General features: G+C 45.4%; 1 protein-coding gene across 1 annotated transcript; it reads right to left on the reverse strand.

Annotated features, from left to right (window-relative positions):
* Positions 1-37,831: 37,831 nt before the first annotated feature.
* On the reverse strand, positions 37,832-54,751 carry LOC133220096 (rho family-interacting cell polarization regulator 1-like). The gene is made up of 5 exons (XM_061367944.1): positions 54,124-54,751; positions 53,801-53,962; positions 53,511-53,669; positions 52,311-53,052; positions 37,832-38,005 (listed from the first exon to the last, which is right to left on the reverse strand). Exons 1-4 carry the CDS (start codon positions 54,221-54,223, stop codon positions 52,862-52,864), a joined length of 612 nt encoding a protein of 203 aa, XP_061223928.1. The 5' UTR covers positions 54,224-54,751; the 3' UTR covers positions 37,832-38,005; positions 52,311-52,861.
* Between the last annotated feature and the right edge of the window lie 9,315 nt (positions 54,752-64,066).

The raw sequence follows: 64,066 nt of genomic DNA on the forward strand, positions 1-64,066 counted from the left end.
AATAGGAAAATAATATCACAGGTACCTAGAGGAGCACCCTCTGCATCTGTCCTATCTGATATTGATAAGGAGGAAGAGACTTTCTGTCACTGGCAACAAGCAGCACATTCACATTAAGACCAGAAGTGCTGTTGCAGAGGCAGGCATCTGCAGCCCTGCAGAGCAGGGTGAGCAACTGTGAAAAAGAAAAAAAAAAAAAGTGGAAGGAGGGAGCTCGAGCAGCTCCTGTGAGCTGAAGGAGTGGGATGAGGGATGTCTCTTCTTCTGTGGAACATGGGATCGGTGTGCGTGTGCTATGGGGAGTTTTGGACGCTGGAAGTGAGACTGCCGGGGGGGGAGTGCCATGGATGGCTCCGGTGACTGAATTGAACTAACTGACGGGACCTGGGGAATCTAGCCTAGCAGATCCACTGGTTACATTAAAACTTGGGACTAGAGGAAATAAAGTGGAATTTTAGTGGATACAGAAGCAACTTATTTGGTGTTACATCGGAGAGAAAAGAATTTGTTACAGATGTGGGAGCTACTGGCTACCAAGAAAAAAAAAATTAAAAAAAAAAATTTAAAGTACAAACTGGGATAATAAATAGGAATGCATAAGATTTTTATGCATGCTAAATTCTCCAAAATCTTCATTAGGGTAAGAAGCAACATTTAAAGAAGGAAAAATGGAATTAAGAGTTAAAAATCGATTAATTGCAGTTTTGAGTTTACCTTTAATTCAACAGAAAAGCAAAAGGAGGACCTCCCTGAAATAGAAGAAATCCTTAATCAGGTATATGTGGGAGTATGGGCATCTGAAGTTCCAGGTAAGGTGTAAAATGCTTTGCCTGTTAAAGTGGAAATAAAAAGGGGGGCCTACCCAAATTAAAATAAAACAATAGCCCCTAAAATTGCAAGAAAGGGAATTTAAAAAAATAAATTTAAAAAAATCATTTATATTAACTGAATGTGAATTGGAATATAATACTCCTGTCTTGCCAGTAAAAAATAAAGTTGCAGATTGGTTCAAGATCTCAGGAATCAACAAATTTATAGAGGATATTTATCCAGTAATAGCTAATCCATATGCCTTATTGACTAAATTGAATCAGAAATGATTTGTCGTCTTGGATTTAAAGGACTCTTTCTTTTGCTTACCATTGGCCAAAGAAAACCAGAATTTATTTGCTTTTGAATGGGAAAATCCTGATACAGTAAGGAAAACCCAATTAACTTGGACAGTATTATCTCATGGGTTTTAAAACAGTCCAACAATTTTTCAAAATCAGTTAGCACTGGAACTAGAATAATGGAAACCACTCACTCAGACGGGGACTCTGTTACAATATGTGGATGACCTATCAATTCCTACTGAAACAAAGGAAGAATGTGTTCAGTGAATGGTGGGATTATTGAATTTTCTGGGACTGAATGGTTATTGGGTAACCAGACAAAAGACCCAACTAATCCAAACCTGAGTTTCCTACCTAGGATATGAAATAACAGAGGGACAGAGAGAACTTGGAACTGCTAGAAAAGAAGCCATTTGTCAAACTCCATGAATGTCAACCATCAAGGAGCTCCAGACGTTCCTGGGAATGACTGGATGATGCAGACTTTGGATGCATGATTATGGTGTTCTGGTAAGACCCTTATATGAACTGTTAAAAAGAAACCCCTCTCTCTTTGGAATGGACTGATTCAGCAGAGGAGGGCTTTAGAAATTTAAAAAAGGAGATAATAAGAGCTGCAGCTCTGACTTCTGGATATGACTAAATCCTTTTGGCTATATTCCTATGAAGAACAGGGAATAGCTTTGGTGGTCCTTACTCAGAAACTAGGACCCTATAAGAGGGCAGTGGTGTATTTTTCAAAACAGCTGAATGAAGTGAGCAAAGAATGGCCTGGATGCCTAAGGGCTGTGACAGCAGTTGTCATAAATATTGAAGAGGCTCGCAAATTCACCCTGGGACAAAGGATTACTGTGCTAGTGTCCCATGTGGTATCAGCAGTCCTGGAACAGAAAGAAGCCCACTGGTTATCTCCTTCATGTTTTTTAAAATACCAGGCCACCCTTGTGCAACATGAAGATACAGAAATTGTGGTCACTAATGCTGTCAATCCAGAATCCTTTTGCAGAACAACAGAACTATTATGTGAAACTGTATATTCAAGCCAACCAGATTTGAAAGAAACCTCTGGAACGTGCCCTGGAGTTGGCTAAGGACAAAAGGATAAATATTTGGACTGATTCTAAATATGCATTTGGTGTGGTCCATGCACATGGTGCCATCTGGAAAGAATGAGGACCTTTGAACACACAGGGGAAATAGATTAACTATGCTACAGAAATTCTACGGCTACTGAAAGCTGTTGAGCTACCTGAGGAAGTAGCTATTATGTATTGTCAAGGGTATCAACAAGGTGAATCTGATCAGGAAATTGGAAATAATTTGGCCAATTTTGAAGCCAAACAAGCAGCTGAACAATGTAAACTCATTCCCTCAATCCCTGATGGCAAAGTAAGAATTGAAAAATCTAAACTTAGATATTCAAAGGAGGATAGAAAATTGATTGGAGATCTGAAAGGAGAGGAAAACAAAGAAGATTAGGTTCAGATACCTGATGGGCTAATTATAATCCCCTATAACCAACTCCGGAAGCTAGTTCAGGAAGAACATAATAAAACTCATTGAGGTAGCAACTCTGCATAAATACTTAGATGAATAAATTGAAGGAACGAATCTATATAACATAGTTCAATTAGTGACAATGTCATCTCTGTCTCAAGAATAACCCTAAAATTGAAAGTAGAAATCAAATTGGGACAACTGGGGAGGAACTGATCAGGACAGCACTGACAAATAATTTTTTCTGAATTATCGAGACCAGTATTTGTTGGTGTTAATGAATACTTTTTCAGGGTGGCCAGAAGCATTCTCTTGTAGAATAAATAATGCAAGACAAGTAATTGGAACATTGTTAAACAGTGTAATACCTTGTTTTGGAGTACCAGAGGCAATTTCTTCCGACTGAGGCTCACCCTTTAGTACAGAATAGTTACAAGAAATTAGCAAAAATTAGAAATTGATTGGCAGCTACATGTTCCATACAGGCCTCAGGCCAGTGGGCAAGTAGAAAAGATGATCAAACAACAGATTAGTAAAATATGTCAAGATATTGATACCAAGCCATACCACTGGCTCTATTAAGAATTTGAACTAAACCTCAGTCAAAAGAAGAGGCTATCCCATGTAAAATTTTATATGGAAGACAATATCAGTCCCAATTTAAAGGAGAAAGTCTTCTGGAAGTGGGAGAAGGTTATCTCCTAGAGTTTCTGATCAATCTGGGAAAGCAATTAGAAGAAATAAGAGAATACTGAAGAGCGAGAGGTTTGGATTATTCGACTCACCCATGAGCAGATGGTTTATGGCTGGGACCAAACCCTAAGGCCGTACATGAGGACTAAAAGGTGAAAAGCTCAAGAAGAGGAAGACTCATTTACTTCATCTTGAAGACCCCTACCCACAGGAGGAAGACTCATTTACTTCATCTTGAGACCCCTGCCCATGACCAGAGGGGGCACTGCGCAGGCACAAAGGACCTTCATTAGTACTCATACAACCTTCGTATTACTCATTGTAATACGAAGCAGGGATAGGACATGAATACGTATAGGTGTATGGTGCAACCTTATAAATGTAGAGGGAGACAACACTGAGGTACGCATGACTTTGAGGAATTATCCTTGTGCGTCTCAGCGCTGAATAAAAGCATACCTACTTTACAACTTTAACGAGTTGTGGAGTCAATCCCTGCATCACTGCCAAGGCCACCACTAACCCATGTCACTAAGGGCCTCACTGAAACAAATAAATAAAAAACAAAGTATAATCTTTTGTAAATAAGTAACATTAGTTCTGCTTTGTGGTTAAGTAATGGTGAGCTTGGTAGCTTTGCAACAGTAGCAATGGGTAAGAGCTTTGTGGTAGATGACAGTGAAGTATCTTAGGTAAAAGTTTTACAACAGCCACATAGAACTGAACTAATGTTTGCTGGCATGACAAAGGGACTTTCCAAACCTAAAGTTCAGCCAATGGATGAAGTGAGGAAGATGATGAGGAAGAAACGGCCACCAGGGGTCCCAAAGACCACTACCACATTAATGCACACATGCAGGATGAATTTCCTAGAAGAATGATGTAATGTATAAGTACCTTTATGAATATGCATGTGATGTAATGAATATGTATGTTTGATGATTATTGACAGCTTGTTTGGTGCTCGAGTGAGACATGCTCGGAGGGGCTATCCCCCATGCCTCCTGGCACTGCAATAAAGAATACCTGCTTGTCAACTTTGTTGGCAAGTTTTTAGAGTTTTTCTATGAATCATCATCTATTCAGGTTGTGAACACTTCCAGGGACAGTGACTCCACCACTGCCCTGGGCAGCCTGTTCCAATGCCTGACCCTTTCAAGGAAGAAACTGTTCCTAATCTCCAGTCTAAATCTCCCCTGGAACAGCTTGAGGCTGTTTCCTCTTGTCCTTGCCATATCCTTCTGTGAAAGCTAGACCCAAAGCTCAGGCCTGGCTAAGCTTGGCTGTCCTCCTGCAGTGCTGCACTGCCTGTCCATCTCACTTCTAAATCACTGTCTTAAAGTATTTGTTAATTTCTTTCCTTTATTTTTTTTTTTAACTTAATCCTCCTTTTACACAAAAGGAGTTATGAAGTTTTATATTTATTGAGGAGTCACCAGAAGATGCCATCAATTCACTGGATGGGATCCTGCAGCTTGCTCCGGATTTTCCATTTCCACTAATTTTAATGTAAGTGGGTCTTCCTCATTTTTTTTTTACATATCTACACTCTTAGAAATAAGCTACCCAAGTTCCAAAATACTGGAAACTTATTTCAGAGGACATGTTTTGTTTCCTACAACTAAGACCATTATAGTGGAACACCAGGAATTAAAACTGATGAATATATTTTGCCTTACCATTCTTCTTAAACTTTTATTTCTGGCTTTTATCTTCAGCTCTCTTCCTACCAGTTACTGTACCTTCTACCAGCAGCTATTCCACAACGGCTGAATTTCAAAAGAAAAACAAAGCAGTAGGTTAACAGAAGACGATTTGGTAAATCAAGACTGAAAAGAAAAAAAAAAGATTAAAAAATAATCCAAAACTAAAGACCTTCTGCAATGAGAGTGACCAAGGAAAGACTCAACACCTAGTGGAATTGAATGGTCTTTAAAGGTTCCTTCCAACCCACAGCATTGATGATACCATGATTCTGTGCTCACCCAGTGGGCTCCACCAACTGAAATGAGAGACACTTGTGTCACAGCTCGACTCCATCACAATCCAATAAGCCAGGGGTTTGCATTTGATACTTCTGTCATTGGCATAAAGTGCCAGTTATCAAGAAGTTGCTCAAATGTAATAAAATGCTAAGAGCCCTACTAAATGCAGCCCAACTATAACAACATTTTACCATTCTGGATCCCTTCCAAAAGCCTTACATTTAAATACCAAAACATCCAGCTTGAAGGTATAAACTCTTTAACATTCAGGAACAGGATTTAAGAAAGCTTCCAGTACAACAAAGATGATAAAACTCAACCAAACAGTCAAAAAGACTGTGAGACCCAGCATTCAATTACTGCAGTCTTGCAACAGCTTTAACTTTCCTTGGAGAAGCATTAAAGACAACTTGCTTGCCGTAGATGTCAGTGCAGACGGTACAAACCCAGAGAAGGATGTTTATAGATAGGATGGCTAGAGCCTCTGCATGTTCTTCTAACTGGGTTATTTATTATAAAGCTACTCTCACCAAGAGGCATTTGCCTGCCTCTCAATGTTACAAAAGCAAACCCTGAACTGCATGAGGCTTCATGGTCCAACTAACAGCAAAACGTTTATTTTTTTTTTGCCAAAGTAGAGCCTCATTAAAGAACTGTGGGACATGCAAAGCAATTGAAGAATAGTTTTAGTGTTATAATGTACAGCTCACTTGAGAAAACCAAATAAAAATAAAAATCAATAGAAACAATGAAGTCAAACACTGTCAATAAACTTTTAGCATTCATAAAAATGCAAATAGCAGCAGCTACAGTAGGGCAAATAACAAAAAACAAAAAGCATATTCAGACTTTGAACTCAAGTCAATCCACATCCCACTACAAAACACTCATGGCTTTGACACTTCTGGATGAGCCACTTATTAAAATTAATATAGGAGTGGAAATAAAGCATGATGTGAAAACATAGGAGACTTACATTTCTCCTGCATGCCCTGTGAACCTTTGAAAGCTGAAGAGAGGAGCAAGCAAAAGCTAGAAGACTACAGTTACTCAGCATTTCTGATGCTTAAAGATTAAACAAACAAACAAACAAACAAACAAAACCAGAAACAAAAAAAACAATGGTTTTACAAAGAGGCATGGGGGGGGGGCCCCCCCCCCCCCTTTTTTTTTCTTCTCCTGTTTGCAGTCAGTATCATAGAATCATAGACTAGTTAGGGTTGGAAAGGACCTTAAGATCATCAAGTTCCAACCCCCCTGCCATGGGCAGGGACACCTCACACTAAACTTTATCACCCAAGACTTCATCCAACACTGCCAGGGATGGAAGAGGAAACCAACTTTTCCCTCTTTTTTCTTTTAAGGATAAGCCTAGAAATGTGAAACTACTTAATAAAGCTCACAAAGCTTTAAGGTAGCATCCTGTGAACATCCTGGAGTAAGATATTTTCACATGCGAAACATGAAAGATTTACTACCAACAGCAGAAAGTAAGCAGCTGAGATAAGTTTCTTATATTAAGCAATTTTCTTATGCTGGAAACTTAAAGCTTTTATTTGCCAACTGCATTAAATTCCATATCCACTGGCTGCTATGCCTATCTGCAGCTGTTTTCTCATTTCCTCCTTGCCATTTACAACATGGGCACTAAAACCAAACCAAATCAAATACAATAGCTCACAAACATCTATTGCAACTTTAAATAAAAATAAATTTAAAAAAAACCAACAAAACAACCAACTATTAAGCAATTGGCTTGGGAAATATTTTAGCACCTTGGAGAGAATAAGGAAAAGCAAGAAACCTAGAAAGGGCCTGTCAATGTGAAGCCACCCCAAGAAATATGTAAAAAAAAAAAAAAAAAGCTTCAGGAATGACAGCTGCAATAGCAAACGTATAATGCAAATATATAGTTGCAGAAGGATGATTTCCTTATATGATGACCCTGCAAAGGGATGGGATGCAGCCAGCAGCTGTGGTGGCATTTGAAGTCCTGCTGGTGGTTATCTAACTGAGGTGTCTGTGCCAGAAGACTGGCCTCCCCAAATAGGGCAGGGAGAAGAGCACATCCTTCCAGAGAGCGAGTCAAAGCTTGTAAGTGGATCCCTACACTAAATTACCATCTAGAGAAACCCACCTGTCCCCCTCTATTAACCAGATGGGAGACCAGATTCTTAACTCCCATAATGGTTTCATAATCCGTGTAAGACAGGAAAAACACAGCACTGCTGCCAAAAGAGCTGCTCTCCCTTTTTCCTTTGCATTCACCAGAATAAACTTGATCAAGAACTAATTCCAGCTGAAAATTAATGCAGGGAAAAAAACAGTTAAGCATATTAGAACATGTTTCTGATCCAGTTCCCCACAGAAGTAAAGGAGGAGGTTCAGAACGCCAGGGCCACCTTAAGTAGCAGTGCCAGCTTAAAGCTCTAAGCAAACCCCAGCACAGAGAACCTAGAACCATGTCCCAGAAGCCAGGTGGCTAACACTGAGCTGTGTCCCGCTCCCCTCTGTGCCATCTACCAAATCACACTACAGTGCAGTTTCTCTCTCAAGCATCCTGCAACCCTCTGGGTCACAGCCAGTTTGTGGGTGCCTTCCTGTTTAAATCCAATAGCATTTAACTGTGATCCCACACTACTATTTTACTCAATTGGTAGTTAATTGTGTTAACTGTGTCAAAGTTACCTTTTACTTATGCTTACGTGAAGATAGCATGCTTTGGGCCAGATGTTATCAAAAGTAATCTTTACCTTCTACCCTTATGAACTCCCAAGAGCCCAGCCAAGCTACCATTGCCATGGCTACAGCCACAGCCAGTTTGGTGCAGAATTAGGATCAAAATGCATCCTGTGACAATTCTACAACTACCTCCAGCCTCCCCCTTGCCATTTCTTTTTTATCCCTCTCCTTTCTAACTACAAAAGTAAGCTCCCTAGTTGCTGCTCCTGCCCAGAGATCTTAGCAGAGCTCTTTCAAACAGCATGTCTCATGAAAGAATTCAAAGCAATGAGACCCTTCAGCACTGACCATATTTTTCAGTCAGCAAGTAGCACACACCTGTGACTTTCTGCAATTACTCAGGATAAAGTTAACCTGGGACTTCAGATCAAGGACTCCAGAAGACATGCGCAACACATGAAAACAATAGATATACAGGGTTCCCCAGCAAGACAGAAGGAAACTCAATTCTTTTTCTCTCACTCTCCCTCCTCAGCTGTCTGCAGCACAAGCTCCCTCTTAATCCTTATACCTGAGAGTGGCAAAGGCCCCACAGTCACAGCTCTTCCAGAACTAACACTGCTAGTTCTGCTGTAATAAGCCTGAAGTGGAGAGGAAAAAGTGTCATACAACAATGCCAACTGCCTCAAACTTGTATGGTGAAGAAATATTAATTTACCAAACTACCAAGTACTGCATTGCAGTTACTGACAACAAATCCTATCCATGTTGAAGTCACTTGGGCTATAACTAATTTTATCTGACATGGTAAACCTTAATAATTAAAGTAGTCTGGTAGAAGCTTTTCAGCTTTATTTCTAGAAGAACCATTTTTTCCTTGTTTTTCTTTTAGATTTGGAAAATTCAACTTCTATTGAGAAGGCAGTAGGGATAATTTTAGTAAACATTCTTGTTCTTAAACCTCATTCCATTCTTTCTCCCTCCATTCCTAGCTAACATTCTTTAAAATTTTAGTTTTAATTCTTCCCCATTTCTTCCAATAATTGCTAGTGCAGTCTCACCAGATAAACTACTTTATTCATACGCAGAATTCTCTAGTCAAAATGGGGAAATGTAAATTAAACCCTTCCACATATCAATCATTTGGGGGGGAAATGCTTCCCTTTTTAATCTATTAAGAAAGCTATTCTGTTTTGCTAACTTTACAGTTCATTTCAGAAGGACAAACAGGCAATTTTATCAGGTGTAAAATACAGAAAGATTTACACTTTCAAAGTAGCAGTCACAGAGGAATTCCTTTTCGGCTGATGCTAGATCATAAAAGTAATTGGTCCCTCCCTTTTAGAGTTCTTCATAATATAAAAATAATGAAGGAGCTCACAGAAGACCACTGGAATACTTGAAGGTAATAAATTGAGAACAATAGAAAACTATTTCAAGTTAAAACAACCTGTAAAATCCATTGCCACCAAAAGTAGTCTACTACTGTAGGTAGATACCAAAAAAGGTTAATAGTTTTCTCAAGTATTTGCAGTTATTTTACCCCCTCACACATGAATTGAGGCTTTCATTTAGGCTATTAGCAAATTGCTAACAGCAAAAAGGTGTTTCTTACAAAAAAAAAAAAAAAAAAAAAAATCACTTTGACCAGAGGAGGTTTCTTTGGCCATCTGATGCAGCATGGTGTCAAAAAGACAACACCAGACCCTACCACACCCCAGAAGAGACCAGTACAACAGGTTTCATGGCATTCTAGAGACTTTAGTGAGCTAACAAACATTTGGAAGGCTTCATCTAGATGAATGAGTATCCAAGAACAACCTTTTGGGGAACAGCTACTCCTTTTATCTTCTTGTGAGTACTCATTAAGTAGTGACACCCTGCCTGGACAAGGGGATTCAGGCTCCAAATCAGAGGAGCAGGAAGTACTCATCCCTGGGTCCCACCCAACAGCTGCCCATGCAGGAACTGAAAGTCACATCACAAATTACACCCTGATGCTTATAATTGATAGCGGAATAGACTCCATATTCATATTCTATCCCCGCTTCGTATTATAATGAGCTAAAAGGCTCTCCACGCATGCGCAGTGCCTCCTGGTGGTCTTGGGCAGGGGTCTTCAGATGAAGTAAGTAGTCTTCCTCTTGTGGGTAGGGGTCTTCAAGATGAAGTAAACGAGTCTTCCTCAGGATTGAACTTTTTACCTCTGGTCCTCACACATGCTCTTTAGGAGCTGGATGGGTCTGGTCTATGTCCAACTGGTTTAATGGGCTCTTCCCTTCGTTAGGAAGCTTTCTCTTAGTACTGCCTGATAAGGCATCTGCTGAGCTTGTCAAGCCAGCTATGACTTAAGCAGTACTCCTTGTACAACCCCCCCTATTCTCCTCATTAGGAGGTTCTGTCCTGGTACTGCCTGATAAGACATCTGCTGAGCTCATTAAGCCAGCTATGACTTAAGCAGTACCCCCCCTGTACATTTTGTCTAACCCCCTTGTACAACCCCCCTGTACATTTTGTCTAACCCCCTTGTACAACCCCCCTGTACATTTTGTCTAACCCCCTTGTACACCCCCCCCCCGTACACAATAGGCCACATCAGTTTCAATAAGGAAAACTAAAGTCAGCACTTAGCTAATTTAATGTCAGGCTGTCAAATCTAGAGGTGTAGTCTACTGTTGTTGCAGCAGGGACAGGAAATTCCAGGAGAGTGTTTGAAGCACCTATGGCAGAAGGGGGGGGTGGACAAGAAACTCCTGGAGCCTAAATCATCCTTGCTTTGTAATCACAGATCACAGGGAAGTTTATCTGAATTAATAAGTGTTGGAACAGATGCAAACAGAATAAAATCCAGGTGAACCCTGTACAGTAGCCCTCATGCTGCAGTTTTAATACATTTTATATGCACATCTAATTCACTTGGACTCACGTTCCCAATGCTTTCATACACTGAGCCCTAAAAATGCCATTACAATCAACCTTCAAAATAGATTAATTAAAAATTAAAATCCTAAAAAAGGCACTTGACCTCAGAAGAAAAAAACCCTTCCAGCAGAAATAAGGCCTCATTTCCAAACACACTCTGTCAGAGAAGTCATCCCTACCTTTAAGCTGCCCACACCACCCCAACTATCCCTCATGTTAGCACAAGCATTTCTAAGATTGCAACTAACTGGGCAGGAAATTTATCCAGGACAGAACTCACTCAGCCAAAGAGATACTTATTTCCACCCAGACCACATCTCTGGTGTGCCCAACGCTCAGGCCAGCCACAAGAGAAGCACGGCCAGAAGGTTTCTCCCTTCACAGTGTCAGCTTCAAGTGCTCAGGAAACTATTGCCTCACATGGAATGCATACCACACTTTAAACCCCTTAATTTACATTTAGGTTCTTGACACTTCTGCCTGGACTGATTTGTTCTCTTCATGCAGCTCTTTATGTCAGAACACACTCCGGAGCAGATAAGTCATACTAGTGAGTGAAAAGCACACAAAAGAGAAAGAGGAAGGGGAAGCACTGCTTGAATGTGTAATGCTTGTTTGACAAAAATGTGTAGCCCCACACCTCTAAGAGCAGCATTTATAACTGCTTGAGGACCCCTTCACTTACCAAAAAAACCCACCAAAAAAACACAAACAACAAACCCAAAACAAAACAAACCCCAAACACCTTAACTGGCTTTAATACTTTTCACCACGAAGAATGAACTCATTTTACAAACTCTTCTCTCTGCCTCTTCTCAAACTTCTTAGCATTTACAGTTCTTACAACCTAAATCTCTGTATGCCTTGTGTCAAGTGAAGAATGCAATATGACGTTTTGGAGCTGGTTATACCTACTTCAGCTGGTCTTTCTCTCCTATGCTGTGAAATACCAAATTACAATACCAAAGTAGTTTTTCTTGTTAAAGGGGTTTAGATTAGAGCAAGTACAACCCTTCCAGTACTGTTAATGCAGCAAGCAGCACTACTGATAAAGTAACAAAATCCGCTCTAACATAATTCTAACCTTGTTTTCCTGAGGAAGAATAGCCAGCTCATGGCAGAGTTGCAAAGCTACCTTTGTTATCCTTATCAATTAAAAGCTTAAAATACGTTTACAGAACTAAAATACTTACAAGACTATACATTACTTCTCATCTGTAATCTTTTCCAGTCCTCAGTATGCATACATGCTACAAACCCCAGGAGCAGTAAGCAGCTCCACAGGAGTACTTCTCAAGCAAGTCACAAAGTCCTGATGCACACAGTGATATGACCAAGCAGTGTTTAATTTCACACTAGTTCTATACCCTTTGAATTTAAGTACTTTTCCCTCTGGGTCTTCTGTCATTTATTTAGTACAAGACACTCAAAGTCTGGGTTCTGGCTGCATTTTTTTTTTTTTCCTTAGAAGTCTATTTTTAACAGTTTATTAGCTTCAAAGTACACCACTGATAAGTTTGTGGGAGCTGGGGATGCTCAGCGATAGTGAGCTTTAAAAAAGCATTTGGAATGGATCTCTATTTCACACTTACTCTGCAAAAGTCACATCTGCTCTATACATTCACTGATCAGAAAAGGGGATGCGCAGAAGATACGTGGGGTGTGTGCCACTGTTAAGGGCATATTAGCACTGCTGACTGACCCAAGCTGCATCCTTGCCAGGTTCTGTGCTGGCAAGAGCTTGCACACATTGGTGGTAAGCATATAAACCAGTTACTGCTAGTAGCAAAGCTTTTATTCCTGAACTGTAATGCTGGAAAAAACTACTATTTCCTAAAACTTAACAACTTGTAAATTAACACAGAAGAGCCTTAAAAGTGAAGGACTTCTCCAGTCAGAAGACACTTGATGCAAAGCAAACACCTCCCGTGTGGAACTATCATCTCAGAGGTCTCATCACTGGCCAAAAACCCCAGGACTCCTCAACAGAGCATGCTTCATTGAATGGAAATATAATTTTACCTACTGCTAGTCTTTTATCCTAACTTTGATTTTCTTGAAATTCTATACAAGAGTGGTGACTATACAAAGCCACCTAGCTTTTAAGAGAACAGCATTAGAAGTGCACAGGCTTAGCAATCACTGTTCAGGAGACACAAACCCACATGTCACATGAAGTCAAAGACGGGCTGTAAAGACATACATCAAAGAAGGCTCCTATGCAAACTTCAGATACAAAAGGTGGAAGCAATATTGACAAAGGACCTCACTACTGGCAGGAGAAAACCCAGGACCACAATGAGCAATACTAAACTAATGAAAAATATAGACCTGTTTCTGAAAAAATAAGGATGATAGTATGTTCTTTTCTCCAGAATTTTAACAAGAGATTATATGTTGAGTGCCAGAAGGTGGCTGAAAAGGCTCCCTGGCTGCCAGCATGGGACAGCCTGCTTGAAGAGGCAGCTCTGGGACAAGAACAAATGGTAACACATAACATGACCCAACAACTGCTCTGGATCCAGTACTTCTAACCAGGGAGGGCCAGACTGATAACAGAGCAGGACAAGCATTCAATGCTATCTCCCTTCTTTGAATTTGGTGGAGCTGAAGAAAACATCCCTAAGGATTTGTTTGCACAAGCCACCCAAAGAAGATGTCTCTAAAAACATTACAGATTGCACATGAGGCAAGTCAGACATCTGAATATTTGATAAACTGCTCTATCATACAGTCATGCAAGCTGCCAAATTCTTCTTCATGTAGGTCAAAATGCTGGCAGAACAAGGAAAGGATGTAGCTGATTAAACATGACAAAACTATTTCAGCACACACTACAGAAGCCATGTATAAACTAGCTAGGTCAATTGCTGAAGTGAGTAGCTCCAGAGAAGTCGCCTTCAACACCGCAACACCGGAGCAGGGGTAAGCTCAGCGTCCAGAAACCTCAACTCAGAGCCACCGAGGGAACCTCAAGTCGTCGACAGGACCTGCCCAGAAGCCGGCGACGCAAGCAGCTGACTCACAGGGGGCGGAGCCAGGAGCAGCAGCACCAGCCCTGACTGGGTAAAAACCTGCCCGAAGGACCGCGAGCGACCAGGGCGGGTCGAGGCAGTTTGCGCAGCCAAGCAGGATGGTGAGCACTCGCTGTATGACGAGGGCCCGGTCTGGGAGCTCTGCTCTGGCTGACCCGGCGGTGGCCAGCGTAGACACCCAGACAGAGCCGATGACAGGGGAGGCTGCAGTGCGAAGCTCAGAGTGTAGAGAGTGCCTGCACTGGTCTTGTGAGGGAAAGGTGCACAGTGGGTAGTGCTGCACTCGGTGCTCCCTGGTGGAGCACCAGAGTCTTCCTGCAGCAGGTGGCTGAGCTGCGGGATGCTATTAATAGGCTGCAAGATGACAGGGAAGCTGAGAGGAAGCAGTAATGCTTGCTTCAGGCCCAAAATGTGCAAGGGCCTCAAGCATCCCCTGTAGTTCATGGAGGAAAGGAGGCCATTAGCCCAAGAAGCTGGGAAAGAGCAACAGAAAAAAAAAGGGGGGGAAGAAAAGGACAATTAAAAGCAGGGGGCTTCCCCCTAAATCTGTTGTCCCACCCAGAACCACTTCGCTGTCCTGAAGAGGACTGATGAGGAAACACACTCACACCATGGACAACTGGCTGATGCACTGCTAAAAAAAATTACTACTGATGCTGCAGGAAAAAGCAGCAGGTCATAGTAGTAAGGGACTCTACTTTGAAAGGAACAAGAGTGCTAATCAGTCACCCTGACCCAGTATCAAGGGAGGTGTGTTGACTACCAAGGGCTCTGATCAGGGATGTTGCAGAGGGGTTGCCTGCTCTGGTAAGTCCCACAGACTATTATCCACTTTTAGTGATCCATGTGGGTGCTAGTGATATAGATAGTAGTAGCCAGAAGAACATTAAAAAGGACTACAGAGCCCTGGGAGAGGTGGTTAGGGGCTCTGGAGCTCAGATAGTCTTTTCATCAATTCTCCAGGATAAAGGACCTTAAAAAGGCTAGGAGGAATGGCCAAGTTAATAAATAGTTAGAAGGGTGTTGTCATAGTCAGGGGTTTGAGTGTCTTGAACATGGGACCCAAGTTAGTAGGCCAAACGTACTGGGGACTGGTGGAGCTAGTCTGACAAAGAAGGGGAACAGCAGTTTTGGTAGGAGACTTGCTAGGCTGGTCAAGAAAGCTTTAAACTAGATGTGTTGGGGGAGGGGGGCATCATTCCATCCCATCACACCCAGTCAGTTGCCAGCACCTATAATAAATGATTGGAGCAATGTAGAGATATTCCAGCCACTCCAGCCAATGAGCCAGCTTCATTTGGAGCTGGGCTCAGATGCCTATATACAAATGCCCATAGCATGGGGAACAAACAAGAGGAATTAGAGATGTGTGCATATCAACAGGGGTACGAAATAACAGGGATCACAAAAACATGGTGGGATGGCTCCTATGACTGAAGTGTTGGAATGGAAGGTTACAGGCTCTTTAGAAAAGACAGGCCCAGCAGATGGGGAGGGGGAGTTGCTATTAGTGTCAGTGATAGGCTGGAGAGTATGGAACTCTGGGGACAGGTGAGCAGTCAACAGAGAGTTTGTGGGTCAGGGTCAAAGGGAGAACAGCGATGGGGGACGTTATTCTGGGGATCTGTTACAGACTGACTGATCAAGAGGACTCTGTGGATGAAGCGCTATATAGACAGATAGGATCAGCCTCACGCTCAAAGGCCCTTGTCCTCATGGGGGACCTGAACCACCCTGATACCTGTTGGAGGGACAGTACGGCCTGGCAGAAACAATCCAGGAGGGTCCTCGACTGTGTGGAAGACATCTTCCTCCTGCAAGAAATAGAGGAGCCGACAAGGAGAGGTGCCATGCTTGACCTTGTGCTCACCAACAGGGAGGGGCTGGTTGGAAATGTGACGCTCCAGGGCAGCCTTGGTTGCAGCGATCATGAGATGGTTGAGTTCAAAATTCTCAGGACAGTGAGAAGAGCATGCAGCAAGCTCACTGCCCTGGACTTCAAGAGAGCAGACTTTGGCCTCTTCAGGAACCTGCTTAGTAAGGTTCCATGGGATATAGCCCTAGAGGGAAGGGGGGCCCAAGACTGTTGGTTGATATTCCAGGATCACCTACTACAAGCTCAGGAGTGTTGCATCCCAACGAGCAGGAAGTGCAGCAGGAGGGCCAGGAGACCTCCTTGGATGGATAAGGAACTGCTGAGGAAAACTCAAAGGAAAAAAGAGGCTTATAAAAGATGGAAGCAAGGACAGGTGGCCTGGGAAGAATACAGGGATGTTGTCTGGGAAGCTAGGGACCAGGTTAGGAAAGCTAAGGCCCTGTTAGAATTAAACTTGGCTAGGGATATTAAGGATAACAGGAAGGGATTCTACAGGTACAAAGCAAATAAAAAAACAGACTAGGGAGAGCATAGGCCCCATCAGGAAGCTCTCAGAAGAACTAGCTACACAGGATTTGGAGAAGCCTGAGGTTCTTAATAACTTCTTTACATCGGTCTTCACTGTCAGAGGCTCTGACCGTACCACGAAAGTCTTGGAAGGCAGACGCAGGAACTGTGAGAATGAAGACCTTGGGCCCACTGTAGGAGAGGAACTGGTTCAAGACCATCTTAAGAACCTGAACGTGCACAAGATGAAATCCATCTGTGGGTCCTGAAGGACCTGGCGATTGAGGTTGCTAAGCCGCTGGCCATCATATTTGAAAAATCATGGCAGTCAGGTGAAGTTCCCAGTGTCTGGAAAAAGGATAATATAACCCCCATTTTCAAGAAGGGGAAAATGGATGACCTGGGGAATTACAGACCAGTCAGTCTCACTTCTGTGCCTGGCAAAATCATGGAGCAGGTTCTCCTGGAAGGCATGCTAAGGCACATGGAAAAACAACAAGGTGGTTGGTGACAGTCAGCATGGCTTCACTAAGGGGAAATCCTGCCTGACCAATTTGGTGACCTTCTATGATGGGGCTACGGAACTGACGGACGTGGTAGAGCAGTTGATGTCATGTACCTAGGCTTGTGCAAAGCGCTAGATACTGTCCCACACGACATACTTGTCTCTAAATTGGAGAGACATCAATTTGATAGATGGACCACTCAGTGAATAAAGAACTGGCTGGATGGCAGAATGCAAAAAGCTGTGGCCAACGGCTCTGTGTCCAGTTGGAAAACAGTAACAAGTGGTGTCCCTCAGGGATCGGTGTTGGGACCGGTCTTGTTTAACATCTTCGTCGCTGACATGGACAGTGGGATTGAGTGCGCCCTCAGCAAGTTTGCCGATGACACCAAGCTGTGTGGTTCGGTTGATATGCTGGAGGGAAGGAATGCCATCCAGAGGGACCTTGACACGCTTGTGAGGTGGGCTGATGCCAACATTATGAAGTTTAACCAAGCCGAGTGCAAGGTCCTAAACTCCTTCACGGACACCCCCTTGTCGTGGGGAAAGAGCTTGCGTGCCCTTGTGAAGTTGGGAGTTATGCTGGTGGTGGCTTATGCTTCCGGTAGGGTCTCCCATGCCAGTCAGCTCTCAAATGAAGGGTCAGACAAAGTGTGTCCATGGGCAGGATGGGCTCACTAGCCTTCAGGCAACCATCCTAGGAGAAGGACAACTCCAACTTCAAACCCGGGCAGATGGAGCTCGTGTAGCCCTGTAAGGCCATCCATCTAAGAGAAGAATACTCTAATTAAACCTACGACCTGAGGACTTTGCTGTCACCGTCCAAGCTCGCTAGGCCCTGGCAGATAAACCTCAGGTGTAAAGGGTGAGGCCAGTTCTGTGCACGCTGTGCCTCACCTAAAATAAATCCACTGCGCAGGCCCGAAGGGTTTACCCACACTTGCAAAGCCCTGTAGCGACAGGCGAGGGACGAAACGGCAGGTGATAAGGTGCACTGGAAGTCGCAGACCCAACCCTGCATGCAGGCGGTTCAGGACATTGGTCGCTCAAGTCTGACCCAGGAGATGACAGTCTTGTTTGGCAGCATCCTGAATGACCAAGCAGCCTTTTTCAAGGACAGCACTGCTTGCTCCATATGGAGAGAGGCCTAGAAAAGGTGGCCTAACCAAAGCTCATCTCCCCCTCCACCTGGTTGGCTAGCCGCGGCCAACGGGCATCTTCTATTGCAGTCAATTAAAGACAAAGAGACAAAGGCATACACCTGCCTCCAAAGGTGTGTCCAGATTGACACTCGCATGTTGGAACATCAGAACCATGCTTGATACAGTGAACAGTGGGCGTCCTGAGCGCCGTTCTGCGCTAATTGCCCATGAATTGTCACGACTTAACATCGATATCGCTGCACTCAGTGAAGTTCACCTTCATGAGGAAGGTAGCCTCAAAGAACATGGTGCTGGCTATACACTCTACTGGTCAGGCAAACCCAAAACTGAAAGTCATCTTTCTGGAGTCGGCTTCATGATTAAAAACTCCATAGCCTCTAAACTTGAAAATTTGCCGATAGGTCATTCCGACCGTATTATCTCCTTACGTCTTCCACTACACAATAAGCAACACGTTGTTCTTTTCAGCATATATGCTCCAACTCTGCAAGCTGACCCTGCAGAAAAAGAAAAATTCTACTCCGACCTGCGTCACCTCACTCAGAAAGTTCCTATACAAGATAAGATCATAATCCTTGGTGATTTCAACGCCTGAGTAGGAAAGAACTTTGAAGCCTGGAAAGGAGTACTAGGCAAGCACGGTGTTGGCAGCTGCAATGATAATGGTCATCTCTTACTAGAGTTCTGTGCAGAGCAACAGCTTACCATCACCAACACTATCTTCCAGCAGAAAGACAGCTGGAAGACAACCTGGATGCATCCTCGATCTAAACATTGGCACCTTATTGACTATGTTTTAGTGCGCCAGAGAAATATTCGTGATGTCTGCCAGACCAGAGTGATGCCTAGTGCAGAATGCCAAACAGACCACCGCCTTGTGCGTTGCAAACTTCAGTTCCACTTCAAGCCCAAACCTAAGAGGGGCGGCATTCCGAGGAGGAGGCTCAATGTTGATAATCTTCAAATAGCTGCAGTGAGGGACAGCTTTCAGGCTAACCTTCAAACTAGGCTTGAAGACCAACGTATAGATTCTTCTCCTGAAGCGCTTTGGCAACATATCAAAAATAGCATCCTGCAGTCCTCCGTAGAATCCATTGGGTTCTCCTCAAAGAAAAACAAAGACTGGTTTGACGATAGCAACCAGGAGGTCCAGGAATTGCTGACAAAAAAGAGATCTGCTCATCAAGCACACCTCGCTCAGCCACTCTGCCATGTAAGAAAAGCAGCCTTTCGTCTTGCATGTAGCAAACTCCAACAGAAACTTAGAGACATCCAGAACAAGTGCTGGCACAACCTAGCAGAAAATACTCAACTATGTGCAGATTTGGGTGACCACAGAGGATTCTATGAGGCTCTGAAGGCAGTGTATGGACCCACATTCCAGGTTCAAAGCCCCTTACTTGGTGCAGATGGCCAAACGCTTCTTACAGATAAAATCTCCATCCTGAATCGTTGGTCTGAACATTTTCAAACCCTCTTTAGTGCTAATCGTGTAGTCCAAGGCGAAGGAATCCAGCACATTCTGCAACATCCAGTGAAAACCGAATTGGATTTAGCCCCTACCATGGGAGAGACTCTTAAGGCCATACAGCAGGTGAAAACTGGCAAGGCAGCTGGGGTTGACGGAGTCCCACCTGAAATATGGAAGCACGGAGGCCAAGCACTTCATGCTAAATTTCATGAGCTAGTTGTGTGCTGTTGGGAACAAGGCAAAATACCGTCAGACTTTCGTGATGCAATCATCGTCACTCTGTATAAGAAAAAAGGTGTCAAGTCAGACTGCTCAAGCTACCGTGGTATAACTCTGCTCTCCATTGCTGGTAAAATTCTTGCAAGAATACTATTGAACAGACTAGTACCTGCTATCACAGAAGAACTTCTACCTGAAAGTCAGTGTGGTTTCAGGGCTAATAGAAGTACCACAGACATGGTATTTGTTCTCAGACAATTGCAAGAAAAGTGTAGAGAACAGAATAAGGGGTTATACGTAACTTTCATTGACCTCACCAAAGCTTTTGACACTGTGAGCAGGAAAGGCTTATGGCTGATCTTAGAACGATTAGGTTGTCCCCCCAAGTTCCTCAAAATGATTATTCTGTTACATGAGGATCAGCAAGGCCAAGTCAGGTATGGTGATGCACTCTCTGAGCCTTTCCCAATAACCAATGGTGTGAAACAAGGTTGCGTTCTCGCACCGACCTTATTCACAATCTTCTTTAGCATGATGCTCCAAAGGGCTACAGCAGACCTCGACGAACAAGATGGCATTTATATTCGATATCGTACCGATGGTAGCCTATTCAATCTAAGGCGACTGAAGGCCCACACTAAGACCCTAAACCATCTTGTCCGTGAACTGCTCTTTGCTGATGATGCCGCCCTTGTTGCCCACACAGAAGCAGCTCTGCAGCGTTTAACATCTTGCTTTGCGGAGGCGGCTGAGGTTTTTGGGCTGGAAGTCAGCTTGAAGAAGACAGTAGTCCTCTACCAACCTGCACCCGAAGAAGATCATCGCCATCCCCATATATCTATATATATCTATATGTGTCTATATGTATCTAGTGGAGTGCCTCAAGGGTCGGTACTGGGCCCAGTATTATTTAATATATTTATCAATGATTTAGATGAGGGAATTGAGTGTACTATCAGCAAGTTTGCTGATGACACTAAGCTGGGAGGAGTGGCCGACACGCCAGAAGGCTGTGCTGCCATCCAGCGAGACCTGGACAGGCTGGAGAGTTGGGCAGGGAATAACTTGATGAAATATAACAAGGGAAAGTGTAGAGTCCTGCATCTGGGCAGGAACAACCCCAGGTTCCAGTATAGGTTGGGGAACGACCTGTTAGAGAGCAGTGTAGGGGAGAGGGACCTGGGGGTCCTGGTGGACGACAGGGTGACCATGAGCCGACACTGTGCCCTTGTGGCCAAGAAGGCCAATGGCATCCTGGGTTGTATTAGAAGGGGGGTGGTTAGTAGGTCGAGAGAGGTCCTCCTTCCCCTCTACTCGGCCCTGGTGAGACCTCATCTGGAATATTGTGTCCAGTTCTGGGCCCCTCAGTTTAGGAAGGACAGGGACCTGCTGGAGAGAGTCCAGCGCAGGGCAACTAAGATGATTAAGGGAGTGGAGCATCTCCCTTATGAGGAGAGGCTGAGGGAGCTAGGTCTCTATAGTTTGGAGAAGAGGAGACTGAGGGGTGACCTTATTAGTGTATATAAATATATAAAGGGGGAGTGTCACGAGGATGGAGCCAAGCTCTTCTCAGTGGCAAACAATGATAGGACGAGGGGAAATGGGTACAAACTGGAACACAAGAGGTTCCACTTAAACTTGAGAAGAAACTTCTTCTCAGTGAGGGTGACGGAACACTGAAACAGGCTGCCCAGGGAGGTTGTGGAGTCTCCTTCTCTGGAGACATTCAAAACCCGCCTGGACACGTTCCTGTGTAACCTTATCTAGGTGTTCCTGCTCCGGCAGGGGGATTGGACTAGATGATCTTTTGAGGTCCCTTCCAATCTCTAACATACTGTGACACTGTGATATTACCATCGGCGAGTCAGACCTTAAGACAGTTCAGCAGTTCAGCTATCTGGGAAGCATCATTTCCTCGGATGCCACGATCGACAAAGAGATAGACAACAGAATAGCAAAGGCATATAGAGCCTTTGGAAAACTCCATAAAAGAGTCTGGTGTAATAAACACCTGAAGAAAAGTACAAAGGTCAGTGTCTACAGAGCCATTGTATTGTCTACTCTTTTATATGGGTCTGAATCCTGGGTCATCTACTGTCATCACCTGCAACTCCTGGAACGCTTTCATCAGCGCTGCCTCCGTACAATTCTAAACTTCCATTGGACTGACTATGTGTCTAATGTCACTGTCCTCGAACAGGTAGGGGTCACCAGCATCGAGGCCATATTGCTGAAATTGCAGCTGCGCTGGGCAGGGCACGTCTCTAGAATGAAGGATCACCGCCTCCCCAAGATCGTGTTTTATGGTGAACTTGCCACCGGTAGCTGCAAGAGAGGTGCCCCAAAGAAGAGATATAAGGACTCCCTGAAACAATACCTTAGCCTTGGCCATATTGACTACCATCAGTGGTCCACCTTGGCCTCCAATCGGGAGACTTGGAGGCACACCATACATAATGCCGCTGACTCCTTTGAGTGCTCACGAAGAACTAGTCTCGAGGAGAAAAGACAACGCAGGAAGAATCGCGCCCCACCTGTTTCTCCCAAGGAGACCTTCTGCTGTGCTTTTTGTAGCCAGATGTGCCTATCCCACATTGGCCTTCTTAGTCATCAGCGCGCTTGTAGTAAGCGTGGGTAAAAGCCCTTCCCAAATCTTCATTCGCGAAGTCAAGCCATGAAACATGAAGTGACAACGTCGGGTCCCTCCGGAAGCTCTCGGGAAAACTGGCTACCCTGCATTTGGAGAAGGATGAGGTTCTTAATGACTTATTTGCCTTGGTCTTCACTGTCAGAGGCTCTGACCATAACACCCAAGTCTTGGAAGATAGATGCAGGGACTGTGAAAATGAAGACCTTAGGCCCACTGTAGCAGAAGATCTGGTTAAGGACTATCTTAAGAACCTGAACGTACACAAGTCCATGGGACCTGATGAAATCCATCTGTGGGTCCTGAAGGAGCTGGTAAATGAAGTTGCTAAGCCACTGGCCATCATATCTGAAAAATCATGACAGTCAGGTGAAGTTCCCAATGTCTGGAAAAAGGGAAATATAACCCCCCTTTTCAAGAAGGGGAAAATGGATGACCCAGGGAATTACAGACCAGTCAGTCTCACCTCTGTGCCTGGCAAAATCATGATGAAGATTCTTCTGGAAGGCATGAAAAACAACAAGGTGTTTGGTGACAGCCAACATGGCTTCACTAAGGGGAAATCCTGCCTGACCAATTTGGTGGCCTTCTATGATGGGGCTATGGAACTGATGAACGGGGTAGAGCAGTTGACGTCATGTACCTGGACTTGTGCAAAGCATTTGACACTGTCCCACATGACATCCTTGTCTCTAAATTGGAGAGACATCAATTTGATATCCACTCAGTGGATAAAGAACTGGCTGGATGGCTCCACACAAGGAGTTGTGGTCAATGGCTCTATGTCCAGCTGGAGACCCGTTATGAGTGGTGTCCCTCAGGGATCAGTGTTGGGACAGGTCTTGTTCAACATCTTTGTCAGTGACACGGACAGTGGGATTGAGTGTGCCCTCAACAAATTTGCTGATGACACCAAGCTCTGCGGTTTGGTTGATACGCTGGAGGGAAGGAATGCCATGACATCCAGAGAGATCCTGACATGCTTGTGAGGTGGGCTGATGCCAACCTCATGAAGTTTAACCATGCCAAGTGCAAGGTCCTACACCTGGGTCGCAGCAATCCCAGACACAGCTACAGGCTGGGCAGAGAATAGATTCAGAGCAGCCCTGTGGAGGACTTGGGGGTGTTGGTCAGTGAGAAACTTAACATGAGCTGGCAGTGAGCACTTGCAGCCCAGAAAACCAACTGTATCCTGGGCTCCATCAAAAGAAGTGTGACCAGCAGGTCGAAGGATGTGATCCTGCCCCTCTACTCTGCTCTTGTGAGACCTCACTTGCAGTGTTGTGTGCAGTTATGGTGTCCTCACCATAAAAAGGACATGGAACTGTTGGAACAAGTCCAGAGGAGGGCCATGAGGATGATCAGGGGACTGGCGCACCTCCCGTATGAAGATGGGCTGAGAAAGTTGGGGCTGTTTAGCCTGGAGAAGGGAAGGCTGTGTGGAAACTTTACAGCAGCCTTCCAGTATCTGAAGGAGGCCTATAGGGATGCTGGGGAGGGACTCTTCATTAGCGAGTGTAGTGACAGGACAAGGGGTAATGGGTTCAAACTTAAACAGGGGAAGTTTAGATTGGATATAAGAAATTCTTTACTGTTAGGGTGGTGAGGCACTGGAATGGGTTGCCCAGGGAAGGTGTAAATGCTCCATCCTTAGCAGTGTTCAAGGCCAGGTTGGACAGAGCCTTGGGTGACACGGTTTAGTTGGAGGTGTCCCTTTCCCATGGCAGGGGATTCCAACTAGATTATCGTGAAGTCCTTTCCAACCCAAACTATTCTATGTTTCTACTCTAGGCTCATATTATGCTCTAGTAGCTCAGAGTAGGTAAAAGGCAACGGTAGCCATTCCTGAGCAGGAAGGAGTTCATTAATGTAGAAGGTAGGCAAGGATCTAGTAATAAATGAGTACCTTTTTGAGTATTCATTATTGCCATAGGAAGCGATAAATCTCTCTTCAAAGATCAGAAGTGGCAGTAAGTTATATACTCAGCAGGAATAATGCTGGCTAACACTAACTTCTTCCATCCTCCAAAAAGAAAAGAAAAAAGGTTTTAATAATCTGATAAGCTTTGACTGAAACTACTCATTTTCAAAAATCTAAGTGGATTATATGCATCTTACCTCTGCACAGTTTTCCATCTTACGTTTTCCAACCTGTAATCTAAAAATTCCTGAAGCGCCTCTAAAGGGTTCTCTCACCATACATACTGGGAAAGCAAAATTATTTTACATTGCACCTCCACTGCAAGCAGTTTAGCACGCAAGAGAAAACTACTGTTTTAAAATATAGTATTGTTACACCTATGTCAAGTATGTGCAATCCAAAATGGGGCATTTTTAATTTGTTACCATTTCCTGCTTTTATATTAAAACTCTGGATATTTAAGGTGGTTCCAGGGAAACAGGTTTGCAAATTGAATACAAGGAGACAGAAGAACAACACAAAAAGCAGTCCAAAAACATCACTACTTGCTCTACAGCAGTGAAAAACGCTTCCAGGAGCCAGTCCAGAGCAAGGATGCCTCTTTCACCATTAAACAATAAATTTAATTCCTTCCACATTGACCTTAAACATACAAACTTTACTGCTTTATTTCAAAAGGGAAAAAAAAGTTGACAAATATCCAAGTGTTTACAAATATCATTACTACTTGTGATCTCAACTGCCTTTTCAGAAAGCCTTTACTACACCAACATGTTCTGGGGAGTAGTTCCACAAAGGCTTAAATAAAACTCAGAGCTGCAGTTCTCCACATCCACTTGCATCTAGTTGCCCCCACAAAGCAAATCTAGGCAACCACCTCATTGTGTGGTGATGCAATTGCAAGTACACAACTAGAAGGAGATAAGGTAACAACAGTTCCCTTAATATTCCAGGGAAGCCAGGACTTTTACTTTCCTAAATGCTTTGGTGTTATTCCCAACATATCAAGAGCTGTAAATTCACTTGTATAGCTTTTTATCAATAGGCTGGGAAGTAAAACTGTCCCCTCTCCAACATGAACATAAAAAAGAAGCCCTACAAGGACAGATCAGTGTCCATTTAGTTCAGCAGTCTGTCTCCAAAAAGCTCAAGCACAAAACACTGTGTGGAGAGAGAAATTAGTCCTGTCCATAGTTAACCACCATTATTCCAACTCAGATATGGGATTAGGGACCTCAGGCTTTGGACCTGATGATCCATTTCCAAACCTAAACTCTTTTAGTAAAAGAGGTTTTCCATCAACTGTGATGTATTTTCCCCATTTCCTCCTCTTGCAAGCTACAGGCTCACCACAAAACTCACTGCAATTGCCTAAAAAGCTGTCCTTGTGCAAGTGCTAGGAACCACACTACTGAGCAGCAGACTGGACACAGACTGAGCTGCTGCAAATCACAAGTAGTAGCAGCAGAGCTACCTTATTTGCCTTCTTACAAACAGCCTGGAGAAACCAGAGCTGCCAAACTCAAGCATCAGGTGCTGCTGCTAAAACTCCCATCCAGAGGAGGACATGAATTATATGCAGCTTACCTCTGCAGCTGAGAGTTCTCAAGCTTACGTTTTCCCCTTCCCCCTTTTTAACACATGTGATGCATGAAAAGTACTTTTAGTTTTCAGCCTTCTCCACCTACAGATGTTCAGCCCACCATCAGGCCACTGTAATGTTCTAGAGAGCTCAGAAAATGTCACACTTGTGTCAAGTCTCCACACATGATGCATTATCAGAGCTCAAAATTAAGTGTTGTTTACTCCTCCCACAGCTTTACTCTCCCTAGTTTCATTCCCAATTAAGTCAGTATTTTACTCAGCATTCACTTTATGAGGATTACTGCATGTAAAATAACTTCACACATGCATATAAATGCAATATATAACATGATTTGATGATTTTATCTAACAAAAACATTAAATGGTTTTACAGATATACTTTCTGAAGCAGATTCAATGAAAATCATCTTGCATCACCCCCACTGAGCATTTTCCATGATGTGAATTGGGAAGGGATAATTCCTTTAGTGATACAGGCTTGGGACTGGCTGGCTGGAGAACAGCACTGCTGACCAGGTCCCAGGGCTGCTCAGCAGACAGCAAGCTGAACACGAGCCAGCAGCATGCCCTTGCAAAGGAAAAAATAACATCCTACTAACACCTCACTAATACCACAGATAAAATTTTTTTGCAGTCACATGCTTGGACTAAATAGATGGGACACTATTTTGACAGACCTCCTATATATATCTATCAATACCCGCTTGCTTTCTCCAGATTTCATGGTTTGATCATGTTCCAGATTTCTAAGTCCTAAATGTACCTCTGTTTAAAAAGAGGGAAGCCGGTGAAAGAGGAGCTGCTCCTCATCCTTTTTCTTTAGCATGATCACCTCTCATTTGATCACCAAGTCTGACCTCTTATGAATTACAGTTCTCTAAACATATATGAAACAAAAGTTCAGTACCTTGCAGCTGCCTGAAGCAACTTTCAGATTTTTTCCCCACAATCTTGATTCAAAGTTAAGAAATTCAGAAATATACAGCTGTTCTCCATATCATAATCCAATGGTTAATTACCTTCACTGTGAAAAACTTAAATCTTTTAATTTGAACTTATCTTTGAAGTTATAAGTTCCTGTTATATTTGTCAGCAAGATTTAAAAAAAGCTCACTAATATCCAGTATTATCTTGCCAGGGAGATAGCTGAGGACTCTTAATGAAGTCATCTCTCAGTTTTGACAAGAAACTGCACAGTAAATTCTTACTACTTAACTGCATGTCACTACTACTTAGGTCTCCATCAAATTGGAAAACAGTTTCCCTTGCAGACAGTAATTGGGGGAAGGGGGCTGGCACACATTTAAGTGCTGATGCCAGAATTGCACATAGTACACTGGCAATGACTTCAACCCACCCCACACAGGCAAGTTTCTACTCATTCCATTAATGCATTTGAGAACTACATTAGCTCCAAGGTCACAGCATCACCTAGGAAACTCATGTTCAAACCGTTTATCCATTGTGACTCCAAAATGCAGTTCAGATGCTGAATTTAGGACACTACATGCCTCGGTTTAAACTCAGCTGAACTGCCTTGTTCCCAGCAGTCTTAGCACACACATCCCAATGGATCTACTTCACCTGACAATAGCAATGGCTACACCTTAGTGTTGATTGCCTCTCCATGAACCACAGTTTCATCATGCAGAAGTTTTAAATTAGACATTTCACACCAACAAAATCAGGAATGAAAACAATTTGTGACAAGCCATTACCGGTTTCTGCTGAACATTCATGGAAACAATTCAGACTTGCAGACCCCTGGACTGTTCCTGAACTATCCTGAACTGAATGGCATTTACTGATACTCAGTAGTGATTTTCTGTATCCCCTATGGTCCTCAACATCAAGAGAAATACCTTCAACAATGTCAAATTATAAGTTTAATAAGCTTTTTTCCTTAAAGCCTTATTTACTAGGATTAATTACATACTCTCCTCTCCGTAACTCAATCCTGTACTAAGAACAAATGGGAGAACTGATAAACTATAGATGTACTAACACTGTGTAGTACTAGTCATATATTACTAGCTGCCATGTTCCTCCATTCCATCTCTTTTTACAACTGACACATCAGCACTTCCCTGACCTCCTGGAATTTCCCTAGTGTTCCAAAGTGTATTAACTGTACAATATTCCTTCCAATATCAAATAGGGATATTCCAGTGTTAAAAGAAAATAAAAAATTAAAAAAATTAAAAAATGCACTGGCCAAGGCAAACACTTCCCAATATACTCTGGTGGTGTGTTTTGTTGTTTTGGTTTTTTGGGGGTGTGTGGTGTGGTTGCGTTGTTGTGTGTTGGTTTTTTGTTTGTTTATTTTTTGTTTGTTTTTTAACAGCCCCCAAATGCAAACAAAAAAAATGCTCTAAAATCCCACCACCAGAGTGATTTCAGAAGCTTGCAGAACAGCAACCTAATTCTAAATACCTAAGAGATCAAGAATTACTTTGATATTCCAGTAAAGGCATAGTATTCTTTATAGAATTGGACCAAGCTACTTTCTCCTCCACTTCACAGATAGTTACTTTACCTGATATTTGAGACACATACAAGCTTCTAATCATGACACATATTAATACAGACAAAGGTGTCTTTCACACTCCAAACAATCTGTGATTTAGCTTATGTTTTGTTAGAATTTGACAAGAAAGTTTTAGATTCTGGGGGAGGCGAAGGAAAAACAGAAGTAGTAAAATAAGATTTTTGGTAGAAGCTGAACTTGGTTCATGGTCTCTTGATAACAGACTGAAGCTTTTCAGGGAAATTCAAGAAACTTTAGAAACTTCACCAGTTTGTCGCTATGGGATAAGAATAAGACTATGCTGACAGCTGACAGACCAAGCAATTATGTATTGGAACACACTACCTGAACTATGGGGTGTAAAGGAAAATACCCTGTGTCAGAGCTTTCTGCATTGCTACCAGTACAGTAGCCCTCCCCTATGTTACCAGTGATCACTGCACTTCTAGTGCTTCACCACTTAATATCACCTCAACACAGCACATTGAAATCCTCAGGGAGCTGATAGCAAAAAGTGGAAAGGCTGGAACTGAAGGGTCTCTAAAAACAAAGCTTTATGTAAGAAATGCAACTCTAAACATTTATGACCCACAACTTTATCTGCAGGGATAGTTAAAGAGTAATTCTTTAGGAATCCATTCTATCACAGATCTCCCTTAAGTAACACATGTTAATCGTGCTGTTCCTGAGAGCTGCCTCTGTGCTACTTTTGTATTTCACCTGTTAAGAACCATACTGAAAAAACATTAAGACCTGATAGTTTCAAAGTTTTTATAATCTAAATAAGGGAAACTGCACTTTAATTTAGACACCAAACTCAAGTTGTTCAGTGTACAGTTACTTGAATGTTAATACAATCTGAAACATAAGACTCCCTACTCATAATGTTTATTCCATCCTTCTTTTCAAGGTTCTGTTAATCAGAAAATACTGAGAACACTCAGCTGAGCACCTACTATTTAGTTTTCATATCAAATGTGTCTAGAATAAGTATCTCAATTCCTTAAGAATTATGGATTATTGGAGAGAAGTGGGACAAGCAGCAGAACAGTGTTTTAAATGAAATTCAAATATCCTTCAGTACAAAAAAGGTGACATCTACAATCATGACAGGACAAAGATTCTAAGCTTCAGCAAAAAAAAAAAATCCAAAAGAACAAAAGCCACATTCTGAACAATTTTTATAAGTAGTAAATGTAACCTTTAAACAAAAAAAAGGGGACATTTCCTGAATCTGTGTGCAACTCTAAGATCAGGTAGCATTGTAGAGCAGTAGAGCTTAATATTGTAATTCAAGGTTTAGTACAAAGACTGTACACCAAGCATCTGAACTACAGCCAGATGGATGAACAGAGGTTTAAAGTTAAGCAAACAAATCAGTAGAGTTCAGTAAGTCAACACAAACAATACAAACACTGAGTTAAAGCTTTGGTTTCTTGCAGCTTCAGTATGGAAGCTGAAGACCAGCAGTTCTGTGTGTGCCTTCATGGGTACAGGTAGTAACAGCAGCTGTTCCTTATTTCTGTTACACATATTTCTAAAGCATGTACAAATACAGGAGGAAGCAGTATTTGCAATCCTAATGCTCTGTTACTCCCTTAAACATTACCTCACTGGTAATAGTACCCACTTGTGTAGGAACAGCAAGAGTTGCCAGGATGGAGTTTTTATGCAAGTGCAATTAAGATATATATATGAAATAGGTGATGTACAAAAGTGTTCAGACAGCAGGAAGAGCTATTCAGAGGTCACAGTTCAACACAGCTTGCTGTTACAAGTGATGAAGAATCTGCCAAAGCATGAGGGATAAGGGCAAGGAATAGGCTGGCTCTTCTCAGAGAGCAGGTAAACCTAATAATGCTCAATATCTGGCTTCCAAAAACCTTAATCAGAAAAGCAGAAGACCTTGGACATGAAGGACTAAGGGAAAGAAATTAAGTGCCCGAGTAGGCTTGATGCAGAAATTCCTCAGGAACTTAGTAATCACATATAATTAATTCTTTAGGTAAACGCTGACTAAACATGGATCAGCTTCTGGCATTTTCAAGACAAGAGCAACAACACTGCATCAGGCAGGTATCAAACTGCAGGTACAAGAGCTGGGAACAACACACACAGATTAGCCACTATTCATATTGAAGACACAACCTACGGAAAGCAGTTCTTCCAATAACTCCTTCCCTGTGCTTCATCACAAGCTGCCAGCAAACTGGAGTGATGCTGTCCCAAGCTCTGCCCAAATTGGATGAGCTTCACTGTATTATTTCGGCTGCAGGGCCACTTGAGGCTGTAGGAACTCAGTTTCAAGAGTGTTAATGAAGCCATTCTGAGTCCTAACATCCTTTCCATGTATAGTAAGTAGACATGAAAACTGAGGTAGCCCTGTACATCCAGAAGCAAAGCAAAATGGAAGTTAAAAAACAAAAATTAACAAAAAAATTATCAACCAAAATACCAAAAACCAAAACCCACATTGCTTTGCCCTTATGCTAAAATTGCTCCTTCCTTCAGTTTTAATGATTGTGGAAGCGTGGTTAGCAGGCAAGGGTTACGTTCCCATGGCTGAACTTGTCCAGGGACCAGTTTTGTAAAAGTCAGTAAGAAACTCTGCTCGGTAAAACACCAGCTGTGCAAAAGGATAAGCTGACCTTGTAGTTAACGAGTATCTTGAAGGGAGGAACAAGGATGTTAGAAAAAGGGATGTAACTACAGGAGTTTCCCAAGAATGTGTGTGTGTAGCAATCCAGCTCTATATATACCCTAGGCTTAAGCAGAATAAACGGATCACTTTTATCAATCATATTGATTGTGCTGTGTTCCCTCCGCACCGCGACGACATAGAGTCTCCAACAAATTATGTCTTCTGTTCTAAAGTAAAACATAAGGTACAGCTTAAGCAAGAACAACAGTTGACTACAATATGGAGTTATTTCTTATACCCAATGGACTCTCACAAATTCATCAGGCATTGCAGAAGCAGAATAAATTGGAACGTGGGAAAATATTTATGCACTTCCTGCACTGAAACAAAATACGTATACACTAAGCGGTAAACAGTATTTCAGACGCTTTTAATAACACCTCTGGAGCTTGTTACCAGAATTCAGTAACCGGCAGGAGGTGATGAGCAGCCTTGCATTTATTTAAGGGGGGAAGACTGAATAAGAAACAAAAATACTGCAAAGAAAACACACAAAAAAACCCCCAACAAAAACACCACCACCAAAAAAAAAAAAGATACCCCACCAAAAAGATACCCACACAAACCAAAATTAAGTCACAAACAGGAAAGCGAGTTCATTCTCATCAACAGGCAAGTCCTAAGGATTGCACTGAACAGAAAACGATCCACACAACGTGACAAACCCCCGTATCAGTCATTTCGTAAAAGCTAAGGCAAGACCAATTCTGACACCGTGTAAATACATTTACTGAAGAAATCCGAAGTTGATTTAAAGAACAAAAAGCAAACTGCTTAGAGACAGAGCATATGCGATTTCGTTTTCTGCATCACAAAAAGAACCCAGTTTTGTGCTTCCACCCCTCATGCAAAAGAGAATAAACCCGTGGTTTGTGCCGCGCTTACGAGCTCCGGCCTTAACCAGGAGCGCGACGGCGGCCGCCCCAGCGCTGCCTCGAGGGCCCCACGGCCCATGTCGAAACAAGTAATACAGCCTGTCAACCAGGTGTGCCTGAAGACACCACGAGGGCCTGGCGGAATGGCGGGGGATGGTGGGGGGGAAACCTGCTCCCCGGGCACGGCGGCGACGGGGAGCGGAGCTGAGCTGGGGGAAAGAAGGGGCGGTTGTCGGCCGGGCAGCGCGACGAGAGCGGGAGCGCCCCCCAGCCGTGCCCACGTCCCGGTTCTGCATGGCGCTGCTCAGTCTGCCTTGCAGAGGGAGCTCGAGTCCCTCTCTGCGCCTCGCAGCGCCTCTCAGTCCGCAGCACACAGCAACGCAGGGAGGCAGCAGCCGGCAGGAGCGGGATACGCAGCCACCACCCTGCGGTCAGGGTCCGGCCAGACACCGAGGGAGGCAGCGGGTAGAGCGCACCGGGCCGAACTCCCGCAAAGATTTGAGCTAAGGCGGCGAGAAGGAGTAGAAAGGAGATATGAAGCAGAGCAGGCCCAGCCCAGCAGGGAAAGAGCGGGGAGGGGAGGAAGAGACGAGAGATGAAGAGAAGGGAGGGCCGGCGGCTCGCGTGATGGGGAAGAGGCGGTCATTAGAGCCAGCGGCGCGTTAGAGAAGACAAAGAAAAGAAAATGGAGTCGGGGCCGCTAGTGGCCTGGGCGGGTGGAAATGGACGGCAGGAAATGGACTACAGGAAAGGAGGCCCATGCGGCCCAGCGCCGCGCTGTGGGGAATGACAGCGGTGGCAGGTAAGCACCGGCCGCCCTGGGAACGATAGAGGGAGACAAAGCCCCCCTGCTTCCCCTGCGACGGCCGCTGCGGGGCCCTAGCCTGAACCGGAGCCCCATCGTGACACCTAGAGGCCAGAGAAAGCGACTACAAACCTCCCCGCCACCGCTTACCTGCGCCCGCGCCCTGCACAGAACTCGCTCCGGCCGCCGAGGCCCCGCCGACCCAGCCCCGCACCTAGCCCACCAAACCCCACGGAACTACCTCAACCGCCACCCCACACCTAGCGGCAGACTCGCGGTTTAATCACTCCCACCGTCGCTTCAGACACAAAATGGCTGCGGGCGGCGGTAGTGCGCGTGCGCCAACACGACTGCTTGCGGACCCGCCAGCCCGGGGTGGAAAGGGGAGGGGACAACACACGGGGCGTGTTGGAAGCCGGCGAGGTTGTGGGACGCGCGCTAACTTCAAACGTGTGTGTGCGTCTATCCGTCACGCGGGGTGGGGCAAGTTCAGCTCAGCTCCCCCTCCCTTAGCTTCACCTGAGCTAACACTTCTCCCTACACTTAAGCAAGAGGGATCGAGGGCATCTTCATTAAGTTTACAAATGACACTAAGTTGGATGAGAGTGTTCATCTGCTGGAGGGTAGAAGGCTCTGTAGAGGCATCTGCATAGGTGGGATTGATGAGCTGTGACCAATGGTTCAATAAGGCTTAGTACTGGGTCCTGCACCTGGGTCACCACAACCCTATGCAATGCTACAGGCATGAGAAAGAGTGGCTGGAAAGCTGTTCATGGAAAAAGATCTGGGGGTGCTGATTGACAGAGCTGAACATAAGCCAGCTTGTGCCCAGGCAGCCGAGACTGCCAATGGCATCCTGGCTTGTATCAGAAATAGCATAGCCAGCAGGGCCAGGGAAGTGATTGTCCCCCTGTAATGGACACTGGTGAGAGAGTCTGGCTGGAGCCATAGCCTGGGGCTGGTGGCATCCATATGTATGTTAGAGGCATGTGAGGAGGGCTCCTGCTCTGTCCTAAGGCTCAGAGGAGCATCACTTGGGTGCGGAGGATGTGGCAGAACTTGTGCTGTCGGCATGTTCCCCCTCTGCTACCCCTGCCTCACCGGTGGCTTTTAGCAACCAGATTTACCCCATGTCTGCCTGTTTGGCTGCCACCACTTTCCTCCAGGGACACCCTTCCCAGAAGGGGCCAGTTTGGACCAGCAGCTCAGGACAAACAGAAGAGGTGCAGGATGAGGGCAAAGCTCCTGAGATGCCATCTCGTGGTGCCAGCTTCAGGAGCAGAGTGCAGCTCTGAAGGTGTCAGGAAGTCTCCCTGCATCTTCCACAGGGATGGAGCATGGAAGTGCCAGTCTCAGAGCATGGAACCTCATTGGCTTCCCATCTCTGATAGCGGAATAGACTCCACAACTTGGTTAAAGTTGTAAAGTAGGTATGCTTTATTCAGCTGAAGACGCACGGGGGATTGGTCCTCCAAAAGGCATGCGTGCCTCAGTGCCGTTATCCTTTTACATTTATCCTGTAAAGTCATACATAGGTATTAGGTCGCACAATACGCCTATACATATTCATATTCTATCCCCGCTTCGTATTATAATGAGCTAAAAGGCGCTCCACGCATGCGCAGTGCCTCCTGCTGGTCTTGGGCAGGGGTCTTCAGATGAAGTAAGTAGTCTTCCTCTTGTGGGTAGGGGTCTTCAAGATGAAGTAAACGAGTCTTCCTCAGGCTTGAACTTTTTACCTCTGGTCCTCACGCATGCTCTTTAGGAGCTGGATGGGTCTGGTCCATGTCTAGCTGGTTTAATGAGCTATTCCCTTCACTAGGAAGCCTTATCTTAGTGCTGTCTGATAAGGCAACTGCTGGGCTTGTCAAGCCAGCCATGATTTAAGCAGTACTCCTTGTACAACCCTCATTCTCCTCACTAGGGGGTTTTGTTCTGGTATTTGTCTGATAAGACATCTGCTGAGCTCGTTAAACCAGCTATGACTTAAGCAGTGCCCCCCCCCCGTACATTTTGACAACCCCCCTGTACATTTTGACAACCCCCCTGTACATTTTGACAACCCCCTTGTACACAATAGGCCACATCAGTTTCAATCTCAGGAGCAGGGATTGCTCAGAAACCTCCTGGCTGTCCAATGTGCTCTCCAACACATGATTTCCTCTTGGGTTTATATGTGCCTTGCTGCAGGATCCGGGATGGGGGAGCTGCAGGCCATCGGGGAGAGGAGCTGATTACTACTACTACTACTGATTATTTGATTCTATGAAAGCTCACGCCAAGAGGAGCAGGAGGCTGTGCCACACAGCTCCAGGGGCTCCTGAGGATGATAAGGCCATGGCAAAAGCCCACACTGACATTGTGCCTTCTCCTGTGCAACAGAGAGGTTTGTTGGTTGAAAGACCAAAGCTTAAGCTGGGAGAGGAGTCAGTAATATTATGAATTAATCACTAGGAAGGTTGTAGGGGCAATTTACCAACAAGTTACTGGAATTAGGTGGTGTTTTCCTGGTGGTTTTAAAGGACCTTGGGCTTACCAAGCTCGTAATCCAGTGGGACAAACTGCTCAAGTTTCAGTGCTGCAGGAAGGGTGAATGTGGTGCCAGGGATTTAGTAGGGAGCTTCTAGGGAAGCCAACATGGTTGGGCCATATCCATCAGAAGTTTGACTCCACAGTATTTTCTGTCTGTCCACAACTTTCCCCTTCTAACCTCCAGAGGTGGAACTAGCCACGGCATCCAGTGTGAATTTGTATGAGAAAGCACAGGGGCTGTATTTTATTTTCTGTAGTTTCCTATGAATCTTCTAGGTTTAACATACTTTCTCATCTCTGGTAGCATTGTCACAGACCTCTAGCTGACTGACAGGCAAGCTGAGGGGAGAATTCAGTGAGCTTGTGCTGCATCTTCTTTGTATCCTTTTGCCATAAAAATATGTGAAATGGAGCTTGAGTGATAGGTTAAAATATTAATAGTTTAAAAATAAGATGTGTTGGAAGGGAGCTGTGTTTTTTACTTGCCTATCAATCCCTGGAGAACAATAAGGCCAGGGATTCGGAGAGAAGACTAAACATAAAGAAACCTCTACACAAACCCATGCTAGTAGGACTAACAAGTTATAAGGCTGTTATAGTTGAAACCAATATTAATGATCTTGCCCCAAATTTTTGCCTCTTTATATGCCATTGCAGGGCAGAGTAAAAGCTGTTCAGCAGCCTAGGCTTTACCCCAATCCGCTTAGCAAGCAACAAAGCCACCAGGCAAATGTAGCATACATTAGCATGTGTAACCTGGGCCCTAAATCCTATTTTGAATGATGCTTATGTTGAATGCTTATGTTGAGCTGCATCGTGGAGAGAAGGGGCTGTCCCACTGCTGCTCTGTGAGGGTGGAGTTGGGCTGAGAGATGGTGGTGAGCAAGAAGGTCCAGGTCCGGACCCTGCTTTATGGGTTTCTCCTACCAAAGCTCTCCTGGTCCTTGTGAAGAAGCAGAACATGTGTGGCAGTGCCATGGGCTGCATTCTGAGCACTGATGCTCCTTTTGGGGCTGTTGACAACTGAGACCAAGTTTCCTTCTGAGGACTGTGACACCAGGCTGAGCCCATTAATTTGGTACAATGGGGAGCTGTAGCTTGAGAGCAGCCAGAGGGGATGAGCTGTGTTGAATCACGAAGATGTAGCTCTGTTTCTGCAGCCTTAGCTGAAGGAGAAAAAACTATTTACACAGCAATGGCAAAAAGCATCCATTAATTCTGAAAGGTGATAGGGTGCAGCCCACAGCATGACCCCTGGGGTCTTCCTTGAATGAGAGATTTGAATCACAGAAATAGAATATCCAGAACTGGAAGGAACCCACAAGGATCTTGGAGTGTAACTCCTGTTGGACTATCAAAAGCTTTGTTGAAATCCCAAAATACCCCATACCCATTGCCTTCTCTTCGTTGCTGTAAAGGGAAATTAAGTCAGTACAGCATGAAGAACATTTCTGTGGAAATGAGATTCTGCAGTGTGAATTCTTTCAAAATCAGTTACATTTATCCTAAGCTGTCAGCCCATCAATCCATGTGCTGTAATGTTTCCAGAGCAGCACATCTTTTGTGTGTAGCCATGAATCCTGGTTTAAGCTCAAAACTTAGTTCAGGCATGACTCAAAATGGAGAGGAGCACTGGCTGTATGTAAAATTGCTTCTTATGCTCCTTTAAATACCCAGGGCTGGGAGTTGTTCTGGCAAACACCTATTCCTGGACTTCTGCCAGAAGTGTCCCTGACCATCTCTATCAATGTGTGCTTTGGGTCTGACCTATTGATCCTGTGTTTGTCACTTGGAGGCACCTTTGAGCTGATTTGCAGGGGATTTGAGCTCCCCATCCCCCAGCTTCAGTCCTAATTCTGGGTGCTCCTGAAAATCACCCTCCAAGCCTGTCCGAACTACACACCCAGAGGCAGATGATCTTTCTTGAAAAGCTGCCTGAGTGAGGCCTTTCCCACAGATGCCTTGCCCATGAGCAGAATGGCAAGAACTGAAGCTGAGGAGCTCCTGACCACCTTGCCGAGGCCCCAGGGCGAGCTCACCCGCCTCCTTCCCCACTCTTACTAGCGCTGTGCTTCCATCACATTGTACAAGCCCTCAGGAGCCATCCCCCTCCCCTCACTCAGCTCTAAGGAAGACAGTAGTCAAGTTTGAGAGCCAGCATTAAATTAAGTCTTGGAGTTTGTCTGGAGCATGCTTTGGTCTCTGAATGGAGGCCCCAGTTGTCATCCCAAGGAGTGGTCCTTGGATAACAAGCCCATATGTATGTGCCTGACAGCCCTGTGAGGAACACATCAGTGATCACAAGGAGGTTGTTGTTCAGCCCAGACTACTTATCTGTTGGAATCATTTCTAAGCATCCTAATGAATGCCTTGGGAACACGATTTCATACAAGCCTGGGATAAGGTGAGAGATCTGACACTGAGGCTGTTCAAACTGGAAATTACCAAACTACAACCCCCTAAAAATTAGTTTGCATCAAGATTTAAGTAATTTCTTATACAAGGACTGGCCAGAGCTTGTGGCATTCCAAAGTGGCAGCACCTGCTTGGGGTGATCCTGGCTGGTGAGTGCTCTTGGTGTCACAGCATGGGCAGCTGCACCATCCCTGATGCTGTTCAAGAGGAGGGTGTGTTGGTTCATCAGTTATTTTGTGCTGATGATCTGCAGGGGCTCCTCAGGACAAATAGATACTGCAAAGTGTTCCAGAATCCATCTGCACCCCTGTGATTAAAAGAAAACCAGTAGTAAGTGGGGAAAAAGAACTCCTTTCCAAAGCCAGACCACATGGGTAATGCAAGCGTGATACAGACACCCTCCCACAGGCTGCAGCTTCTACAAGAAGAACAAGTAGCTGCTGAGCACCAGCATGTCTGTACCAGAGGGAGATGGTTCAAGCGCTGACACAGATTTGGCTGACAAATGTGGTGCTGGCACACTGTCACCTTTGAAGCAGCAAATACGCTGTTGCAAAATCTCTCTGTGGTGCTGTGTGGGTCCCTGTGTGCTGTTGAGTTCACCCCGTGAAGCACTGCAGTTCCTGCGCAAGGGCTGGATGAGATGGTAAGTCCCAGAGGGAAAGGTTGAGTCCCCTGCCTCCTTTCAAACATCTGGCTCATGTGATGCTTGTCATACTCTTTCACAGCCCTAAAAAAAAAAAACAAACACCAAGCAGAATGCAAACTGCAGTGAATGTTTTCAGTGAGTGCTGTCCAAAACAACAAGTATTTTTAAAGTTTATTGCAGTTAAAATGGCAGTTCTGCAATTCCAGGTGACCTGGCAGTGTCCATGGGGCAGAGGTCTTTGGTGATGCTGGCATAGACCCATTCAGAGCAAAGGGCTGGGCAATAGATTCCTAAATTAATCTGTTTTGTTGTAGTCCCCCCAGTGTTCTTAAACCCACATAAACAATGAGATTTTTCCTTACAGTTCCAGGAGCAGACGTTTTGTCCTGACCCGCAGCTCCCTGCCTGCCCTGACAGAAGACATAAGATGTCTGGTCTGCTTTCCACCTCTCAGGTTCTCGTCCACAGTTTTATGTGCCAGGTGGGACCCACATCCCACATCTATTACTGCCTGCAGCAGACAGTGTGATGCAGTGCTTTGAGAGAAACACTGTGTTTCCCTCCTGGGGCTTGTCCAGCCCCCAAAGTAGGTGGAAGAAGGCTCAGTGAGCAGTGATGCAGTAAAGTATCCTTTGGTTACGTCCTTCCCACAATCCCATCTGCAGATAAAACTGCATCTCAGAGTGGTTACTCTAAGGTGGTGTTCCATCTGGGAAATCTCATGCACCAGGACATGCTCTGCATCTGCTCCAGCATGGATGGCTGGTGGTGCCATGGGGGCCCCTGCCCCTGCTGCCTTTTGGGGCATCTTTGCTGCTCTAACTCCCCTCCCAGGACCATAAGATGATTAAGGGATTGGAGCAGCTGTCACATAAAAATAGGCTGAGGGAGATGGGACTGCTTTGCTTGGAAAAATGAAGGCTCGGATGGGTTCTTATCCATGTCTGGTGGGGGGTGAAGAAGGCAGAGGCAGATGCTCCTCATTGGTGCCCATTGAAAGACCAAGCACCAAAGTGAAGCTGAAATACAGAGATTTGAGTTAAACTTCAGAAAAGCATCTTCTGTGAGTGTGGTCAAGCACTGGCACAGGTTGGCCAGAGAAGTTCAGACATTTCCATCCTTGGAGATACTCAAAACTCAACTAGATGAGGTCCCACACTCTAGTTGACCCTGCTTTGCGCAGCATTTCCAAAGGTCCCTTCCCACCTTAACTATTCTGTAAGTCTTTGATCTGTGTGTCTCAGTGATGAGACCAGCATCTGGGGCAAAGAACCACCCACACAGTGACACTGTCATCATTAAAGGTTTGGTTTTATTTCTGGTTTAAATACAAATTAGTCATTCTCTGTAATTACATTATATATAGATTCATAGAGACATTATAGGAAATAATTTTTTGCCTTTTCTGCAGAAATCTGTAAATAAAAAAGAAAATCAAACAAACAGAACCAAAAGGTGGCACCTTCTGTCTGTGGGTCTGTCTGTCCCTCTGCTGCTCCTCCTGTCCCTGCCCTCCATGGTGCTTCTCAACAGACCAGGAAAGGCTCTGGGCTGGGGTCACATCTCACCAACGTTCTCTACAGCCACAGTCAGGGAGGGGCAGGAGCATGTGGAGCTGGAAAGAAGAAACACCAGCAGAATATGCTAATATCTCATATCTCATTTTATTGAAGTCCTGGGGACTTCAGATGGCAAAGGGCAGTGGTCCCTACAGCCTGGGCAAAGCAAACGGTGTGGTTTCCAAAGTGCAGCTCCAGAAATCTGCTAGTCTCTGTGCTGCTGACAGGGCAGGACAGGTGGCCTCTTGGTGTGGTTTAAATAGCAATCAGAGGGTGGGATGTGCAGTAAGTCTCCCTCTGCCATGGGTGCTCTGTAAATCTGTGTGGTTGCAGTGAGCTGCTGTGTGGGTGCTGTTGCAGTGTGATGCCAGGAGTGGCACAGGCCTGGCAGTGCCTTGGCCGTCAAGGGATGGCAGAGAGGTTGCATGGTTTCTCAGAAAGCTGTGCTGGCCATGCTAGCTGGGGCAAAGATCTGTGGAAGGCTGTCCAGAGTCTCCTCCAACCCCTGGTGAGCTGATTTGCCATCTTCCCCTGCAAGAACACGCTGTGATCAGTGAAGTGAGTTCCAGAAGCTCTGTTCTATTCCCATACCCAGACACCTTCCTTGGCCTTTGTCATGGTTTAAACAAAGTCAGCCATAAATTACGCAGTTGCTCTCTCACTCCCCCCCTTTTTGCCCTCCCCCTGCTCCCAGAGGGATGGGAAGGAGAATCAAAAGAATGCAACTCCCATGGGTTGAGATAAGAACAGTTTAGTAACTAAGGTATAACACAAATCACTACTGCTACCACCAATAAAAATAATGATAAGAGAAATAACAAGGGAAGAGAATACCCTCACCACCTGCTGACAAGTAACTCACCCCACCCCACCTGACCGAGCACCGACCAATACCTTGTCCAACCCCACAGTCCCTAGCCTTTCCGGGTAACTCTCAGTTACATCCTGGGCATGACATGCTGTGGTATGGAATACCTCTTTGGCTAGTTTGGGTCAGGTGTCCTGTCTCTGCTTCCTCCCGGTTTCCCCTCCTCCCTCGCAGAGCAGGAGGCTCAGAAAGTCCTTGGCCAGACCAAACATTTTGACAAGTAACTGAAAACATCGGTGCTATTAGCACCATTCCCAGGCCGAAAGTCAAAAACACAGCGCTGCACCAGCTACCAAGAAGGAGAAAAATGACTGCTACTGCTGAACCCAGGACAGCCTTTCCAGGGAAACATGGCTAATGACTGGCAGTGCTGAGACTGCATGATATGACCACAGAGTGAAGACCTTTCTTGTACTCCTTAGCACACCCTTGGGCAAGTCTCAGTTGGGATCTGGATCAAAAAGCCCCCAGAGCTCCTGCTGTGGATCACAGTATGTTAGAGATTGGAAGGGACCTCAAAAGATCATCTAGTCCAATCCCCCTGCCGGAGCAGGAACACCTAGATAAGGTTACACAGGAATGTGTCCAGGTGGGCTTTGAATGTCTCCAAAGAAGGAGATTCCACAACCTCCCTGGGCAGCCTGTTCCAGTGTTCCGTCACCCTCACTGAGAAGAAGTTTCTTCTCAGGTTTAAGTGGAACCTCTTGTGTTCCAATTTATACCCATTTCCCCTTGTCCTTTCATTGTTTGCCACTGAGAAGAGCCTGGCTCCATCCTCGTGACACTCCCCCTTTATATATTTATATACACTAATAAGGTCACCCCTCAATCTCCTCTTCTCCAAACTATAGAGACCCAGCTCCCTCAGCCTCTCCTCATAAGGGAGATGCTCCACTCCCTTAATCATCTTAGTTGCCCTGCGCTGGACTCTCTCCAGCAGGTCCCTGTCCTTCTTAAACTGAGGGGCCCAGAACTGGACACAATATTCCAGATGAGGTCTCACCAGGGCTGAGTAGAGGGGAAGGAGAACCTCTCTTGACCTACTAACCACCCCCCTTCTAATACACCCCAGGATGCCATTGGCCTTCTTGGCCACAAGGGCACAGTGTTGGCTCACGGTCACCCTGTCGTCCACCAGGACCCCCAGGTCCCTCTCCTCTACACTGCTCTCTAACAGGTCGTTCCCCAATCTATACTGGAACCTGGGGTTGTTCCTGCCCAGATGCAGGACTCTACACTTTCCCTTGTTATATTTCATCAAGTTATTCCCCGCCCAACCCTCCAGCCTGTCCAGGTCTCTCTGGATGGCAGCACAGCCTTCTGGCGTGTCGGCCACTCCTCCCAGCTTAGTGTCATCAGCAAACTTGCTGATAGTACACTCAATTCCCTCATCTAAATCGTTGATGAATATATTAAATAATACTGGTCCCAGTACCGACCCTTGAGGCACTCCACTAGATACAGGCCTCCAACTAGACTCCGCCCCATAGACTACAACTCTCTGGCTTCTCTCCTTCAGCCAGTTCACAGTCCACCTCACTACCCTATCATCCAGACCACACTTCCTCAATTTAGCCGCAAGGATGCTGTGGGAGACCGTGTCAAACGCTTTGCTGAAGTCAAGGTAGACCACATCCACCGCTCTGCCATCATCCATCCACCGTGTTATTTCCTCATAAAAGGCTACGAGATTGGTCAAGCAGGACTTCCCCTTGGTGAAGCCATGTTGACTGCCCCTCATAACCCTCTTATCCTTGATATGCCTTAAGATGGCACCAAGGATAAGGTGTTCCATCACTTTCCCAGGAATGGAGGTGAGGCTAACCGGTCTATAGTTACCTGGGTCCTCCTTCTTGCCCTTTTTGAAGACAGGAGTGACATTTGCTTTCCTCCAGTCCTCAGGCACCTCTCCCGTTTCCCAAGACTTGGTAAAGATGATGGAGAGCGGTCTAGCAATGACCTCAGCCAGTTCCCTCAGCACCCGCAGGTGCATACCATCTGGACCCATGGATTTATGGATGTCCAGATTGCTCAACTGGTCTTTAACCCATTCCTCATCGACTAAGGCAAACTGCTTCATTGACCTATCTTCATCAGAGGTCTCAGCGGTACAGGGCTCTTCAGGACTGCCTCCGGCAGAGTAGACAGAGACAAAGAAGGCGTTCAGTAACTCTGCCATCTCTGTTGCACATCATGTTCTTTAGCTGCCTCCCCACACAGGGCGGGGATCAGGGATCACCCACGTTTGGCCTGCAGGAGAACAGGGGCTCTGGAGCAAAGGGGCCAGGGCTCAGGGCTCTGCCACCTCCAGCATCTCAGCTGTGCACATCTCCATACATGTTGTAGGCCTCTTCTAATACCTAAAAGGGGCCGACAAGAAATCTGGAGAGGAGCTTTTGACAAGGGCCTGTAGGGACAGGACAAGGGGAAATGGCTTTAACCTGCCAGAGGGGAGACTGAGATGAGGTCTTAGGAAGAAGTTCTTCCCTGTGATGGTGGTGAGGCCCTGGCACAGGTTGCCTAGAAAAGCTGTGGCTGCCCCATCCCTGTCAGTTTTCAAGGCCAGGTTAGAGGGGGCTTGGAGCAACCTGATCTAGTGGAAGGTGGCCCTGCCTGTGGAAGGTGGCCCTGCCTGTGGCAGGGGTTTGGAACTGGATGAGCTTTAAGGCCTCTTCTGACCCAAACCATTCTAGGATTCTATGATTCACTGTCACAGGTATCCCAAGGGCTTCTCCAGGACCCCAGGCACACACAGGGTTGCATCCATACATGCTACAAGCTGGCTGTAGTCAGCACTCCCACCTGCAGCAGCCATCCTCTCAAAGATGTGGTGACATGGACAATATGCTGGGGCTAGAGACATAAGGCTTCTACATGTGCCAGGGTGCCATGGGGATGGGCTTTATGAACAACCAAGACATACAGACTCAAAACGTGGTATGCGTGACAGGCTCTAAGGTGGAGACATTCATGAGCAAGGCGGCAGGAACAGGGACAGGGGATGAGGAGGGTTCATGTGTCCCAACCTGTGCATCATCTGGTGTGATCTGGAGGCCTAGAAACCCACTCAGATGGTTCTCTCAGTGCCATCTAGCAAATAATAAATGACAACCAGGCTAAGTGCTCTGTGGCCACAGGAGCCTGGCCCTTGCTGCCTTCTGCTAGTTTGCTGTTGCCCAGCAGAGCTTGGGGCATGATGATTGTCCTGGGTTCAGCTATAACGGTTATTTTTCTCCTTAGTAGCTGGTGCAGTGCTATGTTTTGGCTTTAGTCTGAGAACAATGCTGATAGCTCACCAATCTTTTAGTTGTTGCTAAGTAATGCTTACCCTGATCAAGGACTTTTCAGTCTTTCATGCTCTGCCAGTGTGGACAGGTACAAGAAGCCGGGAAGAAGCAGAGACAGGACACCTGACCCAAGGAAGCCAAAGGGGTATTCCATACCACAGCATGTCACACCCAGTATATAAACTAGGGGGAGTCACCTGGAAGGCCCAGATTGCTGCTCAGGTCAGTGAGCAATTGTATTGTGCATCACTTGTGTTTATTCTTGTTTTTTCCCTTCCCTTTTTAGTTTTATATTCTTTCCCCTTGTTATTTCCCTTATCATTATTATTGGTGGTAGCATTAGTGGTTTTGTGTTATACCTTAGTTACTGGCCTGTTCTTATCTCAACCTGTGGCATTTACATTCTTTCGATTCTCCTCCCCAACCCTTCGGGAGTGGGGGGGGGGGGGGGGGGGGGAGGAAGAAGTGGGGGAGTGAGAGAGTGGCTGCATGGTTCTGAGTTACCAGCTGGGCTTAAACTATGACAGTCCTTTGTGGCACCCAATGTGGGGCACAAAGGGTTGAGATAATGACAGATCTGACCAGAGTGTGGGTAATCATATTTGTGATAAGCATTCATTGTTTCATATTTATAGTCACTTATCACAATGTTAATTTATTTGCTCTTGGAGTTTGTTGTGCTTGGTCTCAGACTATCAGCATGTCATACCTTACTTATAGCCAGTATTTGCTGTTTTAGTGTTTATTGGCTTTGGGGCCTGAGCTGAGGTTCTCGTTTCACTGTACTTGATGGTAATGACTTGTAATACAATAGACTCATTGATCATGAAACTGATCTTGTATGTGTTAAGATCATCTAGTTCCAACCCCCTGCCATGGGCAGGGACACCTCCCACTAAACCATGTCACCCAAGGCTCTGTCCAATCTGCCCTTGAACACCTCCAGGGATGGAACATTCACAACTTCCTTGGGCAACCCATTCCAGTGCCTCACCACCCTTACAGTAAATAACTTCTTCCTTATATCCAATCTAAATTTCCCCTGTTTAAGTTTTAACCCATTACCCCTTGTCCTATCACTACAGTCTCTAATGAAGAGCCCCTCCCCAGCATCCTTTCCAGAGAAGTATGGGGGAAGGAATTGTGGCAAGATATTTGCGCATTCATCCAACAAGCTTGAGTCACAGTGTTCCATGTAGATGCCCACTGTGGAGCTGACACCCTAGAACAATGGTATAATTCTGTTGTAGATGGACAAGCAAAAATCTCCCAAGTTGTGGTGGAAGACCCTTATTGCAAACAACAGACTGGTCTGGTCAAATGGGCACATGAGAAATGCAGACATCTTGGAGAGAAAGCCACAGGTAGGCCCAGGACCACGGAATTCTTATAAATTCAGATATCATTAAAATGGTGATAGCTCAGTGCCCCATCTGCCAACTTACACAGCAAAGGATTGTACTACATATAGTACGGAGGCAATTGAATCAGGGAAAATTACCAGGACAAATCTGGCAAACGGATTATATAGGTCCTCTGCCAGCCCATCAGGGTTGTCAATATGTGTGTACAGCCATGGACAAATACTCTGGATATTTAATAACACATCCATGTAGACGAGCAACCCAGGATAGTAAAATTAAAACACTGGAATTGATTATTTTATACTATGGCAGTCCTTTGCAAATTCAGAGTGACAATGATTATCACTTAAAAAAAACAGAAGGTACAACAATTTGCTGATATGAACAACATCAAATTGATATTTCATATACCATATTATCCAGAAGTTGCCAGATAAATTGAACAGATGAATGGCTTGCTTAGGGAACAGTTGAAGAAACTAGGGGGAGGCAAATTAAATGCATGGAGAGACCATTTGCCTGAATCACTACAGATATTGCACAACAGACCCATTTGGGAAATGGAAACCCCTTTAATGAGGATGACTACTCTTAATTTGAAAATAAAACCATTAACAGTGGCAGAGACCCTCACATACTGGGAAATAAAGGAGGGAGCTTTAGCACTTTATCGAGTGAGTCCAGATGCTGCAGGTTTAGATTTGTATACTTTACAAATGCATAGATTGAACACCCGAGGCATTTGTGTCATTGATACTAGTACTGGAGTATATATTCCATCAGGTTACTTTGATTTGATAGCCCCAAGGTCCACTTTGGCTATCAAAGGTTTTCAAATACTTGGGGGCATAAATGATTCCGATTATCAAGGGAAGATCAAGGTGATTTTGTTGAATAGCAGAGATCAAGATATCTTAATCCAGCCATGAGACAATGTTGCCCAAATGTCAATTTTGCCTGTGTTGAAAACACAAGTGAGAAGGGGAGAAGCCCCACAGATAACTACAGATCAAGGGAACTGTGGATTTGGATCCACTGAGCAACTGAATAGTGGAGCTAAAGTTTGAGTTCACACATGCCACCTGAGCCAGCTGAAATTATTGCCACTGTAAAAGACAATGCAGTATTAGTGATTAAATCCAGATAAGAAAAATGGGAATATGTCCTTGAGAATAAATGTTATTTGAGAGAATATTATTATGTTTTAGTTTTGTGTTTTACAGAAATTACAGATCCTAGCCATCCTCATATGTCTTATGGCCCCTTTGGGCAATGCCATTACCCCAGGAAGATATCTGAAAAAGACTGACATCTCGCTTGTGCGCTGGAGATGGAAGAGCAGCACCAGATCTTGCAGACAAGATAATTGCACCTCTAATGTGAATGAACCTTTGTAGCAAGTTCAACATTTCCTCAGGAGTACATTGGTGGAAAACCAGTTTGTCAGAAAAATGCTACTAATAATTGTCTGTACAACATCAAATGGATTAAGATGTAGTAACTATGGCTAATGCTAGTGTTGTTGCTATCGCATGTTGTAACCTTTCTAGTTCTTATATTCACTGTGCTGATAGTACTGAAAATGTATACCATCTGAGTAGTAGTATTTGGGACTATATAACTATAGCATCCCTCAGTGTGCATAATAATTGTTACATGGAATTGCTGTCTATGCTACCAGTTATGAGACACTGTGTCACGTGTCTCTGTCCTGATTGGGAATCAAAGGACCGAATGCATGTAATGGATGGGAACCTAGCTGAGAGTTGATTCACTCTTGTCCTGGGTTCAGCAGTAGCAGTCATTTTTCTCCTTCTTGGTAGCTGGTGCAGTGCTGTGTTTTGACTTTTGGCCTGGGAACAGAGCTGATAACAATGATGTTTTGGTTTGTCCAAGGACTTTCTGAGCCTCATGCTCTGCCAGGGAGCAGAGAAGCCGGGAGGAAGCAGAGACAGGACACCTGACCCAAACTGACCAAAGAGGTATTCCATACCACAGCACGTCATGCCTAAGATGTAACGGAGAGTTACCCGGAAGGGCTAGGACTGCGGGGTTGGAGAAGGTATCGGTTGATGCTTGGTCAGGCTGGGGGGGGGGGGGCGAGTTATCTGTCAGATGGTGGTGAGGTGTTGTATTCTCTTCCCTTGTTATTTTCTTTATCATTATTATTATTGGTGGTAGCAGTAGTGGTTTGTGTTATACCTTAGTTACTAAACTGTTCTTATCTCAACCCGTGGGAGTTGCATTCGTTTTGATTCTCCTCTCCGTCCCTCCAGGAGTAGGGGAAGGGCAAGAAGGGGGGGGAGTGAGTGAATGAGCTGTCTGGCTGGGTTTGAACCACGACACCTCTCATGACTGAGAGACATAACAAAGGATGGTTTTTGCCACAGTATATTCGGCAGAGTATATATGTTTATGTTCATCATGACTGTTTGTCTGAAAGAGACAGGAAAACAGAGGTGTACAGCTGTTCTATGACCTTCATACTTGGCTGCACTAGGGCGCCTGGCCAATGCTCTCAGAGTGGACAAGGTGAGATCATGAGAAACTGCATGGCCCCACGAGTAAACAGTTAGAGATCTGGCACATAGCCAGTTATTTTGATAAGGGTATAAAAGAAGGACCCTCTTGTGGTCCCCCACTCACTCTTTAATAGCCCCATATAGCCAGTGCAAAAGTCTAACGGAGAGTGGAGACTAACAGTAGACTATCGGGGCCTGAATGAAGTCACACCACCATTGAGTGCTGCCGTACCGGACATGCTAGAACTTCAATATGAACTGGAGACAAAGGCAGCCAAGTAGTATGCCACAATTGATATTGCCAATACATTTTTCTCAATTCCTTTGGCAGCAGAGTGCAGGCCACAGTTAGCTTTTACTTGGAGGGGTGTCCAGTACACTTGGAACCGACTGCCCCAGAGGTGGAAACAGACCTACCGTCTGCCATGGACTGATCCAGACTGCACTGGAACAGAGGCAAGCTCCAGAACACCTGCAATACATTGATGACATTACTGTGTGGGGCAAAACAGAATCACAGAATCACAGAATGGTTAAGGTTGGAAAGGACCTTAAAGATCATCAGCGGAAGAAGTTTCTGAGAAAGGGAGGAAAATAATCCTAATCCTGCTGAAAGCCGGCTTTGCTATAAAACGGAGTAAGGTCAAGGGACCTGCACAAAAGATTCAATTTCTAGGAATAAAATGGCAAGACTGACGTTGCCAGATCCCCACAGATGTGATCAACAAGATAACAGCAATCTCTCCACCAACTAATAAGAAACACAAGCTTTCTTACGTGTTGTGGGGGCCTGGAGAATGCACATACCAAATTACAGTTTGATTGTAAACCCTCTCTATCATGTGACCCAGAAGAAGAATGATTCTATATGGGGCCCTGAACAACAACAAGCTTTTGAACGAGAGATAGTTCATGCAGTACCCCTTGGATCAGTCCGGACAGGGCCAGATGTGAAAAACGTACTCTACACCACAGCTGGGGAGAATGGTCCTACCTGGAGCCTCTGGCAGAAAGCTCCAGGGGAGACTTGAGGTTGACCCTGTGGCTTTTGGAGACAGGGATACAGAGGATCCCAGGCAAGCTATATTCCCACTGAAAAAGAGATACTGGAAGCCTATGAAGGGGTTTGAGCTGCTTCAGAAGTGATTGGCACTGAAGCACAGCTCCTCCTGGCACCGAAGCACAGCTCCTCCTTTCACCCCGGTTGCCCATGCTGAGCTGGATGTTCAAAGACAGGGTCTCCTGTACACATTATGCAACTGAAGTTACATGGAGTAAGTGGGCTGCACCAATTACACAATGAGCTTGAATAGGAAATCCTAGTTGTCCAGGAAATCTAGAAGTCATCATGGATTTGCCAGAGGGCAAAGATTTTGGAATGTCACCAGAGGAGAAGGTGATGCGTGCTGCAGAGGCCCCACCATATAATAAACTCTCAGAAAGTGAAAAACAATATGCCTTGTTTACTGATAGGTCCTGCCCTATTGTGGGAAAGCATTGGAGATGGAAGGCAGCTGTATGGATTCCCTGAGGACAAGTGGCAGGAACTGATTGAGAAGAGGGTGAACTGAGTCAGTTTGCCGAGGTGAAAGCCATCCAGCTGGCCTTGGACATTGGTGAATGAGAAAAATGGCCAGTACTTGGTCTCTCTACTGACTCATGGGTGGTGGCAAATGCTCTGTGGGGGTGGTTGCAGCAATGGAGGCAGAGCAATTGGCAACACAGAGGTGAACCCATCTGGGCTGCTGCCTGGGTGCAGAACCTGGTGGTGAAGGTATGCTATGTACCTAGGTGTTGGGCCACTGAGGAACACCAGAACAACCAACAGGTGGATATAGCTGTTAAGACTGAAGTGGCTCAGATGGACTTAGATTGGTAACATAAGGGCCAATTATTTTTGGCCCTGTGGACACATGACACTTCAGGCCATCAGGGCAGAGATGCAAAATATAGGTGCGCTCGTGATTGAGGGGTGGATTTAACAATGGACACTTGCCCAGGTTATTCACAACCGTGAAACATGTGCTGCACTTAAGCAAGCCAAGCAGACTTCTTCTACCAATACAGTCCCTAATGAAGAGTCCCTCCCCAGCATCCCTATAGGCCCCCTTCAGATACTGGAAGGCTGCTATGAGGTCTCCACGCTTCTCCAGGCTGAACAGCCCCAAAGTTCTCAGCCTGCCATCATATGGGAGGTGCTCCAACACCCTGATCATCCTGATGGCCCTCCTCTGGAATTGTTCCAACAGTTCCATGTCCTTTTTATGTTGAGGACACCAGAACTACACACAATACTCCAGGTGAGGTCTCATAAGAGCAGAGTAGATGGGCAGGATCACCTCCTTCGACCTGCTGGTCACGCTCCTTTTGATGCAGCTCAGGATATGGTTGGCTTTCTGGGCTACAAGCACACACTGCTGGCTCATGTTAAGTTTCTCATTGACCAACACCTCCAAGTCCTTCTCTGCAGGGCTACTCTGGATCTCTTCTCTGCCCAACCTGTAGCTGTGCCTGGGATTGCACAGGTGTAGGACCTTGCCCTTCGCATGGCTAAATTTCATGAGGTTGGCAACTACCCACCTCACAAGCGTGTCAAGGTCCCTCTGGATGGCATTCCTTCCCTCCAGCATATCAACCAAACCACACAGCTTGGTGTCATCAGCAAATTTGCTGAGGGCGCACTCAATCACACTGTCCATGTCACTGACAAAGATGTTAAACAAGACGGGTCCCAAAACCGATCCCTGAGGGACACCACTTGTTACTGGTCTCCAGCTGAACATTGAGCCATTGACCACAACTCTTTGCATGTGGCCATCCAGCCAGTTCTTTATCCACCTAGTGGTCCACCTATCAAATTGATGCCTCTCCAAATTAGATATAAGGATGTCGTGTGGGACAGTGTCAAATGCTTTGCACAAGTCCAGGTAGATGATGTCAGCTGCTCTACCTCTGTCCGTCAGTTATGTAGCCCCATCATAGAAGGCCACCAAATTGGTCAGGCAGGATTTCCCCTTAGTGAAGCCATGCTGGCTGTCACCAACTACCTTGTTTTTCAAGTGCCTTAGCATGCCTTCCAGGAGAATCTGCTCCAAGATTTTGCCAGGCACAGAGGTGAGACTAACTGGTCTGTAGTTCCCTGGGTCATCCATTTTCCTCTTCTTGAAAATGGGGGTTATATTTCCCTTTTTTCAGTCATCGGGAACTTCACCTGACTGCCACGATTTTTAAAATATGATGGACAGTTGCTTAGCAACTTCATTTGCCAGCTCCTTCAGGACCCGCAGATGGATTTCATCAGGTCCCATGGACTTGTGCACATTCAGGTTCTTAAGATGGTCTTGAACCAGATCCTCTCCTACAGTGGGCCTAAGGTCTTCATTCTCACAGTCCCTGCATCTGCCTTCCAAGACTTGGGTGGTATGGTCAGAGCATTTGCCAGTGAAGACTGAGGCAAAGAAGTCATTAAAAACCTCAGCTTTCTCCAAATCCTGTGTTGCTAGTTCTCCTGATAGCTTCCTCAGCAGCTCCTTATCCATCCAAGGAGGTCTCCTGGCCCTCCTGCTGCACTTCCTTATAGTCTGGATGCAACACCCCTTAGCTTGTATGTGGTGATCCTGGAATATCAACCAACAGTCTTGGGCCCCACTGCCCTATAGGGGCCATGGAACCTTACTAAACAGGTTCCTGAAGAGGCCAAAGTCTGCTCTCTTTAAGTCCAGGGCAGTGAGCTTGCTGCATGCTCTTCTCACTGTCCTGAGGATCTCGAACTCGACCATCTCATGATTGCTACAACCAAGACTGCCCTGGAGCATCACATTTCCAACCAGCCCTTCCTGTTGGTGAGCATGAGGTCAAGCATGGCACCTGTCCTTGTCAGCTCCTCTATTACTTGCAGGAGGAAGTTGTCTTCCACACAGTCGAGGACCCTCCTGGATTGCTTGTGCAGGGCCGTACCGTCCCTCCAACAGATATCAGGGTGGTTGAAGTCCCCCATGAGATCAGGGGCCTGTGAACATGAGGCTGTTCCTATCTGTCTATAGAGTGCTTAAATTATTATTATTATTAGTGGTAGTAGTAGTAGTAATTTGTGTGGTACCTTAATTACTGGACTGTTCTTTTCTCAACCCCTGGGAGTTACATTCTTTTGATTTACCTCCCCATCCCATTGGGAGTGGATGAAGAAGAGTGGTTGCATGATTCTGACTTACTAGCTGGGCTTAAACTATGACAAATTGCCAGAGTGTGTGGCATAGGTAGATGCCCAGGACCCCCTTCACCCACAGGCACTGCTCACACCAGGAGATGCTACTCAGAATAACATGGGTGGAGAGGGAGCCAGGAGGAGGAGCAGGACACTCACCGTACAGCATCAGGCTCTACTTGGCTGCCCCCCCACAGGCTCCTTGTCGGTTTGACACAGGTAAACCAACTGCTTCATGCTCTCCTTGGCCTGCAGAAGGGACAAGGGGATGAGTTTGGCTTTGAGCAGGGACATGGCCCAGAGGGGAAGGGAGCCCAGGGCACTGCAGCCCCATGGTGCAGGAATATCCCTGGTTTTGTCCCTTCCCTCCCCACTTCCCTTCCTGCCCTTTCCCTGCCTGCTTCTCTAGCATATCTGGGGCAACCCCAGCTCCCCTATCCAGGAAGCTGGTGTATCTGGAGTTACCAGCCACATGCAATTCCTCTTGCTCCAGAGGATGCACCTCAGCTGCCTTCTCCCCACATCGCTCTCACTTTCAGGCAGCCTAGCGCTGCACACCCCGCCACGCACGTCTGCACCTCCTCCAGCTGTTCCAGGTAGCATATGGGGGCCTGGGGTAGAATGTGGGGGTCAGTGCCAGCACCCTGCAGAGCTGCGGGGCAGCACCCACATCCCACCTCATCCCTGGCTATCCTGGCACGTACCCATTGTCAGAAGAGGGGGCTCTCCGTCAGGCTGCAGAGCTGGGCCAACACGATGATCACCACCTTGCTGTTGCCCTCCACAAGGAGCAGGCTCAGTGCTTTCAGTCCCTCCTTCTTGAGGTGGCCCTCAGGCATGTGCTTCAGGGCACACGATACCATGTCCTGGTCATCCGAGTTGAGGTTCTGCACCAGAAGTGCTGCAAGGAACTGTGGGCTGAGCTGGGGTGCATGGAGCCTGGCTGCACTGCCCCTCTGCCACAGGGAACCCAGCCCTGGCACCCTGCAACCGTGCCAGGCAGAGGTGTCCCCACACAGGCTGCCAGTGCATGGGGGCACCCAAGCCAAGGTGCTGGGGATCTACAGCAAGGACCCAGGGTGCTCGGGAAGGAAGCAGGGGAGTGGGCTGTGCACCAGATCAGAACTTGCACACCCCAAGGATGGCTGAGCCTCTGGGGGATTCCCCAGGACAGCCATGGTGGTACTGCAGTGTGATCCCCTATGGCGATGCTCCAGCACCCCATAGAATCATAGAATCACAGAATAGTTTGGGTTGGAAAGGACCTTCAAAGGTCATCTAGTCCAACTCCCCTGCAATTAGCAGGGACATCTTCAACATCTTCATGCCAGGGCCTAGGGAGTGTAGGAGGGCACCCACCTTCCTCTGCCAGCTCCATCATGTAGGTGTCAAGCACCAGGGCACCAAGCGACTCAAAGTGGCCCCAGTACTGGAAGATGATGACCTGCTCGCCCTGGGTGCTGCTGGGCTGTCGGGGCAGCTGCCAATTCAGCACATCCTCCACCAGTTTCACACAAACTGTGGGAAAGGACTGGGGTCAGGGTGTGCAACAGCCATGGCCACCCCTCTGTGGGGCTCCTGGCACCCATAGGCCCTCATGCATGGTCACTGTGTGGGGCTGGTAACTCCCCAAACACCCCTGTGCTCACTGGCATCAGTCAGGCCAGGGTGCTGCTCACTGATGGGTGCTGTGTACTGTGTGCTGAGCATCTGCAGGAACCACTCCACAGGGCAGGAGTAAATGTTGGGGGCTTCCACACAGCAGTCCCAGAGGGGCAGCACGCCCTCCTTCCGTGTCAAGAACTGCACCACTTTGGGGACAGGTGCTGTCAAACCCCCCTGGGCCACTGCAGTGGGCAGGGGACTCCTGCCCTGTGGCTGGTACAGCCCCTCACTGCTCAGTGTGTCCATGACAGTGGACACCGCACCATACACAGCCGCCAGTGTGGTCCCCTTGGCCAGGTGGCTTTACCTTCAGCAGCAGAGGCAGCTGCTTCTGCTTGCTCCTCTGTGAGCTGGCACACAGTCTCCAGAACCTGGGCCTCCCACAGCAGCCTGTCCAGGGCATACATCTCCTGGCACCGCAGGGGACTGAAAGTGCCCAGTTTCTGCAAGGCATAGCCAAAACAGGGACCTCAGGGACAGAGCTCACTGCACACACCACATGCTGCGGCAAGATACCCCTTGAGGGGGGACCCACAGACCACCCTAGTGCTTCCATCCCCAGGACATCTCCTGCCCCTATCCTCACCAGCAGCAGGTGGTTGCTGTTGAGGTGAAGCACCAGGGCCTTATCCTGGAACTCATTGCCAGTGCTCAGGGGGTCGGTGCTGGCCTCAGAGCCACTGCACATGCTGGTGTCATCTGCACTGGTCTCACGAGTGCTGGGGACCCTGCTGCCACACCGTGGTCTTCCAGCCCTCTTGCGAGCCAGGGAGAGATAGAGACAGCAGATCAGCACAGGAAACCTGGACCTGGACATACCCCAGGGGAATTCTGTAGGACCTACAGTATCACAGCAGGAGGGCTGGGCAAAGGAGCAGGTCCCAGGGGCATAGGGTGTGGGAGCTGCCTCCCAGCACATCAATGGAGAGATGCAGGGTGGCACTGTGCCACCAGAATCATAGAATCACAGACTGGTTTGGGTTGGAAATGACCTAAAATCATCTAGTTCCAACCCCCTGCCATGGCCAGGGACACCTTCCACTAGACCAGGTTGCTCCATGCCCTGTCCAACCCGGCCTTGAACAGATATGGAGCATTCACAACTTCCTTGGGCAGCCTGTTCCAGCCCACCACTCTCACAGTAAATAATTACTTCCTTATATCTAACCCAAATCTCCTCTATGTTTGAACCCACTGCCCCTTGTCCTGTCACTCCAGGATCCTTATAGGCCCCCTTCAGATACTGGAAGACTGCTCTGAGGTCTCCATGCAGCTTCTCTTCAGGCTGAACAGCCCCAAATGTTCTCAGACTGTCTTTATATGGGAGGTGCTCTAGAAGGGCCAGATCCTGTTGCTTCTCAACCTGGACCTGCCCTGAACTGTGATGGGCTGGTCTAAATGTGCTTGGGCAGCCTGGCAGATCTGGGTATCCCTCATCCCAACTGCCCCCAGGCCACATCCTGCCCTGTGCCGCATCCCATAACCCTGCTGTGCAACTCTCGTCTTGGAGAGGCTCCTCCTCAGAGCCCTCAGAGTTCCCCATGTCTGAGGTGTTGAGGAAGCTACTCTCCAGCGCATGTTCCACCATCAGGCTGATGGTGGAGGCCTGGCTGAGGAAGACGCCTTGCTTCTGCTGCAGAGGAAGGCATGTCAGGGTCAGCCCTGTCAGCCAAGACAGCTCTGCCACCTGCATCCCCAGGCATCACCATCAGGAATCACAGAATCCCAGACTGGTTTGGGTTGGAAGAGACCTTAAAGGTCATCTAGTTCCAATCCCCTGCCACGAGCAGGAACACCTTCCACTAGACCAGGTTGCTCCAAGCCCTGTCCAACCTGGCCTTGAACAGTGCCAGGGTTGGGGCAGCTACAGCTTCTCTGGGCAACCACCCGCACAGGGAAGAATTTCTTCCTAAAATCTCATCTCAATCTCCCCTCTGTCAGTTTAAAGCCATTCCCCCTTGTCTTGTGAGACAAAGGGGCACAAAATCACAAAATAGAATATAGAAACCTTTATAATTAGTTTTAAGTAATTTTAAGTTTGATGGCTTTGTAACAGTAGCAATGGAAAATGACTGAGGTGCATGATACATAGAGAAAAAAAATAGAGTACAGCAAGAGAACATACTGAGAATTCTCACAAGATAAATTGTTATAGTTGGCCTAGTTTTAAGAAAAACAGTCTAGAAGAACAGGACACAGGGATAAGGAGCATCTGGGAACCGCAGGTGTCCAGGATGGGCTACAGTTAAACTAACTGATAAGTAGGAGGATAGGAGGATTATTATGTCTCTGGTGCTAATGAACCAATTAAACTGGTATGAGCATCTACTGCGCATGCTTCAAAGGCTGCCAGAAGTGATGGAGATTGTTGGAAGAAGTAAATGACACTCAGAGACCACCACCACAATTCTGTAAGCATGCAGGGAACTCTCTGGAAAATGATGTAATCCATACGTAGCCTCATGAATATGTGTGTATGCCCAGGGACTATATAAGGATGGCTTGTATAGCAATACGGGGACACAAGTTAGGAGGAGTTATCCCCCGTGTCTCCCGGCGCCGCAATAAAGAATACCTGCTTGTCAGCTTGAAAACTTTGTTGGCAAGTTTGTTCCTGGAGTTTTCTCCAAATCACCTGCCCCTACAGGCCCTTGTTAAAAGCCCCTCTCCAGTTTTCTGATTGTAAAATGGCCCTGTCCCCATTATCCCTTGGCACTAACATCAGAGGTGGCTCCACTGCCCTTGTCCCCAGGCACTGCCAGCTCTGTCCCCATCATCCCCAGACACTGCCAGCCAGGACAACCCCTTTCCCCCTTGCTCAGGGCACTGTGGGGAGCCCCTCAGCAGCAGCATCTCCTCCAGGTGCTTGAGATCCTGTCCAAGGGGCTGCAGCTCTGGAAACTGCCCCTGACAGTCATCCAGGGCTGGGCCCAGAAGGCCAATGGCCTCCTCCAGGTCTGAATCCACCACCTTCCCCCAGGGCACCTTGGGGACTCTGGTGGGCAGCAGCATGGTGGGGACCATGCTCTCCTCCATGTCAATTTGGCGACCCAGGTGGGACCCTCTCTGCTCGGCTGCAGGACCCGCTGAGGACAGGGCTCCCTAGGGCCCTCGGGAGTTTTTCCCGGAGGGACCCCTCAACTCATTCGGATCACTGCCGGAGCAGACAAGGACCATCTCATAAAAGGTATTCTTTTTTTTGTATAGTCTGTAAGGTGCAGGGGGCACCTCGGTTTGGTAAATTGGTTTGGTAAATTGGTTTGGTAAATTGGCTTGGTAAGCGTACGCATGGTTTGGAAGCCTTCCGTAAATCGAGATAAGAAATCTCGTAGGTAAAGGCGTATACCCGGCTGCTAGCGTCCGTTCGGTATACACCCACAAGAAGCAGGGGGCTTCTTGTGGTTTGGGTCCTGCAAGACGCAGGGGGTGTCTTGCAGAAAAAGGTTTTGGATTTTACTGGTATACACCCAAAGGAAGCAGGGGGCTTCTTGTGGTTTGGGTCTTGCAAGATGCAGGGGGTGTCTTGCAGAAAAAGGTTTTGGATTTTACTTGTATTTGATTTATTTTGTGGCTTGTTATATTAAGGATTTTGGTCTTGTGGTTTTGGTATCAGTGACAGACTGTTATAATTAAGCAGGGGGTATCATCTTGTGATTTAGGTCCTACAAGACACAGGGGGGTGTCTTGTGGAAATGGTTTTGGGTCCAGTGTGCTATCAACAGCCCATAAGGGATTTGATTCAGTGATGCTGTCAGCGGGGGTCCCTGAATAGGTTAGTAGAATCACCCTCCGATACAGTGGGCTGTTCAGTATGGTTCCCACAGTGGGACGCAGACAGGCTGGTCGGACACAAGGGTCTCATCCTTCCTGGGACACTGACAGGCTGGTCAACTATAAAGGGTTCAAGGAAACCCCCCTATTAATGTTACAATATGGTCTGAGCTATAAGGGTTAGGAAGTATTGCTTTTGATTCTACTGGTATTCGCTTATTTTGTGGCTTGTTACAGTAATGATTTTGGTCTTGCGATTCTGGTACTGGTGACAGGATGTTATAACTATGTTATTAACTGTTGTTTGTTTGGTTGAATTTAAGTCTCTGTCTTTGTCTCAAGTGTTGTAACTGTGTGGAGTATGTCTGGGGATCCCATCTCTGTGTGTGTGTGTGAATGTGAGATTGATAATGGAAAACCAGCAGAGTGAAGAGATCTTGAAAAAGAATCCTTTTGGGTGCATTTTGGCACACTGGAAAAAACTTGGAGGGTCTCCTGGGGGCTTGGTAAATAAGAAAATATTGGTAAAATATTGTAACCAATGGTGGCACTTTGTATACTTTGGAAGATCAGGGAAAATGGCCTAAAAATGGAACTCTGAACTATAATACATTGTTACAATTGATGTTGTTTTAAGGGGGCAAGGAAAATGGGATGAAGTAATGTATGCAGGTACGTTTTTCACTTTAAGAAATCACACAGAGTGATAGACTGAATGCAAAATTAATATAGCTCCACCAGATTCCTTAATTTTGGCTTTGGAAAAGGACAGGGAAAAACTGAAAGTTACGCTGGAGATGCTCAGCCTCTGATATTGGGGAAAGATGTTTAAAGTTAAAAAACAGTAATCAGGAAGATAGGGTGGAAAATCACGTACCACAGGTACCTCCGAGAGGAACACCCTCTGCCTCTGTCCTATCTGATATTGATAAGGAGGAAGAGATTTCTGTCACTGGCAACCAGTGGCACATCCACATTCAGAGTTAAGAAGGGGTTAAACCAGAAGTGCCGTTGCAGGGCAGGCATCTGCAGGCCCTGCAGAGCAGGGGGAGCTGCTGTGAGAAAAAGAAAAAAAAAAAAAGGAAAACCAAGGGGGAAAGGAGGGGAGCTCGAGCAGCTCCAGTGTTTGAGCGTGGGAGGAGGGATGTCTGCAGGAGGTGGGGGAGTGGGCTCTTCTCTTCTGTGGGACCGGACCGGTGTGCATGCTATGGGGGGTTTTGGACGCTGGAAGTGAGACTGCCTGGGGAGGGCAGTGCCATGGAGTGGCTCCGGTGACTGAACTGGAACTAAACTGACGGGGACCTGGGGAATCTACCCTAGCAGATCCACTGGTTACATTAAGACTATGAACTAGGGGAAATAAAGTGGAATTTTAGTGGATACAGGAGTAACTTATTTGGTGTTAAATAAGAGAGAAAAGAATTCGTTACAGATGTGGGAGCTACTGGCCACCAAGGAAAAGAGGAAAAAAAAAGAAAAAAAAAAAAGGCATTCTTTTTGGAACCTTTAAAGTACAAATTGGGAAAACAAATCGGAATGCATAAATTTTTATGCATGCCAAATTCTCTAAAATCTTTGTTAGGGCGAGAAGCAACATTTAAAGAAGGCAAAATGGACTTCAGAGTTAAAAACAATTAATTGCAGTTTTGAGTTTAATTCAACAGAAAAGCAAAAAGGAGGACCTCCCTGAAATAGAAGAAATCCTTAATCAGGTGTATGTGGGAGTATGGGCACCTGAAGTTCCAGGTAAGGCGAAAAATGCTTTGCCTGTTATAGTGGAAATAAAAAGGGGGGGCCTACCCAATTAGAATAAAACAGTATCCCTTAAAATTAGAAGATCAAAGGGAATAAAAAAATTGATAAATTTTAAAATATAGATTATTAATTGAATAATAATCAAAAATGGTTTGCCGTCCTGGATTTAAAAGACACTTTCTTTTGCTTACCACTGGCCAAAGAAAGCCACAATTATTGGCTTTTAAATGGGAAAATCCTGACAGAGGAAGGGAAACTCAATTAACTTGGATAGTTTACATAAAGGGTTAAAAAAAAACAAACAGTCCAGCAATTTTTGGAAATCAGCTAGCATGAGAACTAGAATCATGGAAGCCACCTACTCAAACGGGACTCTGTTACAATATGTGGATGACCTGTTAATTGCTACAGAAACAAAGGAAGAATGTATCAAGTGGACAGTGGAATTGTTAAATTTTCTGGGACTGAATGGTTATCGGGTATCCAGACAAAAGGCGCAACTAACCCAAACCCAAGTTTCCTACCTAGGATATGAAATAACAGGAGGACAGAGAGAACTTGGAACTGCTAGAAAAGAAGCCATTTGCCAGACTCCAAGACCAGCGACCGTCAAGGAGCTCCGGACATCCCTGGGAATGACTGGATGGTGCAGATTTTGGATCCATGATTATGGTGTTCTGGTAAGACCCCTATATGAACTGTTGAAAGGAAACTCTCCCTCTTTAGAATGGACTGATACAGCAGAAGGGGTTTTTAGAAATTTAAAAACAGAGCTAATGAGAACTGCAGCTCTGTGACTCCTGGATGTGACTAAATCCTTTTGGCTATATTCCTGTGAAGAGCAAGGAATAGCTTTGGGGGTCCTTGCTCAAAAACTAGGACCCTACAGAAGGGCAGTGGCCTATTTTTCAAAACAGCTGGATGAAGCGAGCAAAGGATGGCCCAGATGCCTAAAAGCTATGGCAGCAGTTATCACAAATATTAAAGAGGCTTGCAAATTTACTTTGGGACAAAAGATTACTGTACTAGTGTCCCATGTGGTATCAGTAGTCCTGGAGCAGAAAGGAGGTTATCTCCTTCACGTTTTTTTAAATACCAGGCCACTATTGTAGAACAGGATAATACAGAAATTGCGGTCACTAACGTTGTGAATTCAGCATCCTTTTGCAGGAACAATCGACAGAACCACTAACAAAAGACTGCTTGACCACCATAGAGACTGTATATTCGAGCCGACCAGACTTGAAAGAAAGACCTCTGGAAGATGCTGATTCTTGGTTTACTGATGGTAGTAGCTTCATGAAAAATGGTAAATGAAAGGCAGGATATGCCATTACCACCACTTCACAGGGAAAAAAAAAAAAAAAATAAAAAAAAAAATCTAAACCTTCACCTGGTAACACCTCTGCCCAGAAGTCAAAAATAATAGCATTAATAAGAGCCCTGGAACTGGCTAAAGATAAAAGGATAAATATTAGGACTGATTCTAAATATGCATTTGGTGTGGTCCATGTCCATGGTGCTATCTGGAAAGAATGTGGACCTTTGAACACACAAGGGAAACAGGTTAACCATGCTACAGATATTCTACAATTACTGGAAGCTGTTCAGCTACCTGAAGAAGTAGCTGTTATGTACTGTAAAGGGCATCAACAAGGTGGCTCTGATCAAGAAATTGGAAATAATTTGGCCAATTTTGAAGCCAAACGAGCAGCTGAACAATTTCAAATCATGTCCTTAATCCCTGACGGCAAACTACCAATTGAAAAATCTAAACCTAGATATTCAAAAGAGGATAGAAAATTGATTGAGAATCTAAAGGGACAGGAAAATAGAGGGTTGGGCTCAAATACCTGGTGGGCGAATTGTAATCCCCTATAACCAGCTCTGGATGTTAGCTCAGGAAGAACATAATAAAACTCATTGGGGTAGCAATTCTTTATATAAATATTTAGACAAACAAATTGTAGGAAGGAATCTATACACCACGGTTCAATTAGTGACAAAACAATGTCAGCTATGTCTTAAGAATAATCCTAAAACTGAAAACAGAAATCAAATTGGGACAATTGGGAGAGGAAGTTATCCAGGACAACAGTGGCAAATAGACTTTTCTGAGTTACCAAGAAAAGGGGGCTATCGATATTTGTTGGTGTTAACGGATACTTTTTCAGGCTGGCCAGAAGCATTCCCTTACAGAATAAATAATGCAAAACAAGTGATTAAAATATTATTTAACAAGATAATAAGATCATTTTGGGGTACCAGAGGCAATTTCTTCTGACCGAGACTCGCACTTTAGTGCAAAATTGTTACAAGAAATTAGGAAAAAATTAGAAACTGATTGGCAACTGCATGTTCCATATAGGCCTTAGGCCAGTGGGCAAGTAGAAAAGATGAACCATCTGATTAAACAACAAATTAGTAAAATATGTCAGGAAACAAATTTATATTGGTACCAGGCATTACCACTGGCTTTATTAAGAATTCGAACTAGACCCTGGTCAAAAGAAGAGGTTAGCCCATTTGAGATTTTGTATGGAAGACCCTATCAGTCCCAGTTTAAAGGAGAAAGTCTTCAGGAAGTGGGAGAAGGCTATCTCCAACAGTTTCTGATCAATCTGGGAAAACAATTGGAGGAGATAATAGGGAAAAGAGCAAGAGGTTTGGATTATCCAATTCACCCTTTCAGATCTGGAGACTGGGTTTATGTTAAGAATTTTTCAGGAGATCCTCTACAGGAGAAGTGGAGCGGACTGTACCAGATATTATTGATCACCTTTACAGCAGTGAAGATAAAGGAACAACCTGCTTGGGCACATTATTCAAGAATAAAGAAAGTGCCAGAGCCAGAGAAGACAGGGTGGATTGAACCTTCAGTACCCTTGCATATGAAATTGTGTCGATCATAATTTGGACTCATATGATAACTGGCGCACAAGCTTGGGACCAGAATTTATACCTGAAATTAGTGCAGAATGTTACTAATATTTTCATCATAATGACTGTTGGGTGTGTGCACAGTTGCCTAAATCAGGAGAAAGCCTGGATCTCCCATTAATTGGAGTTCCAATTCCTAACACTGTCTCATGGACAAATTTGTGGGTGAACACTAGCGATCTGTATTCAAAGGAAAGGTTAACATTTGAAATAGTTAATCCTAACCCAGGTAATAAATACTACACCTGTGCACAAAGGGGTATTACATCAGAAACCAGAGTAGGAGATCAGGCTTGTTTAAATGCCACAGATGTCTGTCACCATTCAAATTACAATCATACAATTAACAATTAACATAGATGGTATCGTAGTTCAGTGATGGCCCGTTCCTAAAGGGAAAGGATGGTATTGGTTATGTGGAAAAATGCTTATAAGATTCTACCCCCAACTGGAAGGGGGCATGCACCTTAGGTGCTGTAATACCCAATTTTACTATTATCAACAGGTACCCTTCCAGGACCTGGATTAGAAGTTTTGCTGAACGAATTAATTGAGGGTTTAACCCTATTATTCAACAGCACAACTCATTTCACAGTTTTGTAAAAGGGCTAATTCTATCTTTGGCAGTAAGTGAATTAGAGAAGGCAATTGTAAATATCTCGGCAACCATAGAGGAAATGGAAAGTAAAAACATCGATATAATCCAGGCAGAACAAGAGATAACTAGCCTATCTAAGGTGATATTACAAAACTGAATGGCTCTAGACATGTTACTGGCATCACAAAGAGGGGTTTCTTCCATAATCAATGAAAGCTGTAGTTCCTATACAGACTAAAGTGGTGGAATTGAAACAGATCTGGAGGAAATTTGGAAACAAACTAAGATATTTCGTGAAATGGCCATGGATGGCACCTCCTGGGGCTTTGAAGAAACATGGAAAAAGTTAACTTCATGGTTACCCAATCTCTCCTGGTTGAGGCGACTGGTTGCAGGAATATTGGTGTTAATTATTTTAATATTGATTACTTGTGGTATGATACAATGTTCCCTCTGGTGTTGTAAACGGTCTATGATAAATTACGAAGAATGGAAACGGAATGAAACTAAGCACCAGGTAGAAACGGGATATTATTTCAAAAAGACTTTTGGTGGTAATGGTAATATATAAAATGTTGCAAAAGAATTTGCAAAAGGACAGAAAAAGGGGGAATTTGAGACAAAGGGGCACAAAATCACAAAATGGGATATAGAAACTTTTATAAGAAGTTTTAAGTAATGTTAAGTTTGATGGCTTTGTAACAGTAGCAATGGAAAATTACTGAGGTGCAGGATACATAGAGAAAAAAAACAGAGTACAACTAGAGAACATACTGAGAATTCTCACAAGATAAATCGTTATAGTTGGCCTAGTTTTAAGAAAAACAGTCTAGAAGAACAGGACACAGGGATAAGGAGTATCTGGGAACTGCAGGTGTCCAGGATGGGCTACAGTTAAACTAACTGATAAGTAGGAGGATAGGAGGATTATTATGTCTCTGGTGCTAACGAACCAATTAAACTGGTATGAGCATCTACTGCGCGTGCTTCAAAGGCTGCCAGAAGTGATGAAGATTGTTGGAAGAAGTAACCGACCCTCAGAGACCACCACCACAATTCTGTACGCATGCGGGGAACTCTCTGGAAAATGATGTAATCCATACGTAGCCTCATGAATATGTATGTATGCCCAGTGACTATATAAGGGTGGCTTGTATAGCAGTACGGAGACACACGTTAGGAGGAT

The sequence above is a fragment of the Neopsephotus bourkii genome, unplaced genomic scaffold, assembly GCF_033783945.1.
Source record: "Neopsephotus bourkii isolate Nb327-2 ecotype Australia unplaced genomic scaffold, CSIRO-AGI_Nbou_v1 NB_1415, whole genome shotgun sequence".
Lineage (NCBI taxonomy): Eukaryota > Metazoa > Chordata > Aves > Psittaciformes > Psittacidae > Neopsephotus > Neopsephotus bourkii.

Coding starts and splice junctions, on each gene's coding strand:
- LOC133220096 (XM_061367944.1), bottom strand. CDS start 54,223: ATGTATGCCCTGGACAGGCTGCTGTGGGAGGCCCAGGTTCTGGAGACT. Junction 53,963..54,123: donor AGCTGCCTCTGCTGCTGAAG/GTAAAGCCACCT, acceptor CTGTCCCCAAAG/TGGTGCAGTTCTTGACACGG. Junction 53,670..53,800: donor CCCTGGCCTGACTGATGCCA/GTGAGCACAGGG, acceptor CCTTTCCCACAG/TTTGTGTGAAACTGGTGGAG.